A 72,089-nucleotide genomic window follows, 5' to 3' on the forward strand; every position below is an offset into this window, starting at 1 on the left:
ATAAATGCCCAGCCAGACTGCAACAGTTTAATCACTACCCTCAGAATCTGGTCATTTAAGCAGCCTTCAATATCCTTTATACCACAACACATAAAAACACAACATAAAAAAAAAGATAAATTTAAAGCTGTTGGTCCACTCATAGTTCAGAATGTCAGAATGCTCTCTTCAGACTGTTGTCTTTCTCTCTGCTGTTCTCAATTACACTTGGATGAAATAAAAATAGTGGGCTCTGGCATATAAAATGTTGCTTTAAATTCTGGGCATTATTCACTCAGTTTCCATTATTTCGCTTGATTCGCTGCCAGATGTTGCTATTGTTTTAGGAGCCACTGCTGTAAAACTAATTGACTAAATCTCTTCCACAAACATTCATAAATGCATGAGAAGTGTTTTCAATGTCTCATCTATATTATGCCATCAAAGTGCACTTAAAGTTCCCTAAATTCCTGACTCTTTCCACAACTCTTTTGTGCTCATCCATATTAAGTTTGCTGGCAGCTTAAACTCCAGGTTGATACAGATCTGAGAGGGTTTGTGACAGGTTTGTGTTTGTCATTGTTCTTCCAGGAGACCCAAATCACTGCATTATTTATTCACTTCCACAAAAAGGGAGACTTGAGTAGCTGGAGGCTGCGCAGGGTTTTTGTATGTCCCCATATGCCAGTTTTGAGGATGTGGCTTTGTTGTGGCTCCTGGTTAGCTGCCACCAATTGACCCTGGAAAGTGAAGATGTGGTAGAGACACTTCCAGTGGTGATGTGCTTTAGTAAAGAAACACGAGGCTTTCATGGCAATTTATTTTTTTATTAAAAGAAGAAAGGAGAAAAGAGAGCAATGTCATATGTAAGTTCATACTGAGAAAGCCTAATGTATTGTTTCTCTTGGGACATCATAGGAAAAATTCAATAACTGCATGTTTTCTCTAATATTGTTACAATGCTTTAAAGGTATAGATTTATATATACACAATATTATTTATAAATAACAAAAAACAAATACTACTGCAAACACTGTCTCATTGGAGGAGACGGTTGACCTTTCTCTCCCTTGTGTGAGAAACCACGTTTAGGTTTCTTTTATTATGTCAGTATTAATCAATATATTTTCAAAGACTTTGTTTAATTATATGAGAAATTGTTGCAAAGTTAACCTTATTGTCCCCTGGAGCAACTCTGTATTTTATTCTCTTTTTTTAGTTGAGTTTTAAAAACATTTTACATCCCACAATTTGATGGTATTCTAGAGAAACAAAAATTTCTGTTAATAAGGACTTCAGAAGCACCATATAAAACAACAAATTGTCTTTCTAAGAACAAGCATTGGCTTCAAAGACTAAAAACTTTCAGACAGATGGAGAGTGTAAATTTTTCCTTTTTGGGACAGGTAAATTTTCCTTTCTGGGACATGAATGAAGTCATTAGAAACAGCAACAACTATTTCATCACCGCCATCAGAAGGCAAAGGATTAATTGCTGTCACTATTCATGCTATGGCACCTTGTGGGGTACAAATTACATTTCTGTAACCTCAGCACCTTAATCAAAACCAACATGATCAGAGCTCATGTTAATCTGCTGCAGCCAGCACCAGTCTTTCTACTCCAGATGGATGCAAGGTCAGCGTTATGGACTTTGGAAAGGAGGGAGCAACCTTATCAGGGAAATGCACATGGTGAGATCCAGAAGCAGTGGCAATGTGAAAAATCAAGTTAACATCCAGCACGAAGGCATGCTCACTGCACTGCTCCTGCCTCTCTGTCAACTTGTTTCATGCTGAATCTAAACAGGGGTTTGTGTGTGCATCTCACAAGCTCCTGGTGGTTGGCCTGCAAAACCTCTGAACTTCTATGAAACGGGCAAACACCACAAGAAATTAAGAACAAAAAAATGAAAAGGAAAAAGGAGGTGTGTGAGTGATGGATGCTCAAAAGAGTATTTCCCTTAAGAAATTAAGCCAGGCTGTAGAAGAACTGTGTTTGATAAACAGCTTTATGTACACCTCAGGCTTTTGTTTTCTGTGCCTGCTCATGCTGCAGTCAGGCAGTCACAGCTTCCAGTGCAGCTGAGGAAAGCAAGGTGAGGTCACCCACTATGACTGAGCCATGCAGCTGCACTTGGGTAATCTCCTGCCTCGCCAAAGGGTTAATTTATGAAGATTTATCTATGGGGCTGCTAAAGGAAATGAGCTTACAACACTCAACACTATGTGGCTTTTGAGCACAAAACATCTACAAACGTTCTTTAAGAAGCACATTTTGATCCTGGAAAGAAGAGCAGTGTCCTTCCAACTACATTAACTTTAAAACCACTGGAAAATATTAGGAAAAATAGTGAGGTGATTTACAATCAGGCTAACAATACAAGGCAGAATAGTTTAATGGCTTGAGAGGTCAATTAATCATAAACTCAGTGGAAATGCAATGAAGGACACACTGTAAAGCTGTGCAAGGTTAAAACACTTAATACTAGACTTCAATTACCCTTTTGCTGAAGAAATCTTTGGCCACATTTTTAAATATACATGCCAGAAGCTGAGCAACAGGGCTTATATTTTTGTGCTCATATATATGTCTTTCATATATCTACATCTAAAAATTAACACAAGACTTAGATATCTATGTATCATTCCACTTTATAAAATTAAGTCAAGTTCATGACACTAAAACCTAGTGTCCTACATTGAAAACTTTTACAGAAGCATTAATTTACAGCCAAATATTTGCATAATGAAAATTCAGCTGTAAAAAAGAAGTTTTCTAATGGAATATACTGGTGGATTGATCTTTGTCTTCATTTCAGGAGTCTCTGTGTCAGTCATTTGTGGACTGCCTTTTTTCATGTAGCTGAGGTTCTCATAAATTCCTAAGATATCAAAAATATTTTAGGTTCAATCTGCTCAAGAATTTTCATTAATACAAAGCTTTGAGCGTGTTGCTCTCAGTCAGAATTTACAGGCATCTCAAAATTGGCCACTGTCATTGAGTATCTGCAGTTCAGGCAAATATATCTTCCCCAGCTTTCTACATTGGGAAAGAAAAGGTACCTGAAATAATCTGATAGAAATATTATAAAAAATAGTGAACGAACAAGACAATATTGAAACTGAAGACTACATTTTGTCTACTTATAAGGAACCCATCAGACCACAAGTTTTGATAAATGCTGAGGGTCCACAGAGAAAGGTATTAACAGTGAAGTAAATTCTAACTAAATAATGCCTATAAGAAAATGATATAGAATTTAAAAATCTCAGGCTACTTGAAATTCAATGAAACTGTGCAAATACCAAAAAATTTACTTATGTTTTTCATTGCTTGGACAGGGGTTATGTGCATTAAGTTCGAGAAATTAATTAAAGGATGTCTTGTTCCTGTAGAAAAATAACATCTGATCTGTGTTCAGAATTCAGAAATCCTTGGGTAGGTAACATGGATCACACTCCTGTGAGGATGTTAGCAAGTTGTCAAGGCAAGTTTGGATGGCATTCCCCCAGAATCCAGGCAGGAATGTTCCAGCAAATACAGAAATTGACCCCACCTCAAGATCATTACTTATTCCCTCCTCTCAAATATACATGGAAATAAGAAATGCTAATAATTCTTGGTGGTACATTTCCACTTACTGATGTTCCTGGAGCAACAATACAGTGATTTTCCTTTTCAGCATTGCTGAACTTCCTTTTATTTACTTTCTTCACCTGAGTCCAATCCGGCTGCATGGTCTAGTGCCCATGTCAAACTAAGAAGCTTCAGGGAAAGCCACTCATTCTCAGAGTGCTGAGGAAGCAATTTTTACTTCAGAACAAGCTGGACAAAAAAGCCTCTGACTTCTTTTTCTTTCTCCCCAGTGCTCAGCAAAGCCTTGTGACATATTCATGCCAAGCTGTAGAAGCCTCAGAGAAGCCAAGGCCACTTGTTTAATAAATGCTGACTATGCAAGTATTGGCTCCATAACCTTTCTGCTCTAGTTTTATGAAGGAGCTGATGTTAAAACATGAATTTGAAGCAATGTGTGCTGCTACTCGTGCTGTTTCCCTGTTTAAAAATTAAGAGCAGCTCATAAATTTATAACCATTAAGAGGCAGGTTGCTACTGAAATGCAATCAGTTTAAATTTGCAGTGGGGGGCTTCCTTCTTGCAGGCACAGAGCAGAGGGAGATCTTGCTCCAAAAAGTGACCCCTCTGCTGTGTTGGGGACTTTTTCAGTGGGCACAGAGGAGGTCAGAAATGCTGTGTGAAAGCATCCTGCAGATTTTCCAGAGGAAGAATACATATTTTTTCAAACATTCTTTCCTCTCTGTATAAAACCCTGTCCTGGACTACTGTAGATCATTCAATTTTGCTAGATCATGTTCTTTTGTATGCTCTGTTTCATACTGAAATAATGCATTTATGAAACAAGGAGATAATGTGCTTACTTTAAAGGGAATGGGAGTTTTAACCTAGAACTGTAAATCTCATGATGGAGTAAAAAAAGACTTTAAAGCTGTTCTTAAAATCTAACAGTTCCACCAAAATATTTTCCTCTGAATAACAAACACTCTTTGTTCCTGCTCACAAACTTCCTTGAAGAAAAAGGCAGCTGTATTAGAGCATGGAGAATAAACCAATGGCTGCTTTAATTCTTCCTCTTTTCTTTTAAAATTTTTTTGCAAGGTAAACAAAAATAAACTTGAACAAAATAAACTATATGTCAAAACTTCATCTCTCCGTCATGTGGTTTTGTGTTTATGTGAGAAAAAAAGTGTGCTGCATGAAATATTGTATTGTGGCTTCAGCTATCGCTCACATTATTGTATTAATGCTTGTGAGATGCTGAGCTTTAAAATCCATGTTTATATCAATACCCATTCTATTTTTATGATGTCTCAGGAGCTGAAATTACATTCTTATGGAGGAATCTGACAATAATTATGCTAGCTGCTATGCATTCTGCTATGAGGTGTAGTCCCTACTTCAGCAGAAGTGTCTGCCTGCCTGCGAGGGACCAGTCTGTGGTGTGGAAGAGTGAGTTCAGCTAACACATCAAAAAAGCATAGAAGTTACCTGTCTTATTTACAGTTACTCTCTGGAAATTATTATTTTCAGGTTTTAAAGTGCTAACCAAGATTTTTTATGTGACACTGCTGCACCATGCTCTAAGATAAAGTTGGTTGTATCTAATGCATGCTTTATGAAGGAAAAAGAAGAAATAAAACGCCTGAATATGCCAAAATGGAAAAGGACATAATATTTCCTTGTGCAAGACATGAAAAAATAAACTGCCTTTAAAATGTGCTGAGCGTTTTTTATTTGCTTGGTTGGTTCTTTTTGTTATTTTTTATTGTATTTCGAACTGGAGATTGAAACAAGGAAAACAACCATTTAATGCCTTTGATGAAATCATGCTTTGGAAGTGGACCCTGGATTAATGGGTTTAGGAATGTCCTGCTAAATTACAAACATCTGTAATGATCCTCCAAGGACAAACAGGGCACTGTGGTTCAATGAGTGGGTAATGAAATTGCTGTGTAGCCGTCCTTATCAGCCAGAAAAAGTTTGCTGGTGCTGCAGGACAGGCTGCCCCAAAGTGCTGGAAAACCACTGCTGGCTTATCACTGTAATTTCCCCTATGTGTTCATGAAAACCTCCTATGCAATATTTATATCCACTTTTTAAAAGCAGACTAATTAGAGTCTGTCGCTTTGGCTTTTGTTAATGAATTCTCATACACAGCTTGACATTACTGAGAATATCAATGGTTTTAGCAAGTGTGCTTTTTCAATCCTGGCTGTAAAGGATATCTTGGTGCAATATCTTCTCCTTCAAGATTTGTTTGATAAAATTAAGTCTGGGTTCAGAGTGAATGTGATTTATCTATCACTGTGCACTTACTGTCCCTCTTGATCAATGCAATCATTTTTATGCTTTCAAATATGAACAATCTTAAATCAAATCAAGACATTACCTCTTTAGAAAATTCTTTCTGAAGACAAATACTTTGAAAGCTGGATAAAGTCTCTTAAAAATGCACAAAATATTTAAATATAATTTAATTGTCTAATCTGATCAAAACTAGAAACATGGAACTATAGATTGGACAGACAGCTTTTGTTCCTTCTTGAACAGTGTAATTCAAAGAAGAATAGGTCTTTGGGAGAGAACATTATAATCCAGTATTCTCAAAGAGTAGTTTGAAAAAAAGTTAGACATTTTGAGTTAGCTGTATCTGATATAGATCCCTGAGTCTTTTGAAAGCCCCTCATATCTGTCCCTTAAAATGAAAATTTTGTAAATCTCAGACTTCATTCACGTAGAGGTGAAATGACCTTTACTGGACAGATTTTTAATGTGGGACTATAATCTGAAAATTAGGGTGGTTTTATTGCAGACCAAATTAACTCTAGTCTCTACACATTACAGTTTTTTTGGAAGGCTACAGGGGGAGACCCTTCCTGCTCTTGGCACTCCACAAATCATTGGGTATTGGGTTTGTCCTCTGAACTGAGTCCCAGTGATGTTAAATGGTGATGTGGAGCTGAGGGGTGACCCACAAACATTAGGGAAATGTTCTAGACAACAAGAAAATGCAAGACTTGTTCACTGAGAAAACACTTTGTCTCCAAATCTATGATTTTAGTGTGGCAAAAACACAGATGAATATTTATAACCATCTTACTGCCTTTTTTTCTCTGATTGAAATGTCTAAAAAATGGAGTTTCCATTTCCTTCTTTTCCCCCTTTTTTCTTTTTTTTTGGCAGCTGGAGGCTCCATTAAAGTGGAAAAATTTGGAAAATAAGTCAGAATATACATTTTTAATCTAGGTAAACTAAATAATACTATTGCTACTCTTCCTGTTTCCTTGTTTAAAAATTAAGAGGAGCTCATAAAGAATGAGGATAAGCAAAATATGTAGCAAGTTGTGAAATGGCATATCTGCTTTGAGGTATTGGTCTGTCATGTCATTGTAGTTTCTTCTATTTACATCAGACAGGAATATTCCTCCTCTGTATAAATCACCATTTTTCTAGATAAACTTATTTCACTTCTTACTAATTCTAAAAAAGCAAGAGAGCACACATATCTGAAAAAGGGGGAAAAATCCTTACTGAAAATTGGGGTCACGTCTTTTGGTTACAGAATAAATAATATATTATTCAAGCATTCTGTGTATCATTCAAGACAGTGGATATCTAACTATGCCTAACCTCCTACCAGAGAAACTTGCAAAAAAGATTCTGTAAAGAGATGAGGATGCCATTTATTAATTACTTTTGTTCTCTCTCCTAACTTAGAGAGTTAAGCAGAAAAGAAAAATTGATAGATCACATCCCTGATCTAAGAAGTAAATGAAGAACTAGTGCAGATACACTACAAAGAAAAATCAAACCAAACCAAAACACCACACTTAACTTTGTATATAATTTTAGACATTTATAACAATATCTGAGTAAATTGAGGTTGACTGGTGATAATGGAATCTGTCATACTGCTTATCTTAGCAGTATAAACAGATTTTTTTAAAACATTTTTTTTTAGTAGAGATGTTTTTAAACTTTGGAATTAATTCATGTTTACTGAAGGTCTGGATGTGTCCCAATATGTCCATCACAGAGCATGGGCTGACTTTATGACTAGTTAACCTGACATAAAAAGGAAGATTCAGTGGATGTGCCAACGACAAATGGAAAGGCAAAATCAGGAAAAGCTCCTTAGAGGATGAGATACAACCAGAAGAGGACATAAAAAGTGAAAAAGGGTCATTCTCAGAGTACTTAAGTAGCATGAGGAAGATGAGGCCTGATAATAAATATATAGAAAAGGCTGAAGTTTTGAGACCCTTTCACCACTAGTTTGTAACTGTTTTAACTGTAAATGTAGTATGCTTTCTTTCCATGTATATTTACATACACATATACATTGTACATACAAAAACATATAAAATAGGTATGCAATTCATCTAGGCTCATCTGTAGACCTGAGAAATTATCACAGTGATGGAAATATTTAGAAGATGGACAGAGCAGCCCCGTTTCAAACCTCAAAGCAGCATTCTGCAGAGCTGACGTTCATTAATGATGTGCAGTGGTTGGTTCTAAATCATTGTCAGGCATTCTCATTGCTTATGCAAAAAAATAACCTTTAAGAAGCTTAAATAAACTTTTTTTTAAAAATGTATAAAATGACATGGTGCTGATGAATACAGGGTGTGCTGGTGGTGGAAATCCCTGATGGTTTCAGTAGCCAAGCTGTGGGTGATGAAGCCTGGAGTAGAGTGGGCGACCTTCTGCCCTTCTCTCCTCTCTCCTTCCTCATCAGACTCCATCCCAGAATAAAAGGGAACAATCACATCTGCTCTCAGAGCAGTTAATCATGAACTGAAGACCCGGATTTTTTGTAGTTTCAACACACAACTGGCCCACGTGCTCAGCATGCTTCATTGTTGAAGAATTTAGCACTTTGAATGACTGCACCACCTCTCCCTTTGCACATTAAATATTGATTATGCATTTATGCAGGGAAGATGGAGAGGGACAATTGACATGGAGGGACAGGACACAGGAATGGGCAGCCTGAGTGGGACATTGGGAACTGGGAATTGTTCCCTGGCAGGGTGGGCAGGGCTGGCACAGGGTGCCCAGAGCAGCTGGGGCTGCCCCTGGATCCCTGGCAGTGCCCAAGGCCAGGCTGGACACTGGGGCTTGGCACAAACTGGGATACAGGGATACATGTCCTGGTCCATGGCAGGGTGTTTGGAACTGGTCCCTTCCAAACTATTCTATGATGATCCCATGATACATCTATCCCACCATAATTATGCAATTTATGTCTGTTTTCAAGCCAAGCATGTCAATTGTGTAATTTTTAGTCTAAAACTAATCCATGAATGCAGCTGTCCTCTGGTTTGGATACAGTACTTGCTAATGAGATCAGCTAATAATGGGGCTTAGACAATTAGCACCAGTATTGAGGTAACAGCTGATCAGTCTGCAGGGCAAAAAGTCTGACAAGATACCACTTAGAAGAGCTCTTTTCTTAGAAGAGCACACCTCTAATGGAGGAAGGGTGTGGTGACAAGATATTAGAAACCAGACCATTTAAGCCCCATGCAGCAAGAGAGGAAACAGGCAATATATATTTTGATGATAACAAGGCTTTTGACTCTGTTGTAAACCTATATTCATGTTTGAAAAAATAGTCATATAATTATGGGAATTTATGTTGCTATGGCTGTAGAAATATAGTTTTAGAAATGATGTAAAAGTGATTAGAAAACCATCACTATAATAATAATCCAAAAATGCTTTATATTCCACAAGAAACTATACATCCTGTGTTTGTGTAAAAATCAGCAATATTTTAATTATTTAAAAGGAACAATGTTCACTTCTAAATTAATATTTGGATCAATCTGAGATAGATGAAAATGTCCCTGGAGAATGGATTTGAGTTCAAAGCAGATTAAAAATAGACAACATTCAATAGATATCCTACTGAAAAAAACCCCACCAACTGATATTATAGTCAATGACCACTTGAGGATGACCTAAGAGAGGCATAAAGTTGCAAAATAAGCAATTGTCATATAGGGTGCTGTGTAGCCTACAAGATTAGTGAAGTAATTATTCAGCTCTGGCAAAGTCCCTTTGGTGTTCTGTGTCCTTTCAGATGCCAGACTTCAAGGGTTTAGCTTTATAAGCCTGGATATCTTTCCTGGAAGAGAACTTGATTACTCTCCAATCAGCAAAAATTTGAAGCTTTCCTCTAGCCACACAGGATTTTCCCCTGTGCTCTCAAAGACATGCAGCTGAGCAGATTAATTTGTAATGTCCAGTCTTGTTCACAGACATCTATTGGTGCTCCTGGCTTGGCAGCACCCAACCACCACAGTCAGGTGACTTGGAAAATACATTTACAGTGATAACTCCTGCTAATGATGAGCAACAGATGCTCTGTTTTGCCTCATGAACAACGGGTTGTTTGTGAATATAAATATAAAATAACTTCTTTTGAGGTTGACAGCAGTGTGTTTTAAGTGGTAAATTTAAGAGTTGGGCTTTTCTGTTGTTGTTTTTTTGGCCTTGCTTTCTGTCTCCTTTTCAACATCCTGGTGTGCACCTACATAAGTTTGAAGCCTAGATGAATAATTGCACTAATTACTGCATGGCTGAGTGCTTACTACAGACACTCTCACAGCACTTGCAAAGCCTTGCAATTCTTTCCTTCAACTGGGCAACTCATTAATTCAGTCCAATTTCATTAAAGCCTCTACAACTTCACTTGAGAATTATCAAGACAGAATAACTCTGTCTGCCCATAAAGTTTCTTTCAGCTACAAGGTACAAGGAATTGAATTAGGTAAGAAGTCTGAAGTCTTCTGTAGAGTTGAATACAGTCAAATAATCTCACCTGTAAGTGAAAAGAGGAATAATGGTTGCATGAGAAGGGAAGAAGGAGACACAAATAATGGGGCACTGGTGGTGGAGAACAAATTGTGCTTGTCTGTCTCAAGTTCATGTAACTGACATGTTTAGAGTTTTGGGTGTAAAGGAGAAGGCATTCTGACCTTAACAGCTGTACAGCTTTTTGTAAACCGCTGACTTTTGCAATATTTAGAAGCACGTAACCCATACTCAGAAAAACATCATCATTTTGTTCTCTGTAGTCTTACTCACAATTGATTTAACGTGAAATTAGCCTCTAGCAAAAGTGGGAAGTATGAGTTTCTCTTAGAAAGAGAATTAATGGGAAAATCCCATACTTAAAAGTACTTTTCACCATCCCAGCTTGCTCCAACCTGGCCTTGGGCACTGCCAGGGATCCAGGGGCAGCCACAGCTTCTCTGGGCACCCTGTGCCAGGGTCTGCCCACCCTGCCAAGAAAGAATTTATTCCCGTTATCCCATCTAACCCTGCCATCTGGCAGTGGGAAGCTATTCCCCCTTATCTTGAATCACTTGATATCCCCTGTGCTGCTGTGTGGATGTGTGTAGGTGTGAGCATCATACTTTGGAGCCCTATAAAGTTTTCATTCTGTGTTTCCATGGCTTTTGTGCAGCCAGAATTACCAGAAATTTTGCAAACTTTTTTTCTTTTTCCTTGTAAGTTTCTAAATTTATAGCCTTTGAATCATATGAATTTTCCCTCTTTTGCATTCACACTTTTGTAGGATGAGTCACTGTTTTAAGTTCTTCAGGGGAATCCATAATGAATCCAAAATCCTGAGTGGATGACAGCATTATATGCTCCCTCTGTGTAGGTGTAACTGATGGCCCAGGTGCAAGTGAGCTGCTGCCTCTGACTCAGTTCCATACTCAACCAATTTCTTCATTTATTTGGCAGCTCTTCTAGGACCATTTTTACTCAAACATTTTGTAACTTACTTTCTGTCAGCCTTACAAGTGTTAGAGCTCAATAAATGGGAAGAATAATCAGTGTGTGTTCAAAGACAACTGAATTAATTTAGGCACCATTTGCTGTACACAAAACAGTCAGGCGACAAAATTTATCAGTTAGAATGTGCAATAAATTTTTGGAAATGATCGGTTACATAAATCATTTAGTGAATCATGAATATGTACAAAAATCAAACACTTGCTGCCTGGGCTGAGTCCTTGTTTCTGTGTAGTTTAGTCTGGTCTGCTGTAAATAATTTTTAATATTCTGACTTAAGGTGCTGAGTGAATAATTCAGTAAAGGTTATTTAATCTTAAAAGACAGTTATAAGCATCCTCAATTAAAATTTCTAATTGGATGCATTTGCTATAAAATAATTGCCCCCTGAAATTCTCATATCGCATGCTTAGGGTTTGAAGGTGCATTTTTTTTCATTTGTCATTTCACTTTATTCATTTCATACAGGAAAAAAATGATCTGTGGTTCACTCAGCTGTGCTGTGATGTTGCTGGACCTGAGACACATAAGTTCAAATGTTCAAAGGCAGGAACAGTTTAGTGGCTGACTGCCTTTGTGATTTTCTTCCCCTTTTTTCATCCCATAACCCGTGGTTACTTATTAAATTCTGTCAGTCTGGGTAGGAGGGCATTTATCTGAGCCCATTATTTACTACTTTTTCTAGCAGACCTGAAACTCAGAGGTCTCCTGCTGCTGCTCAGGGTGTGAGGGAAGCATTTCCTCACTCTCCTCAGCTCTGCTCTGCAGTTCCTCCACATGATGGAAGGAGGAAATGTCTCTGTCTCCAACGAAACTATGCCCACAATCTTGAAAAATAATGAGGATTTTCAACATTCTCTGCTTTAAACTGAGCCTGTGTGGTCTTTTTCTGTGTTATCACCACCATCAAAATTGAAGTGGAATTTTTAAAGGAAGTTGAGAGTGTCAGAAATGCTTCTTCATCACAGAATTCCTGGTAGAACAAGAAGGATTAGCAGGAGCCACAACAAGAGTTTCCAGTTTTTCCATGTGCCAACATGACAGTAAAATAAAGCTGTCACCCACGTGCAAAGGAAAAAAAAAAGAAAATCAAAGAACTGGGAGTTAAAGATTATACTCCATTTGAATGAGAGCTGGTGGCCAGTGGAAACTCATTGTTTTTGGTAGGGAACTTGTCTATTCATATTGATTCTGTTTCCATTTCCAGTTTTCTTGTACTGCACTGTCTCTCTCTATATATCATATTTCGTCATTCAGATGACACCACTAAAAGCCTTTAATAGAGTTGTCTTCTTATCCATGGTAGAAATTTAAAAAAACAAGAAGGAAAGTAGGAATTTTTTATCCTAAGAACTTTATGTAGGAAGGCAGAGCGTACAAAATTACAATGCAACATGAATATCTATCATATCTTACACATTGGAGTAACTTCTGATTAAGTATATTATAAAGCTAATGTTAGTAAAAGACCAAAATTTAACAAAACTGAAGCAAAGCTTTCTTTTACTATCCTTATAACAACTAAAATGTAAAAGGTGTCCTAAATATGCATCCAATCTTCTTGTAAAATTACCTGAGATGGTGAGTGTTGAAAGCATTTAAAATATAATTCATTCTTCTAAGCATGTTTCTAAATCCCAACCAAGATTAATACTGAGAAAGTAAATATTCATTTTGTAGACAGATGGGACCAAAGGAGGCAATTAATAGGTCTTCCTGCTATGTGGACTTTATTCTACTGCTATCTGTTAATGCTGCCAGAAAGTTCCCTCATTAATCACAGAATTCTTTCCCCTTTAATATAGACACTGTCCAGTGGGGGCTTGTGACAGCTTAATGAAAAATTCCTTTTTACATATTTAGACGAAAAATCTGATGTCTTTTTTTCCCCCACTTCATATTGGTTCTTTATGTGGTGCCTTTCTGTAAGAGGCAATGCCATAAATTACACTTGTCCTACATAACCATCAATGCAATCATTTCCCTTCTCTGTGCTCCTCACTGTAATCCATAATTTATATGAGGCTCCCTGACATCAGAGAGATCACATTTTGAAGCTATTCAGAAACACACTTCACTTCATCACTCTTAATTTGAGGACAACTTTTTGTTTTCCATTTTTTTTTGGGGGGGACAACAGGGGTCTACTTGGCACCGGAATGAACCGTGGCTCTCAGAATGTTCTGTCCTGTGGGAGGAGAGAAATCCCTGTGAGCACCTGAAAGTTATTCTGAGTGATTGATAGCACCCCATTGTGGTTAATAACAGCTTTTTCTTCCAGGTGACACATTAGCTTAATTTTCACAAATAACTTCTTTGCTCTGTACTGTACTCCCAAGACATCACAGCTATATTTCACATCACCACCCAAGTGGCCAATAAAAGACAGAGGCTTTTATGACTTTCTTTTATTTTTAATTTTTTTTTTTCATAAAGGAAGCAAGTGTATTCCCACAGAGTTATTTAACTTGTTTCTTTCCCTGGCACTTGTGAAATATGACGTACCAAATCTCTCTCTTCTGCAGCTTGAAAATTTGCATCCAAACATTTGTTCTTTCTTTCTTTTTCTGTCAATTTCCACAGTGCTCAGGTATAGCAACTTTTTTGTCCTTGGCGATGTTGGGCAGTGTAAGATGGTGATAAAAACTCAATAGTTTTGTTCTTTTCTACAAGCAGACACACATTCTGCAGTATTACAGTGATCAGATTCCTCACAGGGCATTAATTCCACAGCAGTGCTCTGACATCACAGCCCCATTACCTCATGGGGCTACAAGTGATGTACTCAGGAGGAGCAGTAACCTGTTTTTCCAAGGGATTCTCATCCCAAGAAATGGAGATTCCATGGAAATGACATGGCTGAAGTCATGGCCCATCAGATCACAATTTTCGTTTGACTTTGAATTTAAAACTCCTTTGCCTTGCAAACAAATTTTCAGTTTATTTTCATCACATTTTAGAAAATAAAAAAAGAAAAAAGAGAAAAAAACCCTACAAACAAATAAATAGGCAAACAGCACCCCATCCCCATACAAAAAAGATTATTCATGTTCGGAAAGAAATAGAGTGACAATTTAGATTCAGACCTTCTGTGCTCTTTCATGTGTTTGAACCTGCCATTACCTGGGTCCATCATACTTAAAAAGGGGCAAATACACCAAGCATAATCTACAGAAATGTTGAGTATGTGGTTGCCCTGGAAACAGACAGTAAGTTCAGGAAAAACTTCCTCTCCACCCTTATTTTCTTCATTACTTCTAATGCTCATCAAAATTATATGTTTTTAAGGTTAAACTAAAAGACATAAATCAGGTGAATTAAAGCAAAATTTTTTAGGAACATTGGATGTCTTGCCATCAATTCAAATGTAATGGAGTTTGTGATAATAAGATACCTGACAGAACTGATGATTGAGTGTCAAGAATGCAAATGAAATTGCAGCTTTGTGCCTTTCTTCTGTTTGGGGAAAAATGTCTTTGTCTGACAATTACACGGAGAATGACTTATGCCATTATCTATACTAAAATGGATATATATATATACATATGTATAATAATATTCATACACTAGAAGCTGAGCTTCTAAATTAAAAGCATCTTCTTGGCCTAATATGTGTTAGTTACCTGATGAAGTCAAGAACTTTCAAGGTCAACCTTTTAATCAATTTTATAGGATCAGGGTCACCTAATTTTTTTAATGCAGTCTAATATTGCATTTTAGGCACAGTAATTTAAAACTCACTAGTCTAATGAAAAGACTAAATGTTTATGCTGCTTCAGGAGAATCATTTCACAGTACATTAACAGTGTTTTTATTGGAATCAACCGGAGCACTGCATCTGGCAGGTCAGGGATATGTGGAACGGATGGGAGCAGAGTTTGGGACATGACAAATTCCTGGGTCCTTTGGCCTGGCCAGCTCTGAAATCAGTTTGGCCAATGGATCCTGGTTGTGTCTCCTTGCTTTTAGGGAATGGGAGAAAATGTCCCACATGACAGGCAATATCTTTTCCAGAGTATTCTTGCTGTGATTTGTAGAGGAATTGCCATGGGATTCCGCATTTTTGAAAGCTGCTCACTCTGTTTCATCCAGGAGTTTCATTTAAACTCAAATTCTATGAAAATTTAAATCAAATATAAAGGAGGAAAGAATTTTAAATGTTCAAGTGCTCTTGGAAGCTGTCTCAGGAAAAAGAACCCATATATCTCAGGAATATGCTCTAGTCTCAGGTTATCAGCTTGATTTAGGTGTATCATTCTCAATTCATGTTAAGGCTCATGATGAAATTGATAAAAATGTCACATTATGAAAATATGATTTTCTTAGGGTGAAAGAGAGACTAAAAGGGATGGTGCTGCACCTCAACAAATATTTTAGCATTGTTCTATGAAAGAGAGGAAGTATTTAAAGAGTAAAGATTGGTGTAGATTGCAGAACGACAACAAATGTCTTGGAGATTTTCTTAAAATACATAAAAATCCTATTCAAAGGCTTGTTCTAAACAGGAAAAAGGGATTAAACTCAGTGAAAAGAGTGAGCCCCTCTTATTTTTATCCCAAATGTCCAGAATTTACCCTTGGAATGGTTTTACTTCTTATTCACCCAGAACAGTTTGGGCTGAAAATTAGAGGAAGTTTGTAATTTATTTAAAAAAATACAGGTATATCAGGTGGAAACAAGAGAGGAAAGAATACATACATACATTTAACTGACAATGATTGATGAAATATTGTGAAATTATTCTGAAAATGCAAATGAATCATCTGATTTCAACTGAAAAAGAGAAATAAATTGTGCAAAGCAGCAGAAAATTTTTCTTGCAAAGAGTGATAGGTTATGGCATCTGGTGTGATTAAATGTGGAAGACATCTTTTTAAGTAAAACCAAAAAGAAATTTCTTTAATGCATGAAGGTAGATGTACTAATGATGCAGGAATTAGAGGCACTTCTGTAAGGATGAGGTCCTGGAGAAATTTTTGAGTGTGACAAGTTTGGAAGTGTTGGGGATAGGAAAAACGGTGAATTCCTGGAGGTTTCCGGTTAAAAAAAAATTAGCAGTTTAGGAAAAAGATTGCATTATAGGTGTTATAATTGTAAGCAGTCATTGCTACAAAGTATTTGTGATTGCATTTTCCCAGTTTCCTGCAGCCAACCAGAAGAGGATTGAAAACATTTATTTTAAGAATATCCTGCTACCTGATGCTTTTTGTTGCATAATTCCACTTCAGGCTGTGCTATGTTCTGCTGAATTCAGTGACCAGTTCCTGCTGATTTTTCTTCCTTTGTTATGTGCTTCAATTTCAATTTTCATTTACATTTTTATGATGTAAGTACTTGCAGAGGGAGTTGAATACATCCAGAAAGCCCACACTGGGAGAACAAAAGATTTTAAAGACAGGAAGAATGTTCACTGTTGCCTTCACCTCTGTGGAAACTTTTGTCACTTAACTCTTTATCACATGATTCACTGCTAATTAGTTTATAGCTCTGTGATGCTAAGTGTCCCCACTGAGGGTATTAAGTTCACAAAATTTTTACTGATATTAATTTTAGTGGGAGGTATTGAACCACTTAGAGGACTGAAGTCATGCTGGTAAGTCCTGCTGTTGAATGCAAACCAAATCATCCTAAAAACTATTAGTCTAAAAGATAAGAACTTTTGATTTTTTGTTGGTTTGGTTTTTAAACTTTGAGTTAATCCTTTGTATTTTCTCAACATATTCTCTTTTGATGTATTCCTGAGGAGAAGACAGAGCACAGGTGGAAAACTATGCCATGAAGTATTTAATAAAATTAAACTACTTTATCAAATTCAGAGAAATTAAATATCAGTAAAAGTCCTTATGAAAAGAGGTCAAATTAACACTACTGCATAAGTTACTGCATGAGTGCAAATGAAATAATCTGCTGCAATAGACCTTGAAGGAATATTTCCAAGAAAGCATGAGATGCCAGAAAGAGATGGGCTGTGGGAATGTCAGAGGTGAAATAAGAAAGCAAATTAATTTTTTTATTGTAAATGAGAAGCAACATTCAGATGTTAATAAGCAGGAATGGGCAATGCAGAGGAAAAAATAAAAGCAGTAACTGTGCTGGAATTTGAAGAGTAATGTGATCAGAATATTGTTAAGCATGGGGCAGAGATAATGTGATGAGAATTTAAAAAGCCAAAAATGAATTAAATGCGTGATCTTTGGACAAAGCAAATATGCTGTCACATGAACCTTGAGGAGTAATCTTGGAGCAGCTTCCTTACATTTTGGTGAAGGCAAAAATCAAAATCAAATTCATCACATTCTTTTGATTTCATGGTTTAAAGGGAGAAGAGATGTGCTCTGTTAAGGTGATTTGTTACCTATCAAACAGCAATTCCTTGAGATATTGTTGAGCAAGAAATGATTGACAGTCCTTCAATGTTTTTTACTTTGAAAAAACCAAAACTATCAGAATATGTTGGTGTCGAAATAAAGCTTGTGAATAAAATATCAAGGAGAGTGAGGAAAGGAAGAAAATAAAACAAGACCCATGAATACCACTAAAAGAGTTTGCACTTTCCCCATAGCACCTCTAGACATAAATCTGAAATCTCTTTTTGAGTTCCTGTTTCCCACTCTTCTCCCACTGGGCCTTACTCCAAGTTCCTTTAAGGAAATCCATGTCACTGGTACTCTGAGTGCATTCTATTTGCAGGAAGGGGAAAAAAATAAAGAAAATCCATGGTTTGAACAAGAAATACAAGCAGTGGAAGAAGGAAATATTGTATCATGAACATGAAAATATAAATTATACATGTGACTGGTATTCACACTGAGATTATCCAAAACTTTGTTACTGCAATTTCATTTATATTAAAGCCCTTTCACACCACCACAGAAGCCTCAGTGTGAGCCTCTTGTGCTCATGATTCCTGAGAGAACATGATTTGGGGTCCACAGTGATGCAAATTAGAGTGCAGCTTGTTAAAACAGCAAGATTTGGCTTCATGGAAAAAAGGAGGTCAGGTTAAGAGGCAACCTAAGGCAATGAATTTAACTGGGAACCTAAAGCACAGCAGTGCTCTGGCAACACAAATTCTGCTGCTGAGAATCAGCCCCTCCATGGCTCAGGATGCTTCCCATATTTTTGTGTTCCTTTACAGCTGAAAAGGGAAATCTTGAAATTACAAGATCAGGATAATTCTTACAAAATCCTCCAGGCAGACCTGCCCTCTGGTAAAAATTCCAGTTTTCCACTCATAACTCTGGATCCAGAATTTAGCCTCTATGTGACTACAATATTAAGAATGATGCAACCCTCTCAAATACAATTTCAGGGCATTGGCAGAGGTCTTAAAGATAATGTGAACATGTGGGGATGTGAGCTATGAAGCGTGCCCTGTGGCACAGGAAATTGGATGGTGACACCAAAGCAGACAGCAGTGTTCATTCAGCCAGATATTGTGATGAGAAAATGTCATCACATCTGTAAATAGAGTTCATTTTACAACCTGAAACCCACATTACGATACCATATAAATACAAATAATATAAATAATACTAATAATATAAATAATAAAAAATAATATAAGTAATATAAATAATAGAAGTAATATAAATAATAGAAAAATCTAAATCTAAATCTAACTCTGACTATAAATATAAATATAAATATAAATATAAATATAAATATAAATATAAATATAAATATACAGAATATGCACAATATATGAGGGAAAACCTGTACATATTGTCATTTCCATACACATATACATGGGCATAGATGAATTTATTATTTTGGACAGGGTTTGGAGAAACCTGGTCTAGTGGAAGGTATCCATGCCCATGGCAGGGTGTGGAAAAAGATGAGATTTAACATCACTTCCAATCCAAACAATTCTGTGGTTCCATGACATGAGTACGTACAGGCTGTCATCACAAATCTGGGTTTCTTGGACAAAACCATTTCAAAACCATTTTCATTGTGATTTTCAAGAATTTGAAACAGCTGAATTATGGAAAAAAATGTGACAACAGAAAATATATATTAATTGAGATTCATAATTGCTGCAAATCTACATTATAATACCCAGTGATTCTTCAGCCTTCAATTAGCTCAAGAATAAAATTGATGCTTCAAGTGTTTTCTTTTGTTATGCCAATTTATAAGTTATTATTTAAACACAGTGTTCCAAGTTATCTGATTATAATCCTTCATCTTGCATTTTGGTCTCTTCTCCCATTCAATTTCACTGTAAAGTAAAAAAAGAGATTAAGAAAAAAAAAGAAGAAAGATTGAAATAACTTAGTGAGAAAGATTCATGTAGAGGTTATTCTCCAAGTCCTGTCTGTATAGTTTGAGGACAATTTTGGTGTTTAAATGCAGGTATGAAAAAGGTTTAGTTATTAAATTATTAATACTATTATATTAAACCAGTTATGAAATAGTTTTTAAAACTATTAAATGCAGGTATTTCAGGTAAGGTAGGAAAAACTATTTTAGATAGTGCAGTGTAATCTTGAGTTTGCAGGAATTATCTGCTACCCCTGCAGTAAAGTTTTGCATCTGGGACATCTACAGTGACACCAACCCCTGACACTGGGCAGCTGAAGTTCTCCCAGGTTTTGCTTCTCAAAACCTGCCTGGGGTTTAAATATTGAATTCCAGTAACAGCTGGCCATAAGGGTGCCTGTTTCCCTAGACCAATAATTTTATTTCTTTCTGTAAACCCTGATTGCTAAGCCACATCTTCATTTCCCCCATCAGAAGCTGTCTTAGGAAATAAAGTTTTTGAATTGGGGTGATGTCACTGGTAGCACTAACTTTTGTTGTTGTTGTTTTGTTTTGGTGGTTTTTTTTGTTTATTTGTTTTTTGGCGGTTTTTTTTGTGGTTTGCTGATGTTGTTGTTGTCTCAGAATCAGACTTGTTTTTCAGGGTTCAGACCAAATGGTCTGGCTGGAATTCTCCTCAGCACAGTTCTGTGTGTGTGACAGAACACGCTGTAGGTGCAGTGGGCAGACTTAGCACACACAAAGAGGAGATGTTCCTGACTTAAAGTGCACAAGATTTCTGCAACACCAACCTCTGCTGACCTGCTGAAAAAAATGTTGGTTTCTTTTTATCAAAAGGAGTAGAAAACCCCAAGCTGCTCCCTTGATCTTGAGCAATCCTCCCTGGACCACTACTGGAATAAAGCTCTCGCCATAGGACTTTAAAGCTTTCCCAAAATGAATTTATTCTCCATATCACTGGAAAAAGGATCCCATGCCAGTCTTTAAAATGTCCATAACCACATTTGGCCCATTGTTCTGCATTATTCATGCACATTTTCCTCATTTGCTTTTCTCGTCCTCAAACTTGCAGTGCAAGGAGCTTAATTCCAGGACTTGACTATTTCTCTATAAATCTGCTCTAAAACGGATGACTTAACATCTTGGATTGCTTGTTGCAATGCAGCTTATGAAGCATAATATCGTTTGGAGTCTCACAGCCCTGACACAATGTGTGCATAATGTACTGTAAATCACCTGTGCAAAGCCCTTGAGATAGAAAAACTGCAAGCAGGCATGGGGAGCAGTGAGCTTTCCTGACTCCCTCAAGTCTCTCCAGAGGGATATTTCATTATGCCAGTCCAGGCAACGTGAAGGCTAAGAGCTGAACCATGCAGTTGCTGCCTTCAATTATTCACAAATCCACTGCAGAACACGTGGGAGCCCTGCTGTGGTGGCTCTGCTCTCCAGGCTCGGGTTTCCACACCCTGGTGGAGCCACTCAGGTTCCTCCAAACAGATAAATTATTTAATTTAGTGTTCTCTCTCCACACCCTGCTGTTGCAGCTCTGCTGCCTCCCTCCACTCCCTTTGAGAAGGTTGCTTTTGCCAATGTTTCTTTTTTTTTTTGCTAACTTCTCCACATCACCTGAAAGATAAACAGCAAGAGGTAAAAAGTGGACACAAGATTTCAAAACATCAAATTATTGGTGTTTAAGAAGCTAGTGAATTGTGAAAAAAATTAGTCTACTGTTAATAAGACCACAACACCACATGACTAACAAGAGGACTACACAAATTTGGAAAATTGACACATAATTTATGCTAGTCTAATTCCTCTAAATTGTGACAGTCTAAAATCTCTGAGCAGAGATCACCCCTAGCCTTTGTAGCTATGCATGCAGACTCTAACTGGCAAAATATCTTTATAATTTGCCATGAGAAGTACCACTTAAATATCTCCTAAAACTTGCTTTTCAAATAACAAATAGAAGAAATGAAACAAACACAGTTAAATTTAACTTTTATCGTGGTCAACAGGGTTGAAGTTCTTGATTAAACTTACAGGTTGGGTTTTTCCTTCTGTCCAATTGCTAACCTTCATTTTGATGAAGAGTTAGGCTTTTTTTTCTCATATTCATTCCTTTTCCTTAAGGATCTTGCATGTGCCTTACAAGCTACACTCTCTTTCCTCAGAACATTTCTTTGCCTGATTCCTGACAAAATGCATTTGCTGTAACAAAGCTATGTCATTTATGGGAATTATGGCAAGTGAATCCAAACCTTCCTCAGTGTTTGATGTAACTGGCCAGGTGAAACTCTTGGCAACAGAAAAATCCACAGACCTTTCCTTTTAGAAAATGTGATGGAAACAAATGTCAAACACCCATGACTCAAGGTCTTTTCCAGGAATGTTATTACTTGTCCTTAGTCTTTCCCACTTAAAGAAAAAAGCTTCAGACAGTTGTTGGTTTTCCTTTTTTATATAATCATTTGCTTTAATCTGTGGTATGTTGGGTTGTGCCATATTTTCTACAAGTTTGACAAACTTGTGTTTTTATACAATGCTTTTTTTTTTTTTTTGGCAGGCTTATTGCAAGAGTAGACCCACCACAGCTGATCTTTCAGGCATCTCTGATTTTAATGTCTTTGGTAAATTTTAAAGCTCTGTGCTTTCTCTTTGAGATGAACAAGGATGTTGATCCTGACACTGCTCTGCACAGTACCCCAGTGGATGCATCTTCGATCCATCACTGTTGGTTGGTTTGTCTTTCTTGTTTGTGGGATCTTTATTTTTATATTTTATTTTTTTTTTTATTTTTTTGTCATGGGTGGCAGTAAGTACTCATGGGCAAAGAAATAATTTTCTACTCACCTTTTCTTTATCTTCATGATCCTTCAGAACTATTTATTACCATATTTATGCACTTAGCTTTTCCTATTTATTTTTTTAATATTTTTTTAGCATAAAGGATTTAAAAGCACATTTACAGACCTATTTTTCACCTGCCTGAACAGCTTGTCCTTATAGCCAACAGTAAATGTCAGAATATATGGAAAATTCTAAGGCAGGTGACATCTTAAAACAGTGCAGGACTATTTATGCCAGGTAGTTTAGCATGTCAGATCAGAAGAAATGTGCCTGCAGGGGAAGGCTCTCATGGGTTAAGGACAGATAAATGCCACAGACTCTCACTGGGGACAATTTAAGAGATCAAGATTTCTACTCCTCTTTCACTCTGCAAACCACTGCATTATGAGGATGTTACAGAGTGTTGAGATAATCCTGCTGCTTAGAGCACCTACGTGTAAGCCAACATCTGTGGGGGAGTCCTGTAAATTTAATTTAGGCTGAATTACAGCCTCTTTTTAAAATTATTTTTAAGCAGGGTTTATTGCTGAAAGGCGATGAATGCGAAGAAATACACAAATTGATTTCACATTGTATTTATCCCTGAGATATTCTTCTGCACAATATATATGGGCTGCCCTTTAAGAGCTTATAAAACCCCTCATGTTCTGTTAATAGAAAATAAATGAAGTGACTGCGAGCACCCCCAGGACTTTGCAAATGTTAATCTTCAATACAAAGTTAAAAAAATAAAGCTTCTTACACTATGTTCATAAGCCACCACTAAAGAACTCCCTGGAATATTTTCCCCTTTCTGCCTCTCCTTTGCCTTACTTCAATCCATGTTGGGATGGTTTTTTTCCCCTTATATTACTTGGGTGTGAAACCCCACAGGTGTGCACTGGCAGAGTTTTTGTGAGCCCTGTATTTCCTCACCTGTTGTGTAAACACCATGGATGGTAGATTGGTCTCTGACTGCTCACAGGTGTTGATTATCAGATTAAATGAAACTCTGCCTGCTGTTGGGGAAGCCCTTCCTCATGCAAGAGCTGGCAGCTCACAGCCTCTTTTCTGCTTTTCCACACTGCAGCCTGCAGAGTCCTCAACACTATGATAAAGATATATATTCACTTCTGATAGTACCAGTGATCTATATTCACTTCTGATACCATGAAAATCCTCACTCAGACAGGTTATTATAAATATTCCTACTTTCTCCAGGTTTTGGTTTTCTAGGCTACAATATTTGTTTATTTGTTTATTAGGCATAAATATTATTTTTTGTGCATGCCACCGTGGCTAAAATGTTCAGTCACATTTCCTAGTACATCACTGCTTGTGTTCATCCCTAGGTATCTCCTGGTCTGGTGGCTTTTTGTTGTTTCAATTGCAGCTCCTAAGGAGTTCTGTTATTTCTGATTAATCTGTGCTGATTCAGTTTACCCCTCTCATCCCACCCTTCCCCACACATTTGCTCCTTTTTATCACATCTTCCTGTTCATGACAATCCATTTACAACCCTAAGGGGAAAAAAAATCCTTTTCCTTTCACTTATATTATTGCAAATGCTTTTTTCCAGTATATAGAACTGATTCTCCTGGTCAATGAAGTCACTGTCTCTTAGATATAAGATTTATAAAGCTGTTTCAGAGACACAACCATGCTCTGGCTCAGATGCAGCAGTATTTTTATATTTCAGCTGCCTGGGTATTGGGGTCGTATGGTTTGTTATTATTTATAGTTCCTGTTTTTAATTTCTCTCTTGTGTTTTGTTTTGGTTGTTAAAAAGTCTCGAGGTTGCTAAGCCACATTCTCTGCTGGGGTAAACTGTCCTATTTTCATTTAGGTCAGAGAACTCTGTTGATTTATGCAGTATCTGGTCTAATTTCTGTCTTTAGCAGAATAAGTGTTCTTGCAGTATGAACCTGAGTTTTGCCCTAGCTGTGGAATTTAGACACCTAAAATTAGCCTGGAAACTGCTTATGGTTACTGCCACATTGTAAGTAATTGTGCTATACACTTCAATTTATCAAGGGTCTGCCACAGTTAACATCTAAAATAGGAAAATCATTGTAAGCCATGGGTGATTGTGATGATCTCAGCTACAGAAATATTATCTTTTGGTGTAATTTTTTTTGGTGCATTATTTTTTGATGGAATAAGTGAGGGATAATTAACATGACTTATTGAATTATGTGACTTTACTGCATCCATATTCCTAAATATCAAGGTAAGCATTTGACAGTTGAACTGATATAAAAAGTGTGTCTTTGTGGAAATAAGTTTCCTTTAATCCTGTCTGATTCTGAGGAGGACATATGCTAAATCAAAGGAAGTTTTTTTTGGTTGGTTTGTTTTTCTTGGTTGTTTGTGGAATTTATTATTTAATTTAATTTAATGTATTATTTTTATTTCATTTACTTATTGCCTCTATTCAGTAGTATGGGAAACAAAGGAAACAGTTCTCCAATGAGATCTAGGTGACACCTTACACTTAGTTTGAATGTATGGCATTTACTCCCAAATGCTACCTAATCTGGGGTTGTATTCAACAAATTCTCTAATAAAAGGACACAGAACATAAGTGAGGCTAAGGATTAATAAAAAGATGCTTCTGATATTGCTTCATAACCAGATGCATACCATTTTGTCTGAGGTGGGGTTTTCTGGGAGGCATTTTATTGAAAGGTACTACTATGACTTTCTCAGCATTTGCTTTCCTTTTGCTTCTTTAAAAATCCTTCACTTTTATATTTTCTTTATTTTTATTCTGTGAAGTGCAGAAGACAGTAAAGGTGAAGTTTCCAGGTACAGGCCCTGTTATAAAATAAGGAAGAAGAAACAAAACTTGAAAGTCCTCTCCTCCCCTCTCCTCTCCTCTCCTCTCCTCCCCTCCCTTTCTCTTCCTTCCAGTTCAAATATAATTATTTTTCATAGAATCAGAGAATGGTCTGGGTTGGAAAATAATATTTTTCTACCCAGTGCCATGGGCAAGGACAACTTTCAATATCTCAGGTTTCTCCCAGCCCCAGTGTCCAGCCTGGCCTTGGGCACTGCCAGGGATCCAGGGGAAGCCACAGCTGCTCTGGGCACCCTGTGCCAGCCCTGCCCACTCTGCCAGGGAACAATTTTTTTCTTTTATCTGATCTTAACCTTCTCTTTGTCACTTTGAAATCACTCCCCCTTGTCCTGTCCACACATACTCTAGTAAACTGTCTCACTCCATTTTTAATTTCATTTTTGCCATTTTTTAAAAAAACCTTTAAAACATTGTTGAAATATTGCCAAAAAATAAGTAATTTCTGGATGTTTTGACCTGTACATGAGGAGAAAATTATGTTTAAGGTAGATAATTTTCCTGTTGAGTCAGTAACAATTACGTCTCCAACATCACTCTACAAACTGAAGGGGGTTGCATTAACTTATTTTAGAGAAGCAATTTTTTTTTTTAATAGATAAACAATATTTTTTTTCTTTTTGCATTACTGCATAGATAGGAATTTTATGGAACTTTTGCTCCACTGGCAGTGGGGTGTTGGCATCAACACCAAACCATATTGCAGGATATAGTGGATTAGAGGCGTCTGATTCCCACATTACCAGCGAGGAGACATCTGGTTCATGACTTTTAGCATAGCATGCCTCTTGGTGCAGCGACAGCATCCTAAATCAGGCACGACAAATCCTCACACTTGGAGTCCAAAAAACCCATTTGCAGTATCACTAATTTCTAATTGTGCGTTAAAACCCACATGGGTTGCGTTCACAAAATGATAAAGGCGTTTAAATCAGCACAAGTCTGAAAAGAAATGTCCAATTTGGAGAAATTAAGATTTTATTCACAGGGGAGTTGCTATCCTAGCCATTGAGGTAATGTCTGTCATGGCCTGTATATCAGGAAACCAGACTCTGCTTCAGGAAGTCATGCAGTGTGAAATGAAGATTAAAACAAGGCATGGTTTGATACGTCATCCTTTGCCACAGCTCCGTGGGTCTTGGTGGTCTAAACAATCTCTCTCCAACAGTCTGACCCCGTTCCTGTGAATATATTCTCAAAGCATTCCCACAGAGGCTCTGAGATAAAGTGACTCTGGAAAGATAAGATTCTTAATGCATCGCCCAGTGGGTCCAGCTTTAATTTCCTGAACAGATATCTCTCACATGAGGTGTAAAACTGTGCTGGAGTTGGTTTTTGTCCAATTGCTTTATGAATGATGACCCCACCAAGGAGCCTCACTGTTTAGATGACCAGCTGAGACACAAGGAAAGGGAAGAAAAAGCCCACATCTAGACCTTTCAGATGCACAACACAAGTGAGCAAACCCCTCTCCAGTCTTAAATTCAGCATGATGAAAACTCACCGTGACCCTCAACATGATACACCTCATAAACATAAATGACAAAGTCTATCAAGCTAACTGAATACTATAAATTATTGTCGTGGGTGCATTTATTGCATACAATTAAACTGCTCTTTATGCTGTAAAGGACTCTTACAGGTTTGCCATGAAGGCTAATTAATTTAAGGCCCACTTTGCAGATTTATATTGTGTTTCTTACTAGTGCACAGACCAAACAAGACTTGCAGAAACAGGAAGTACAACAAATCTTGTTTTCCCTTGCTCCAGGTAAAAAAAAAAAAGACAGTTTGCCTTTTTTCAAATTTTTTTTTTCTCCCATATCCAGTAAATGTCAATTTTGTCTAGATTTAATGAGGTTGGATGGAGGTTGGAGAAACCTGATGTGGTTGGAGATACCCCTGACCATTTCAGTTGGATTAGATGACCTTGGAAGGTTCCTTCCAGCCCAAATCCCTCTATTAGTCTATCACTGGAAGTGTTTAAGAACACCTGATTGGAAGAAGGGTGGAGAAACCTCATCTAATTGCAAATGTCCTGCTAGAGCAGGGATGCTGGACTAGATGACAAATAAAGGTCCCTTCCAATAGAAAACATTCCATGATTTGATGAAGGATAGGAGATTCCTCATCCCTGGAAACATTCAAGGTCAAGTTGGCTCAAGGCCTTTGAGCAACCTGTTTTAGTTGAAGATGTCCCTGACCATGGCAGAAATTTGAAGTGGATAACCCTCAAGGCTCCCTCCCAACACAAACCACGTCAGGATTCTGTGATTTTCTACCCAGCAGGAGCACATTCCACAGCCCCAAATGCTTCTTCTCCATCACTGACCAATGGTGGTGAAGGCAGCGCATGGAGGGATGGGATGGGACAGGCAGGATCCCCCTATTCCACTTGTCTGGACCTTCTCCAGCACTTCAGGTGAGCCTCAGCAGGGCCTGGGGACACAGGGACTGCAGGTCCCAGCTCCCACTCTGTCCTCAGCTGGACTTCTTCACTGTGTCCTTCCAGGCAGTGGATGGAGATCCCAAATGGTTCCTCCATCCTCAGGATCTCTGTACCCAACACAAGAGCAAAGCTGTGCTCAAAGGCCAAGCACTGGAGCAGGGCCAGGTGCTGGCAGCCAGGAGTCAGGAGGAGGAGAATTGCTGGAGAAAAGCCTTGCTAAAATTGTGACACAGACAGCAGGAAGCCAAGCCCCTCCTGGACGTTCCAACCTCCTGCTGTATCATCAGCACTCGTGCCTGAGGCCAGGCTGCCTGTCAGAGCAGAGCTAAGGGCAGGGAAATGAACCCATGGAGGAGGAGAAGAGAGAGAAAGAGGAGGAGAGAGATAGAGAAGATCCTTGCTGGAATCCTAGTGGTAAAAATGGGGAACCCAAACCCACCCATTTTCGGGAACCCTTGAACTCTCTGCAGGATTATCAGTATCAAACTCTGAGGCCACCCTGCTCAAGGAGATGACCCCCAAGGTGCTGTGATGGCCAAGATGGACAAAATCACTGAAACTGGGAAATACTGGCTGGTGATGGAATTAGCTCTGAATGCTTGAGGAACCTGTTAATTAAAATCTCTGATTTGATGAGTTAGGGGACATTCTGAAGACCTTCACAGCTCTCCCTCAGCTGAGCAGGCCCTGGCTGGAATGAGATGAGTAAAGCCAAGAGGATGGTGCCATGTTCAGGGGCAGCAGTAGCAGCAGTGGCCATCCCAGGCAGGGCAGGCAGGGGCAGCAGCAGGAGGAAGAACTTGTGTCCATGGAGGGGCAGAGGCCTGGAGCCGCTGCCCAGGGAGGGCCTGGAGTGTCCCTGTGTGGAGCCATGGCAGCCCCAGCTGGGCACGGGGCTGTGCCCCTGCCCAGGGCACCCTGCTTGGCCTGAGGTTTTTCCAGCCCCAAATATTCTGTGATTCTGTGATTCATTCAACCATGGAATGGCTTATCTTGGAAAAGACCTCTCAGATCATAGAAACCAACCATTACCCCAGCACAGCTGAACCCTTCACCAAACCATGTCCCCAGGTGCCAGACCCATGCAGATTTTACCACTGCCCTGGCCAGCCTGTTCCAGCAATTATAATAAAGTCTTTAAAGACCGTTGAATATAAATTGTATTTCATTACAGGTAAAAGCACATTACCTTTTGTCCTCCTCCTCCAGCATCACCATAGATAACATTTTTACACATCCTACCACCATCCAGGGGGAAGTGGCTGCTTGGAGGATGTTGATTAAGGCAGGAACACCTAAACAATGAATGGTATCTGCACTGAAATTTCTACAGTCCATGATAAAATCATCTCCTGTTTGTTTCATTTTCCAATTATTTGCCAGAGTGGGAGATCCTGCATAGAGTGCATTTGGGAAAGTTGTCCTTCTTTTTCGGATTGTCACCATCATCATTATCTTCGTCATCATCAAGTGTTGTGGGACACCACCAATGGAGAACAAAATTTAAACTAAAAGTAAAATTTTAGACTCACTATAAGGAGAATATTTCATACATTGTGGCTGGCACAGGGTGCCCAGAGCAGCTGGGGCTGCCCCTGGATCCCTGGCAGTGCCCAAGGCCAGGCTGGACACTGGGGCTGGAGCAGCCTGGCACAGGGGAAGGTGTCCCTGCCATGGCTGGGGGAGGGACTGGATGAGATTAAAGGTTGCTTCCAACCCAAACCTTTCTCTCATTCTCTGATCTTACACTCTGAACATGCTGCCCATCAGAGCAGGATTGTGCACATCCTTTTTAGGACACATTCAGAGTTTACGAGGGATGAGAAACTAGCCATTTAAAAAATATATAGTTCTATGCCATTGCCTTAGTGCTTTTACACAGAAGACAAAGTAAATTGAAATTTCTTTCAGCGCTCCTACCAGCAAAATGACTCCTCATATTTTACTATAGTTACCAGCGGAAGTATTGGCTAACCTATTCTTTATTAAAATGTTCATTTTCCTTGTACTGCAGTGCCCCTGGCCTTGGCATATTTCTTGTGAGCTGCTGCTGGAAAATTCTCTGTGCTTGGCAGAAGTCAAGAATTTATGAAGTGCCTCTAAGCAGCGCTGAAGCAAACAGCAAAAGCTGTTATCCTTAGTGCACTTTTGCAAGGCTGCCTGTTAAAATGTGGTTTTGACCTGAAATCCGTGTTTGTGCTTCAATATTATTTTGATTTTTCACAGGAAAAGAAGGGGAAGGGGAAGAGGAAGAAAAAGGAAAAGGAAAAGTAAGAGGAAAAGGAAACAAATGGCAATGGGAAGAAGAGAGGAAAGGAAAGGAAAGGAAAGGAAAGGAAAGGAAAGGAAAGGAAAGGAAAGGAAAGGAAAGGAAAGGAAAGGAAAGGAAAGGAAAGGAAAGGAAAGGAAACAGCAGAAGCATGTCTATGGATCAGCAGAGTATTCAGGAGTGGAATGATCTCATAAAGCACAGATCAAAGCTTTCTTATCTGAGAGGTGTTTTAAAATAAGTAGAAAAACAAGGATGAGTTGCCCTTGGCCTTGTTAAACCAGGCTGTGATGTGTAGCATAAGCCTGGGCCTCCATTATAATGCTGAATTTGGATAAGGTCAGGACCTTTGTCTCCAAAGCTGTGACAGTCTCGATTCTGGGAAAAATGTGCATAAAATAAAGTTCAGCTGAAGTCACTGTCACAGGCACACAGTGCAGGTAAACACCCATGGGGTGTCTGCTAAATAATTCTGCATTTCAGCCCACCAGGGTGACTTCCTTGGGACAATGTTATTACAAGTGCATTTTTCAGCGACAGAAAGTTTGCATCTTAGAAATAATTCAATTTTTTTTTGCTTACTCACCTTGTCGTGCTGGCTGCTTGCAGAAGGTGGTGTTTCTGAAGTGGGATTTTAAAGGTGGATATTCCTGCTACTAAAATGAAGTGGTCCCTGACACACACTGGAAAAGACTGGAGATTAAATTCCTTATCTTAGTTTATTGCAGCTGAAAATATTGTGCTTTTTTCAATGGGAAAATTCTCCATAGTGCCAGCTGGAGTGTTTTTCTCCCAAAACCTTTGAGAGGGTATCAAACTACCATAGATTTAACAAATTACAGGCAGGTAGATGTGCAGCCTCGTGTAGTGGAAGGTGTCCCTGGCCATGGCAGGGGCTGGAACTGGATGAGTTTTAGGGTCCTTTTCAAGCCAAACAATTCTATGACTCTGTGCAATGAATTTATTTTTTCTGGGCCTGATCCCTCTGGCACAGACAGCCATAAAATAAGTGTAACCCACAAGTGGTCAGTAGTCTCTCAGGACAGAACAAACTGAGCCCAAGGCTGTATATTTAAAGCAATCCAGAGTTACCTCATTATTGCTGAAAGCTTTTCCTAGCAGAGACATTTTCAATTAATGGGGGAGTAGTGGTATTAAAAAAAATAAAAATAAATTAACTAAAAAGGTTATTTTCAAATTGAGCTCATTGAAATGAATTAAAAACCTTCCATTTAATTTAGTGGGGTTTGGCTCACACTATTAAATTTTGTTTGTTATTTTTGTTTTTTGATTGGTTTTGGTTTTTTGTTAAATTTGTTTTGTTTGTTTTTTACAGAGAATCAAGTCCAAAGTTTTTCTGGAGGTTTGAAATGCCAAATAATTTGTTCCAGCACTTAAAGCAGTTCACTGACTGCCTAAATTACTTTTTAATGCTTCAGTATAGCTCTGAAAAGAGGCTGGCTGATTTATCAGTAAATGCACCTTTGTTGACAGCTGTTGTCCTTTATGCACTACTATTTTTTGCAATGGTTTTCCTTCTTCTAGATGATTATATGTCACAGTACCCTAGCTTTGGTAGCATATGTCCTAATGCAAAATAAACTATGTTCTGGGGAAAATATATAATTTTACAGTGACTAATTCTGACCTGCAAAACTGACTTCAGTGACTACGCCTGTCTTGGGGACCAGGACATGGAAATAACCTCAAAAAATATGAACAGTATATATATTTTTGTCCCCAAATAAATGAAAACTTAAAGGCTAGGTTATTAGGAACATATACTAATGAAAATACAGGCTGTCTTTTGAAACTCTTTCTAGTCAAATTCTTAGAGGAATCTGCTGCAGCAGTGGCATGATGATTTGTGAGTCTCTTATTTTTCCTTGCTTGTTTTTGAGAAATTCCTTTTCAGAATCTTTAATAGCCCTCCTCCTTTATTTTTTTTTTCCTATTTCACTTTTGCAGCCATTCTGTTGAACAGCAGCTAGAGTTTGATTTCTAATGAGATCATTTGCCATGATTTATAGCTTGTTTTTTCTCAAGCCAGAACCTCTCACATTGACTCATGCTGGGTATTATTCAATTGCTCAAATAGCTGTATTGAATTCAACTGGAATACTGAAGGACTATCAATGTTTCTACTCAATGAAAAAGCCAAGACTAGCAGAAACCATCCCTGTTTACATTCCTGTTGTGAAATCTTACAAAATCAAGGTGTTCAAAGGAGGCTAGAAGCCATTTAGGAAATTACTTGATATCTGAGTTAATTCCTATCATTTCCAAGTATTAAATACCAAGAGATGAGGTGCTCACATTAAAAAAAAAATAAAAAATTGGCCCACAGATATTTTCTGCCTATGGTGAAATTTATGTTTTCTTATCTAAATCTATCCAACAACTCAGTTCTATACATGATATTTATTGTCTCTGACCTCTCATCACACCAGAATCCTGCAAATTAGATTTTCTTTTGTGTCTGTATTTAACTGTCTTCACTGAGGAAATAATGTCACCCCTATCTGTGTTGTAGTTGGAGCAGGTATGAAGGAGTATGTGTTTATTTTCTTCTAGTGTTCCACTTTTCTTTTGCAACCATTTGCCACCTAATGCTGGCAAAATAATAAAAAAAAGGCTGGTCTGTGAAAATGTTTTCAATTTAAAACACTGTGTAACTGGGAAAAGAAAAGAAATAAACAATAGATATGAGTGGGAAGAGGGTCACTTCTCTTACTCAGATTTTAAGCTACTCTGAAAGGAAAATTTCAGCATTTCTTGAAGCATTCAATGTTCCAGTTTCTTAGTGCACTACAATAAATGTCAAAACCCAAGTGGATAAGATTTTGAGGATATTTTTGCAAATAAAATGCATTCTTAATGCTTTTTTTTTTCCAGTTGAAACCTGAAAGAAGAACCCATAATATTGATCCCAAAGCCTCTTTTAGGGGAAATAAATGGCAAGCAAACATGTCATGCACACCTGCTTAAACTGCCTTAAACAAATACTGGGAAGGTTCACACTAAAACAGGGTGGTTTAGATAGATATTAGGAAAAAGTTCTTTATTCAGAGGGTGGGCAGGCCCTGGCACAGGGTGCCCAGAGCAGCTGTGGCTGCCCCTGGATCCCTGGAAGTGTCCAAGGGCAGGCTGGATGGGGCTTGGAGCATCCTGGAATGGTGGAAGGTGTCCCTGCCATGGCTGGGGTGGCACTGGGTGGGATTTAAGGTCATTTCCAACACAATTCTGAGATAGTGATTCTTCATTTCTAGAATAATTAAAGCTGGTGTTAACTATACAGAATAAGTAAATAACAGGTGTTTGGTTTCAACAGGTGTTTGGTATTTTTTTTAATTACTCAGATAGATTAAAAGGATAAAAGTTACTGATGTTCTGTGCTTTCAATCCTAAAAGGCACAGAAGTGATGCGCTCGCTGTGATTTCCCTTTTGTGCACTGAGGGCTGGATGAACAGATGTATCAGGACAAATCAAAGACCAAAGAGTAACAATATCCTGTTTCCTCTCATGTTCTCCGCTGGATATTTGGAGAATGAATGGCTATTAATATTCAGTTTATGACCAAATTCCATATGTAGGGTCTGCTCCTTGCAGCATTTAGCTGCCCGTGGTACCTGCAGAGGTGGTTTCAGAGATGAGTTGTTAATTAGGTCCCAGAAGATTACCAGTGGTTTTTGAAATCTTAAATGTAAGACTTGAATTTAAGACTTAAATTTAATCTTAATTAATTAATTTAAGCTGCCCTTCAGCTCAGACTTTTGGGTTTCTTTCACTTCTGACCTGCTGTGTGGCAGTTCCTGGTGCGGAAAAAGTCTTTCATACTTGGCAAGGTATTCACTTCCAATCCAGAATTAATTATTTATTTGTATTTGTCTTTGTTTAGAAGTGAAACCACATCACCCAACTTACTTTTTCACCGCCAGTGTTATTTGTAATCCTCTCACCTCCACTGCTGGATAGGATGCAGAATTCAATGTATATCCTGTTCAGTATTTCAGTACATTAAAGCTGAATTTAAAAGGATAACTTTTCTTTTTATATAAGAGCCCAGTCCACAAACTTTTAATCTTTTTATTTCTCCCTTTTTTCCAACTATTCTACAGTTTCCTAATGTAAAGTACATTAAACTGCCCTTCAGAAAATTCTTATCTTCCAATTAAAGAGCTGTAAGGAAAAGATATTTGGAATTGTTGTTGCTGAAAAATATTTAGCAAAATAGTAATAATGTCAAGAATGTTTAAGGCTCAGTCTATGATTTGCCCTCTCACATTTACACTTTCATGAATTTCAGGTGAACTTTAGCCGGAGAAACACTCTAAGTTACAATATAAATATGGAATAGAAGGTAAGGATTTAGCTTCACAGTATTTTAATAAAGTGACATTGAATTATACTGAAGAAGTAATATTATGAATAAACAAAAAAGCAAATTTTTTAAATGGAGAAGCATGTTTTTACATTTAACCAGTATCCCTGAATTGTAGCATTCAGTATCCATTACATGAAATAGAAAATAAGATTCATAACCATGAGTTGAAACTAATTTACAAGACCAGATTTTCATGTTAATGTTTTCAGAAAACAACCATTCTTTTAAAATTGAGCAGTAATGTAACATCTTATATAATTTTTTATTTTAATTAAATTTTAATGTGTACTGCTTTATTTCCTTGCATTTATTTTTGCCACAAGTTGATTTTAAGCAGTTCTTGAATTATTATTTTTTTTCCCCTGGGATGATTTTGTTATTAAAAATTTATAATATTATGTACTGGGAAAAAAAAAACCATTTGCAAATGAAAATAGCTTTCTACTTTTAGTCTCTGTGATAACTTCCTTCAGTAAATATTGCAGTATCAAGTACTGAAAGGGATGATCAGTTATGGAATCAGTGTTTCATATGTGGTTTTGATGCAAGAGAATTTGTCACAGTAAGATCTTGGTTGTCTACACACATTATACACAGAGTTTTCTGAATTTCCTCTGGTGGACACAAAACATTCTGCCAGAGGGAGGAAAAGGAAGCTCAGTTATGTGTAGGATAAAATTAATCTTTGTGTTTAAACCAGATAACTTTGAATGTATGCAAGTTAAATACGGAACATGCACTGCAGAAATACTCTGGTGAAGGGCTGAAACTGCCTTTTTCTTCTTATGTAAGGCCAAAAAAATAAGATATAGTGGAATTCTTTCCCCCAAAAACAGATCACACAAATACGTGTAATAACACACTCTACTGGGTAACAAAATGCTGTTGAGAATAAGCACAGAATTAAATCTGCACAATAATTTGGGGCAGCACCAGCTCTTTGAAAGGCCAGGTAATTTTATTTCTTCAAACACAAAACAGCAATGCATCTTTACATAATCAATATGTTCTTTGATTACTGCTCTCAAGGCAGGCTGCAAATGCCATGGAATTGTACTCCAAGGCAGAATTCCTTGGAGTACAATTGCCTTTTGTGGCTGCTTTTCTGGAGGCTCAATCACCCAAATATCTTCTCGAAACTCCAACAGCGACCTCATTTTATTCCTGGATTTGAAGGGTCCCCAAGCCAAGGAAGACAGTGAGAAAACCCTCTGTTGTACCTCCTAATTAAAAACCTGAGCAATTTTATAGCTTGGATTTCAACCTGCCATCCATTAACACTGCATATAAAAATTAAAACCACACACACAAAAAAAATTCCCCTCCTGTGAATATCTGTTTGATTCAGTGGAAAGCAACTGCGTCATTTGTTCATAAAATCTGCTGCCTCTTAGCTGCTTGGTTCCTGCAATTTCTAGAAGGTTCTGAAGCCTTTCTCTCTGGTGTGAAAGCCTCTTTTGTGATGAATTATTTTCAGCCAGGTAGCCCAGAGATTCAGATTTAAACTGATCGCTGTGCTTATTGCTTGACTCCAAAGATGAAATGAAAATTGAGCTGGGATTAGGCTCACCACTCTGTGCTTGAACTCAGTTCCCAGTGCAGGGCTGAAAGTAGCTATTATTGTTCCCCCATCCTGAAAGGCTGGATGGGTGCTTAGCAAGTTCTGTAATAAAGTACACAATTCTCCCTTTTTCCCCCCTTATCTCTCCCCATAATGACATACAGTTCATTTTGCTGCAGTTTATTGGCAGGCGTGGTAGATTTGACCAACAAAATCAATACCTAGTGCTGGATCCAGCACATTCACGGGGCAATTTGGAGACTTGCAGGAGTTTTATGTTAAGAATTTGCAGAAGAGATACAGTGCCCTGGTAACAAGAAACAAATCTTAGACCTTAGGCTTATCCCAGCTGCAGACAGGAGGGACTGGACAGACACATTAATAAAGTCTACTAAACCATTTTGGATCTGAACAGTGCACATATATTGTTGCCCTATCTCTAAATTCTCTTTCTCTGTCTGTCTCTGGGCTTGACATAACAATTTTTATTTCTTCTTCAGGGAAAAATGCACTTAAATTGCTGTTTCATCTGTATTCCAGAGTCCTTAGGTCAATGTTCACAGCATTTCAGAAACAGGAGTTTTATAACTTTTGAACTGCCACAAGGATTTCTTTTTAGGTATTTTGCACAAAAAGAAGCAAGCAATGAAAACACAAAATATTTAGGTTTTTTAAAAAAATTGTGTTGAAAATAAGTTTTTTCTTCTCCAGGCTAAAAGCAACTTAATATCTAGCTATCATTGGTATTCACATTTCTATTCTAAAATTACTATAAAATATATGCAAGCATTGAAGGGAAGTAACCTAGAGATTTCTACAATTTTTTAAAACTCCTGAAATGTTTTAAAGTAGAAAATCCGTACGTGTGAGGAGATACTTGCAAAGAAAATAAAGCAGAGCAAACACTGGGGCAAGCACAGTGAACTCAGCTCATCTATAAAGAGAAAGTAACCATAAACCAAAGGTAATGACCACAAAAGTCAAGAGCCACCAATAGAAACGGATACAGATTCTAATTTAGGGTCCAGCTCAGTGAAAAATGGATGGAGGATAGGAAAGTCACAAACCCCTGATTTCAGTAAGGACTATGTTATTAATCAGAAATGCATCATACAGCAGATTTTTCCCCCCTCATGTTCTTCATCAAAAATTAGTAAAAAATGTGTCCAATTGTACCCCAGAGAAATATTTTTCTCAGAGGGGCTGACTGAATTTCAGTAATAGCATTTCTAATTTTTTTAATCTTTTTTCTGTTTCTTTTGTTTCCTTGTGAAGAAAAGCAAGTATTAATTCTGGATATCTACACTGGCTACCCACCTACAGACGCTGATGTTGAGTAGTCTCTCACTTTATGGCATTTATACAGAAAATAAACTCATCTTGCCTTAAAATTGCCTTCTGTCAAATGCCACATTCTTAATTCAGTGTTGGAAAATAAAAGGAAAATTAAAACTGACAAAGCTGATAAGTACATGATAAACTTTTTTCCAGTAAAGTCAGAACATTTATTGAATATTTCTAAATATTCTGTTTGAGAAAGAAATAAAAACATCCCCATAAAAACAAAGAAACAAAAAATAACAACAAAAAAACCCAAAACCCCCTCCTAAACTCCCACAAATTTGTAATGAAAAATCTTAACCACCTCAATTATAGATACATTTTCATATTAAGGCATTTTGCTTTTCTACTGCTTTTTCTCCCCCCACTAAATTTATAACAGAATTCACTTAATCTATATGGTTTTCAGGTTTATTGCCAGAAGTTTAATTGCTGCAATTTTGCAATGCTTTTTTAACATTTATAGCTTAAATATAGGGTGCTTTTTTGCCAAGATAATGCAGGGGATTTTTTGGTAAGGGCTAATTTTTTTGCACTGAACACACACACACACACACATATATATATATATATTGCCAGAAGTTTAATTGCTGCAATTTTGCAATGCTTTTTTAACATTTATAGCTTAAATATAGGGTGCTTTTTTGCCAAGGTAATGCAGGGGATTCTTTGGTAAGGGCTAATTGTTTGCACTGAACATATATACACACACACACACACACATATATATATATATGTAAATACCGCAGTTTTTCCACCAAAGAAGTAAAATATTACCAAAATAACAAAATCCTGCACTGCAAAACAGTGACATAGTGGAAAGCAAAGATTCTGACCACCTGGAATGTGATGGATTCAAGAGAACTAGAATGAGAAAAGACATTTCCTGTGTTTGTCTGTGACAGCAAGAACATATATGACAATAAGAATAATCATCAAAAACTTGCTTTAAAGTTCCAAGTTGTTTTAGAACTGGGGGTTTTAAAGCAGGGAGTTAAAATGAGGGGCCTCTGGCTTGGAAAAATCTTTCACTTCAGCCTGATTTCTTGGATGTAATGACTGATAAAACAACACTTTCTCCCTCTATGTGCAAGTTTTCAGAGTTACAAAGAGAGAATGGGCTTCTCTGTTTTTTATGATGAGCTCATAATTTTATAGTTTTTATACTTGGGAATAAAATTTGCCAAGCTGTGGTTTTAAAAGCCTGCTTTTAACATAGACCAGTGAGAGAAAACAAACAAAAGAGCAAAAAAAACCAAATTTTTGAGCCAAAGTTGTCTCATCAGGTGCGTGAAGGTTTTGATCCTTCCCACAGAGAGAGAGCCCAAAGTGGTGAGATCTTTCCAGGAGTTTCAAGCTTTATTCTGTGATCAAATCACTCTAAAATTATTTGTAAAGTAGCCAGGCAGCTAAAAGTTAGTGCTGCTGTTCAGTGGGAAGTGACTGTAAAAACTGTATATACCCATTTTACACAGGAGTTTACCAGCCAAAAAAAATACAACCAAAAAAACAAAAAACCAACCAAACAAAAAATACAAAAAACCCACCAAAAACAAAGCAAAAAAACCAACAAAACCAAAACAAAAAATCCTAACAAACCCCCCCCAAAAACCCCTGAAAACAAAAAAAAAACCCACCCCAAAAAACCAAATAAATAAAAACACCCCGAAAAACAACAAAAACCAACACAAAACCAACAACAACAACAAAAAACAAACTGCAAAAAAATAAAACAAAAAAAACCCCCAAAAAACTCCCACAAAATCCCCTCACCTAGCATAAATCAATTCCCTAAAAAAGATTGAACTAAGTGAGGTCACATTTGGCAGCTGTCTTTTGCCCAGAAATTTGAGGAGTTTTCCTTCCAAGAAAAGCAGATTTTTAGCAATATTAAAGAATTTAACTAGATGTATAATGCATTTTTGTTCAGTCCAGAGATCCTCACTTTCTAGAGATATCAAGATGCCAGGGTGATATGCAGAAAATTCAAAAGCAAACAAATATAAAACCTTCAACTTTCTGTGCCAGACTCAAACTGACCAGGGCCTCTTCTAGGATGAAACAGAAATAGTAATTTTTCTTGAACACAGAATTTACAGAGATTGTGAAGCTTTGCCAAAAATCCTCTCCTCTGGATCTTCACCTGCCTCCTCATGGCAATCTATTTGTTTAAACATCACAGAATTTATCTTCAAGTAAACAAATTAATGACCCCTGACCACATGTCATAATAGAGTTTTCCATTTTAAAGTGAACTGTAATGTGAAAAATAATCAGTTATTGATAAAGTACAGACTTTAAAAAAAAAATAGTGAAAAATGATTTGGCAATTTTATTCTGCTGTCTTCTGCCAACCCATCCGAGGTAGAAAAGATTAAAAGAAAAAAAAGAAATTTTGAAGTGTAAACAAGAGGCTCATCCCACAGAAGCTGAAGGTGTGGGCAAAAAAAAAGTGCTTTAAGCAAATTCAATTTTAACTTGGATGAGAATTCCCTCAACTCAGTGTTGCCATAGGAAAACACAGACATAAATTGTGGGCCAAACCTCCATTAGGTGATGGGTGCTTTCAGTGTATGGAATTACATAAAAAATATTCCTTTTTAAACATTTTTTTTAATTTTAATTTTTTAAATTTTTAATCCCTTGGCTCTTTTTGGTCCTGGGTTTTTATAACTGCTGAATGTTTCATGAATGAAATACATTTTTGCAGCTCATACTCTGAATAAGCAGTTATATGCCTGCCATGTGTTTGACAAGTATTGAAGAGATTTTCTCATAAATGTTACACTTCACTGAAGAAAGGAGCACATGCAGATTCTTTACTGTGGGTTCATGTAATTTTAATTTTTTTCTTTAATTACTTTGGAAACTCAACAATTCCGTATGAGTACTTCAAAATGAAAAAATGCTTTTATGTTTTTTATCACTAAGACTTAGGCAACTTGAGAGATCAAATGAGTCATAATCTGGAATTCACTAAAGGCTTTTCTTTTCTTTCTTCTTTTACCATTACAAGAAATGGAGATTTGTGTCTGTTTAGCTAATGAAAAATACATTTGAAAAGAGTAAATATTCATTGAAGCAATATGATTAAATGCATATAATAATTTAAAACAAGTCATGCTGATTGAGGTCTAGCATTACAAAGTAATGCTTCCCAGCTTACTAAAAAAACTTCCTTTAAAGTAAATTCTTGTCTATCTTTTCAGTGAAAGTCTCCAATTTTTTATTTTTTTTTTTGATCAGTGTAACTCGTGTAACCATACAGACACTGCTTCTTATGCAAAACTTCATATTCAATGAATTTTTATATCATTTATTCACTGCTATTTAGCTATTATATTTCCTGTTTCATCTCGTTTTTATTAGAAATCACCCAGCTTTTGGTGCTTTTCTTGACAGGCTGCCCAGACACACATGGGAGGTGTTTCAAGGACCACTTTTGTATTTTCTGCCCATTTAAACACTGAGAAAAAGTGACTCCCTACCATGAGGTTTGAGGCAATTTTTTAGAGAAAGATGCATCCATTGCACTTCTGCATGGTTTCAAGTATGCAGAAGGGCTTAGCAATTGGTTTTGGGGAAGCCACATGGGTCATTTTCAGTGTGGGCTTAATTTCCCAAAAGCCTTTCCTGGATCAGCCACTGGAGTGGGACTACCACAGTGTACAATGTGCCAATATAGTAAAAATAATAATAAATATAATATAATATTTAAAATCATTAAATAATTTTTTTTTTATTAAAAGATTCTTCTATTTATTTTTTTATTAATTCAAAAGAGGCAAATGGTACTTAAGAGGTCTCAGCCTCAAAGCCCAGGCTGAGAACACTCTAATTCTGGTGTTTGAGACATAAGCAAGAATGTGAAATGTTAAATTTCTCTGTCTCTTTACAGCTCTATCAGTTAATTAAAAACAAAAAAAAATAAAGGAAAAAAGGCAAAAAGGAAAAAAAGCCTAATTACTTTGTCTTATTCTCTTATTTTAGACCCTTCTGTCTACACTGGTGCAGCTGGTTGTACACAGCACTCTGATTCATAGAATCACAAAAACATTTCAAGACCCTTTCTTCAGTTTCTAACCATTTTATGAAATGAAGTGCAGTTACATCCATTATAAACAATGTTGTCAGTGAAGCAGGGACTCTGAAACAGGTAAAATACAGCTTCACATTAAGACAAAATGTTTTAAAAATATCTATTTGTTGTCTGAAAGAGTAGAAGTGTTTCACACAAACTCAACTGTCCTGCCATCACATGAGTAAAAGAATGTGGTGGATAGAAAAAAATAAAATATCTGCATCAGAGCCAGACAAAGGAATTATAAAATAGTTATTAAAAACTGTTTTTACCTTTCTGGATTGTAACAGAATCCACTAAATATCCTACAGATATTGTATGGTCACCAGAGTTTTGGGTGACAACAATTGGTCCCACCTTTAGGCAAGATAGACTAACTACTAGAAACTGGTGGGTGGGGGTTTTTTTGTTTGTTTTTGTTTTGTTTTGTGGTGGTTTTTTTGTTTTTGTTTGTGTGGGTTTTTTTTTTTGTTGTTGTTGTTGTTGTTTGTTTTGGGGGTGAGTTTTTTTGGTAGTTTTTTTTGCCTTTTTTTCATGGATTTTTTTTTTGTGGTTTTTTTCCCTCATCATTAATTCTGTGGTTCCTCATTTGTTTGTCTAGGCCATATTTTCCCATTTAAATTGCAGCTCTTTGCCTTTGTACTTTTAATTATCAGGCCCACACAGAGAAGCTCTTGTTGAACAGGTGTAGAACTGTTTTATTGGTTTATTTATCAAATAAAACACAGCTTACAGCTGTGGTGGGCATTTTGCCCTGTAACTTGAATAGTGTTCAGTGGTACAATGAACTGTTGCATCACTGCATCTGTAACAGAATGTGACAATTTGGGATTCATTCATCAGTGATTTGGTAATAGTAAAATACAATTAAAATAAATGCTATGCAAACATTAGGTGAAAAGAAGGAAAAGCCTCATTTTTCTGCATGATAACTTTAGTAGTTATCAAAAAAAGCTGTATAACTAGGTCAAATTGCTAAGAAATTGTTTTCTCCTTCACCTGGAATTTTAAGAAGTTCTAATATTTGGAAAACATGTTGAGATAAAATTAACTCACCTGCTGCCACCAAGCAACCAGCTCACTCAAACCTTCCTATATTGCTGCTACACCCAACCTTATTTTCCAGCTGCTGCTTGTAAAAGAAGATTATAAGGAGGGATTTTTCTGAAGGACAACTTTTCTGATCACCAGCTTTCCTTAAGCCCTTGGAATTATGAGTGTTCACTCATTTTTTCCCCTATTTTCAGAGGATGAGAGGCCATGATTATGACCTTGAGCAACAAAAATTTACACAACAGGTGCAGCAGCACCAAAAAGAGTAGCATAGATAACTTCACACCTACAGACAGTGATTCATGTGCTACTTTGGCACCAGGGAATTTAAGAGAATAATAAGGTGCCTGCTTTTACTTTTAAAAGACAGTGACATGCAGGAAATGATTGATTACAATGGGGAGAATTGCATAATACAATGTCCTCCTGACTAGATAAGTGTATTAAGAATGTGAGAAAGAGGAGAGGGTGATATATAGCAAAATAAATGTGAGTTCACAGTGCAGGAAAAGTGGAAAGCAAGCAAAAGCCTCTCCTATTTTCTGACATGCACACAGGGAGACTTTGAGGTAAGAAATGGCAAAGTGAATAGAGTTGTCCTGCCACAGAACTAGTTGTAAATCCACCTAAATAGTATCACAATTATCTGCACTTTGCATCAGAGTGTGAAAAACCCTAGCCCCAAAATCAAAGGCTGGATCCTGTCTCCAAAATGGGATGTAATGTAAGGAACTGTAGGAAATGCTGGGTGAATAATAACAAAAAAGGAAACTTAAAAGCAAGCAGAGAGCACTGGCTGCTGTGGTGATAGCTAGCAATTCCAGCAGCAGGGTTTCACAACATTTCAGTGGGAATTGTGGCAAAGATCATTTTTCTTTCCCTCTTCCAGTGCTGGCAGCCATTCCAAGTGCCATGCAGGAAAAATTGTAAGGATATTTGACTTAGATTTTTGGAGCAACTTCTCAATGCACTTGTAGTAATTAATTTCTGAGGGTTTGAGGCAAGAAAAGTAGCCAATATTACTAAAATGTTGGTGTAGAATTCATTGTTTTGTCCTGCTCTTTGTAACAAACAATGTGGTTTTTGGCAATATTTGAATCTGGTGTGCACTGGTGTTCTTGTCTGGATGGAGATGGAGTTAATTTCCTTCCTGGCAGCTGGTACAGTGCTGTGTTTGGGATTTAGGATGGCCAGCTTTGATGCATACTCATAGTGAAGACTAAGAAGGGCCAAGACCAAAGGGAAAATATGGGAATTATGCAAGGAGAGTTAACTATGCATACAAGGAGAAGTGGCAAACAGGATGGCCACCTCTAGTTTTCCTACCAGAAGGAAACAGGTCTGTATCAAGCAGAGAGATGTTTTCTAATCTGCATGACAAGGATAGCTGAACTTGGTGGTAAATTAGGTTACCTGGAGATAATGAGCAAAAGTGAAAAGGATAATAAATCAAGAAGAGTGCAAGCAACACTCTGTACATCAGATTGCAGCTTGGGGAGGATAAGAACAAACTGAATTTCGATGAGGCACGTTTTGGTAGAGTGCAAGAAGCCACCCTGGAAAGCTTCTAAAGCACTCCTGAATTCCAACTTCATTAGTAACTGAGAGATACAAATCCATTGTATCAGATGGATAGATACAGACAGCCATTCCTAGCAACACCTTTAATAAGACATGAAAAGGAGATAAGAGTACCATGTATTGGGAGATTTATGTTTTCTGTCTGTCCTTTTCCATTGCTCACACACATTCTCAGGCTGGAGGAGAGAACTCTCATTGGCACCAAAAATTACCAATTTACAAGTACATATCCTGCCATTTGCACACCCCTGTACCCCTGAAGTTTTTTGATCTCACTGGAACTCCTTGTGGGTCTTTTGCTGAAGACCTGACTGCTTTCAACATCTGTGTACAACCCCATTGCTATGATCATTCAACTTGAGGCCATTTTTTCCTATCAGAATTACAAGTAGTCCTCTAATATCTATTCCTGAGCTGAGAAGCAGAGTGTGAGATAAAGAGGAGAAAGATTTATTTATGTGCTCATTTATGCATTTATTTATTTAGAATGGTGTTTAATTATTTAGATATTTTAGAACATATTTGGCTCAGGAAAAAGATTTACTTCCAAATTGCCTACAAGTAAATCAAATATTGAACAACCAGGAAGATCAGCTACAGTTTAAATAATAGGAAATTGTGGTTTTTAATGATTTGTTCCTTTGCAAAAGTCTTTGTAGAAATTTGCTGTAATCTGGGACAGGCAGAGAGCTCAGAATATTTTTTTTTAAAAAAACATAAGAATTCTTGGAAGAGCTCTCATTGTATTTTCATCAGGGTTTTTGCTCTCCCACTCTTTTCTCCTTCCAATACCACCCCAAAATCTTTGTCCTTATTTTTCTGGAGTTGTTTTGAGGTTGAAAAATGAAAGAAAAAAAAAAGGAACTTAAAGCTCATATTTAGTTTCTCATTGGAAACATTAAATTTCCTCTTTCCTGCCCAAGAAGAGAACTAATTTTTAGAAGCACATTTGGTTCATGATACCAGCTTTGACATAGGAAAAGATATCAGAATATGAGTGTGATCCTCAATGGTAATGGCACCAAGTCATGAAATGGGAAAAACAACTTTTTTCCTCTTTCTGCAATGCTCATCTTTTGACAATAAAGTTTATGTAGGATTTTAGGAAAGGCAGGGAAGAGCTAGCAATCAGACTCTCTTTTAAGGATGGAAAATTATGCAATAATTTTCATGTGGGAAGAAAAGACAGAAATGCTATTTACAGTTTAACCAATTCTGAATAACTTACTTTTCTGTGTGTTTGTGGCTTTCCCCTCCCTACTTCATTATGCATAATTTTGGTTTAAATACCTGAACCTTCTTCCCTGCTTTGGTAAGGAAAGATGGCAATCAAGCTGAATTTATCCTCAAAATATATGCTTTGGCAAAATCAATTAAGAATATAAGGAAAGAATATATATTGTTATAAAAAAATTCCTTAATGAAATTGAATCAATTGCTTATATGAGAAAATTTGATCACTTATAATGGGATAAAATTAAAGAGGAAACATGGGCTGTATGTTGGGGAAAACATCAGTTTGGATGACATTATTTTTATTTTACCCAAAATTTTGCTGTTTGTGCTCAATTATTGTTATTCATTATCCCCTTATCAACAGATAAACAATACTCAAAAAAGTAGTGCCAGTTTTTTCCTAAATATCCAGGTTGTGTATTCTGTCATTCTTCCTTCTAGTTGTACATGGGCTTTCTACCAGTGTCCATAAATACACAAGGAAATGAACGGAAACAATAATTTCTGCATCTTCAGAGCTGTAATATTTTACTCCATCCAGGGTGTGTGTGTTCCCTCTTTGTCTCCCTTTCTAAGCAGGGCTGACCCCTGGGCCTGTGCTACTGAATTTACAGCACTTCCAAGGATTTCTGGACTCTGAGATATTCTTTACTTATCTCTCTGTTGGCTCTCCACTCCTCCAAATAGATTTTTCTACCTGAATTTTTCTTCCTCAATTTTCTGCCTTGAACTTCCCTCCTTCCTCAACCTGCTACCTGTTAAGGAAGGGAAATTGGAGCTGACAGAGACTTGCTCCTTTGAAGAGGGTGAATTTGTGGATGGAAGCATCCTAGAATGCAGTTAATGGTTTTTTCTAGGTATTTTTCTTCATTTTCAATAAACATAATGTTTCCAAAACCTGCAGAGTTCTTGTATCAAGAGGCTCATGAAGCCTTTTTGTTCATATTTTAAAAGTAATACCAAAAAAAACCAGGAGGGAAACTGGTAAAAAAACAAATTAGAAATCAAAGCCTGATGCAATTTACATGTTGATAAATCTGCTTGCCACACTTTTAACTCTGAAGGTTTTGGATTTTCTGATCTGAAGCCTGGAGAACAGCTCCTATGGGACTGAATAACCTCATACCTGTTGCTGAATGTCTCTGGGGGAAAAAAAAAAGAAAAGAATTGCCACTTGGATTCCTGAAATGCTTTTATTATGTTCATTGCTCCACTTCTTTTACAACTTCCCTGGAAATCAGGGCATTTAACAGTGTAATATGTCACAACTTACATGTCCCCTGGCAGCCTAAATGATATTTGCATTGTCAAACCTGTGGAAAACATGCATCTCAATTCACAGTACAAGCAAAATGCTGACAGCTCTTTAAATTCATTGGGCAGTGCTGTCCACCTGAACAGCCAGCAGCTGAAAACAAGCAGAAGCACAGATAACAAACACCAAATTATTTATAGCTTTTACCATAAATAATTAGATTTTAATTTTTTTTCTTTCAGTAACTTTTTCCCAAAATAATCTGCGCCCACTTTATAGGATTTTAGTGAATTTTTGGAGGAGTTTTTCCATTGTACCAATGAATATTTTAAAAGTAATATTTTTGTTTTTAAAGAATATAGTTTAGGGTGGGGTTTTTTTGGGGAAGAATGCTGAAAATAAGCATGTAACTGTATACAATGTAAAAGTTTGACAGCGAGATTAGGCTTTTATCTCACTGTTCTGGCTAATCTGGAGTTTAAATTCAAACATTTTGCAGGATATATCTCTTAATAACCACATGTTTTGGAATATGACTCTGAACAGATGTGAGGGGTTTTGTTGCACTAACTAATCAAAAAGTGACCATCTACACGGACTTGCATGGGTTTTTTTTGGGTCTCTGGTGTTTTGTTTCACCCCACAAATCCTTAATTTCTCTCATGGGTCCATCTCCAGCTTTAGTTTTATTCCATCACAGACCTCACTGTCTTTCTTGCCTGTGGTTAAACTTTTCTGCTTCCCTGGGACATATCCAGAGAATCTCTCACATGATCTGATTTTGCTGCTTTCAATTCAGGAAAGCATTTCTAGAGGATTCCTTACAATCAGCCTTTCGATGGCCATAGCAGATGCATGGCAGCAGTGATTGTGAGGAATTGAAGCATGATCAGCTAAGAAAGACCAAAAAGGAAAAAATAAACTGCTAAACACTACTGTGGCCTTGCTGAGCATTTACAAGTGATTTTTAAAAAAAATTATTTCATTTTCCCAAGCTGTTTCTGAACTGACAGAACACATTTGGATAGCGAGAGCCTCAGCAAATGAAAATTTCTTTGAGACACAAGATTTTTTTCTAATGAGATATAAAGCACTGGAACTGAAACTGAAATTTTAAATCCAGCACAAAGCAGGGTGAGAGCCACCTAAATCATTTGCTGATGAAAAAATAGCGTCTATGATATTACCATGGCAGATACAAAGCTAGACAAATTTCCAGCTTAAACAGCTACAATTAATAATCTTATAAACCACTGGTAAAAAGACCTAAGCTAGAGCTGCTGAATTATTTAAATAACAAGCTTTGTACCTAATAACACAACAAAATCAAATTATTTTTTTAAAAATCCCACCAAACAACCAATATTCTGGAGTCTGGGAAAAAAAGCTACTTTCAAATCCTGGATCCTGGAATAATTGTCTGCAATATATAAACTTCTTTTTTTTTGAGATATAATCGAGTGGAAAATCACTACTTCCAGCTTATTTATATTTAGAAAAAAAATACCTCAAAGTAATCACCCTGAAATGTTTAGTTTCAAAGTGTGTCATCAAAAATTAAATTTTTGAAATATGTTTGAGAATTCTTTTTGCAAAACCAAACCAAACCAGCACATTCTGAAATTGTGAAAGATCTTCTAACAACCTCTGGGAATCTGATTTTTTTTTAAAATTCAATTGGTTTTTTACATATCTTGCATCATAAATTCCATTTTAGTGAAGCATTTTTACATAGATCCAGGAAGCAAATGCACATCCAGATTCTGAGAAGTCATGGTTCCCTCACTGAACATTTTAGTTTTGGATTGAAGAGAAGATTATTGAAAATCTGGCATTTTCTACTGAAGTGGACTTTTTGTTCAAGTCCAACTTTTCTAAGTCCAATTTTTCGTCAAAGTCAAATAAAGTTATCTTTTAACAAATAATTGGTTGTCTGTCATTGTAGATGATATGTTAAATGCAAGATTTCTAAAGCAGCATAATCATAAACAATCTAAGATATTGTGGATAAGAGTCTTGCTTAATATATGCTTATTAAATTATGCATAAATAAATTATTAAATATGCAGTGAGGAAGGTGCTTTACCAGGGAAGTGCCTGGGGAGTCCAACCAGTCAGGAGTATGTTTGTGGCAGTGCAAACCTGTGAGCTGCAGTAACATCCAGGCTGGAGAGTTTTTCTGCTCACAGAGGTCCTTAAACCTTATTTTTCTACCCATTAACTGTGCAGAAACACACTAATTTCACACAGGCTGCTTCTTTCCACACATAAAAATAAATGGAGTTGGTGAGACACCAAGATTACATGCTCCAGGTCGTGGTGTGCCTTTAATATTTCCATGTGACTTGTAGCCACAACCCTACTGTTTTTCCACAGCCTGTGGGTTTATGTCACTAATGTAGAAAGGAGAAGATTTAGAGGATAAAAGTTAATGAGTTGCAGTTTATTCAGTTGTTTTGTTTTTTGGTTTTTTTTTTTATGCAGATTGGTGGCTTTGGGAAGTGGATTTACAGCAAAGGATGTAAAAGTAGTGAAAACACCCGTACAATCCCTGCCTCCCCTCCCTCCCTGCTCCCAGCAGCAGGGAAGGGCACAGAAAGATGATTGTGTCTCCCGGTGTTGTCCCTTAGACAGGCAAACTATTAAAGAGATATAACTCATCTTTGTCTGAATGAATTTTGTAATAGTCCCCCGAAAGGAGAGCCATCCTAATGGGATTGCGTAAATAATGTCACTGCAGGTGGGCTAACACACACGCAGGGTATAAGTGGCATTAAAAGTGTGTAAAGTGGTGTGGAGGCTGGCTGCTGCTCCTTGTACTCATTCCCAAGATGAATTGGTGAATTAAAACCTCATTACCTGCGTTACATTGTGTAGCCTTGTTATGTGTAATTATCAAAGTCAATTTGCTGCTATAACTTGATGGCCAAATCTAAGGAGAGTGTCTGCAAAACAGAAGCAAGTGTTAGCATCACAAGATTCCAGGTAATAAAATATGTGCAATTTTCCAGCGTTGTCATGCTGGTGTTTTTAAATGTTTGCCCTTCGTTATGCTGGTGTGCACCCATAAGTCAAAACTTGCCTTCACAGAAGTGGAGACAAAGCAGGACATTAATCTTCCCATTTTTGTGTTAACCCAAAGTCCCATTTAAGACACTCAGTTCAGCCAGTGAGCAAGTCAAGGGAAGAGAACAGGAAGCAGAAATTATATTTGAAATCAGATTTTCATTTACACCAACTCTGTGGGGCCTTATGAATACCAGGAGGTATTCACTGCCTCTCATAAAAGTGGCACTTGAGCTTTTTCTTAAAAGTCTGAGATATCTGCATTGGTGTGAGAATACTGTTTGGTCTGAATGCAGAACAAGACTAGGGAAAACAGTATTTTTGCACCATCACAGCTGGGTTCTGAATACAGAGTTTGAAGAATGAAATGCATTATTGTGATCAGAACTGCACGAATTGAAGAGAATGAGTTATCCTAATGCAATAGCCTTCAGAATAATAACCTTTAAAGTTCCCCTTTAATTTAAAAAGAAAGTAATATTGCCAGAACACCACAATGCCAGAAACATTTCAAAGAACATAATCATATAAAAGGTACTTTGTGCCTTTTCTTTCTTTCTTTTTTTTTTCCTAACCAACAGGAAGCTATTTAAGTTTAGGAAAAAATCTTATATTCAGGTGTAAATTCGGAGTCCAAGAGAGCTGGGGAGTGACTTTGGACAAGTGATTGAGGGACAAGACAAGGAAGGGTGGTTCCACACTCTCAGATGGCAGTGTGGGTTCTTGGCAACTGGGAATTGTTCCCTGGCAGAGTGGGCAGGGCTGGCACAGGGTGCCCAGAGCAGCTGGGGCTGCCCCTGGATCCCTGGCAGTGCCCAAGGCCAGGCTGGACACTGGGGCTGGAGCAGCCTGGCACAGGGGAAGGTGTCCCTGACATGACAGGTAGTTGGAATGGGATGGACTTTAAGGTTCCTTTCAACTTGAACCATTGTGATCCTAAATAATAATTGACAGAAATCAGTCAGTGAATGAAAATGCAAAATGAACACTCATCTAATTTCTACAAATTTCTCCTGCAAGGTCACTGCTGTTCCTTTCTTGGCAGCTGGAGGGACTGATGGGCAGCAGAAGCAATGTGCACCCCAGTGAGCCCCTGAGCCTGCAGCCATCCACCACTGCCCAGCAGCCTCCCAGCCCAAACCTGACTGGGACTGGTTGGGATGTAATGGAAACCCTGTTTGCTTTCAGGATACTCATATTGTCAGCATTGCGCATTCATTACTTTTTAAAGGGCTTTGTGAAAGTTTGACCATGAAAGGTAAATGTGTAAAAGGTCCCTTTCTTTTTTCCCCTCATACATGTTCATTAGGAATTATTGAAACACAAAGGAGAGTGAGACTGACACTGATAGCTAAAAGTTAGTGGAAATAATTATCTTGTCTTTGTCACTCCAGTCTGTAGTTTAATTTGCAGTGCAGAGGCTGAGGACCAATCTATGGGCCATAATAACTATTTCAGTACTAAATTCTTTAACTTTCATGCCAGAGGAGCACTGCCTTACTCTTCAGACATAGTACCACACATTTCACTAGGACTCCTGGGTTTTGCTCACGAATTGAACAAAATTTGTGGTGAAAGTGGAAAACGATGCTGGATTTTCTGAGGAAGAGGGCTCTTGTGGAACAGGAATTTGTTGTTTTTTGCTGTGTGGAAGCACATTTCCTGTTCCCCTGTTTTCCATGCAGTGGTGTGGCAGATGGGTGCAGTCTGACACCAACTGTGTCTTCCCATGTTTGAAACAAACCAAGAACTAATAAATGCATATGAAGCACTAACTCTGTCCACAGAACCCACTGAAATCATGTGCATGACCCAGAAAGGAGACCAGTGCTTCTTATTAGGTTCAAATCACCCATTCTTCAAGTATTTTATGACCTCTGTGGCACAAAGCAATCATTCCAACCTGTACCTGTAATTAAACTGTTTGTGGACATATTGTCATATTGTTATTACCTGCAGTTTCCAGTTAAAATGTGTATGACTTTATTTTAGTCATTTAGCACATACACACTGTACTTTTACCACAAGAGAAAAATGTGGACTCTTTTGCAATGAATTTATTAACAATGATTGCAAGAATAGCTGTACTAATATTGAATTACAACACTTACATTTTACATCATTAACCAGTCTTTTCTACTGTAAAATTAGGCTAGAAGAATGATGCAAAGCAATTTGGCAATATGCTTTCATTGTAACCAGACTACCTGCTACTGCATTGTTTATGAAGTGGTGAGCCTTGCACTGAAGGGAAATTTACATATAATAAAACGCCTTAGATGTTTCTTGCATACTGAGAGCAAAGTGGTAAAGGAACAAAAGAAAAGACTTCCACTGATGTTTCACCTAGACGCTGTTGTTGTAGGAGTGTATACTCATTCCTTTCATTGGAATTCATTATTTATCTCAGATTGAGTGAAATGTGAACCAGATTTTTTTTCCACCTTTGATGTGAGAGTGTCTCAAAAGTAATTTGCCCCGTGGTTCAGCCTTGTTGAGCACATCTGATGGCCAATGAGTGGAGAGGGATGATCTGTCATTTCACCCCCCGTGATCCACTTCTTTTCTGCTGTTCTGCTTAGTCCTAAATATTTCAGTTTTTCATCTTGAACACTTCTGTCACCTTGCACGTCATTGTCAGGTTGCAAAGCCTTAGAGATATTCATACAATGAGCAGTAAACACTTGTGTAATATTGAGGGTAAATTAGATTGCATTTGAAACACACTTCTGTTAGGTGTAATTTCGGTGTTCATGCCACTAGACAGCTCTGACACAAATTGAGTGTGACTCATAAATCGACCTGGGCTCCCCAAAACAGTTTTGTAAAAACAATATGCCTATTGCATTCACTCAGTTCTTCTATAATAAAAGGTGAAACAGATTTGATTGTTTTAAATAACAACGAAACCAACGTGTCAGTTCCATTAGTGTCTGCACCTCCAGCTGACAGAAAGTTACACAATAAATTTTGAATAGCCAATGTTGATCTTGCAGATCAAAGTCAAAGCTTAAATTGTGACATTCAATTTGTAATGTGCCACTGCAGAAGCATCTTACAAAGTCGTTACTGGAGTTGCCATCCGTATTTTCCTTTCAGCTTCCTGACTGATCACTTCTTTCCAAAAGATGCTTTATAAAGCACTATTATTTAGATTCCCTGAGCTCACATACTTTATCACTGTATGAATGTGCATGTATGTATAGTAATACAGCAGAGAAGCCTCAAAACAATCAGCATTTTGAAAATTATGAATTCAGAGAGTTCCTAGTTCTTATAGTTCAGCAGTTAAATCTCTAACATGAATACCAAATAACAAAAAATAAGGCACTGCTGTGACTGCAGATGTGGTTGATTGAAAGCCTAACTGCATTTTATCATTCAGATTAGACTTTTTACCATATAGTTTCATATCTCTTTTGTATTTGTCTAGAGCACACTATTGTTTTGATGACACTGATACTATTCCTTGTTATATAATTATTCCATTATTCCACTGAGCACATCATAATGGCTCAAAGTGTATCGAAAGAGAGTGAGCTAGGGTATGATTTACATTTTTATTAATAGAAGTTTGGTTTTCTGAACATAAAAGTTTCAAGCAATGTGTCTTTGTTCTTTCATTCTGCATTAGCAACCACTGAAATACAGATTTTAAAAATATTCTAACAGAGTGAAGCCCTGCTACACGTCTCATTTTATTTCAGTGTTCATTTGTAAGGATGGTGATGAGTCAATTTGATGTGGACAGTGGAAAAGCCCTGTTGAGATTTGTATCAATGCAATTCCTGACAGGGCTTCTGCTTTGTGTCCTTGCCAAAAAAATAATAACTGCAGCACATTCCTAAATGTGCTCATCCAGAGGGAACTTGTAGAATTTCAACAGTGCATGCAAAATTGAATTCTCTTCTCCCAAAGGTTAGAGTCTGGTTTGGCTGAGGCTAAGATGCTGCATAGGAAAGATGGGAAAAGAGGGAAAGAGGGAGGGGGAAGTTCAGGGACAGAGAGTTCAGGGAAGGAAAAAGAAAATAAAGAGAAGGAAAAAGAAAATGAAGAAAAGGAAAAGGAATAGGAGGAAGAAGACAAAAAGGAAAAGTAAATGGGAAAAAATGCAAAGGAAAGGAAGAGAAGTTCAAAAAAGAAAAGTTGGAATGGGAAAGGGAAGGAGACAGAAGGGGATGAAGAAGGGAAGAGGGAAGGGGAGGGGAAGGGGAAGGGGAAGGGGAAAGGAAAATGGAAAATGGAAAGGAAAAGGAAAAGGGGAAAAGGAAAAAATAAAAAGGGAAAAGGAGAAAAGGGAACAAAAGGAAAAGGAAATATTTTAGGCACCTTAAGAAGCTGTATTCACTATCAAAGGCCCTAAGGCCTAGTTAAAAGTTCAGCTACTTTGTCCTAGTTATAACAAAGACATAGCAGAACCTTGCCACAAGAACAGATAGAACTATTCACGTAAAACAGATAAAACTACATGCGGAAATATATAGAACTATTCACGTAAAAAGATAAACTTATTTCGTAAATTTGAAGTAAGAAAACAGATAGTACATTTGCATAAATTAATAGTATCATATGCGTAATTCCTTAGGCAAGAATTGCTACTACTTCTGTACTACCTTTGCACAACAGAATCGAGTTCAGATTGGTTTAGAAAGAATGTTTTAGTATTGTGTTTTGAGCTAATTGGATGTTTTACAAATAAAAAAGCCCCATAGTGGGGTACAAGCATCATCATGATCATTGGCAACATCATCTTCAGCATCAGCTTCACCATCAACATCAACCATCAACACTTCAGCAGCCATGAGAAGAAGAAGAAAACAAAAGAAAGAAGAAAAGAGAAGCTGTGGTCCCTGCTGCTGATCTTGAAACACCAGACTGTACTACTACTGCTCCTCCTGCCCGGAACATCAGACTCTGTGCCTGAGAACAAATGTTTCTGCTGCTGGTCCTGCATGTAACCTGGCACCCCATACTGAAAGCAGCCTTGCAGATGCTGCTTCTGCTTGGGACTTTACACCAGTGTCCTTTTTCGGGGCAAATTTGGGAGAGAACCCCCAGAGGGTCTCCTCTAGAAAAGCAGATTCAGTTGGCCCCTCCCCACAACTGGTTAGAGGGGAGGCACGCAATGTGAGGAAAGATTTGTGTGGGTGTACAGAAACGGGCCAGAGTCCCTGGCAAGGTGAGGTTGTTAATTTTTAGCACTTCCTGCTGAGCAGGAGTACAAACTATTAGAATAAAAATAGAAAATAATGATAAAAAAAATTTAAATTTGACAACATCCCTTCTAGTACTACTACCACCTCTCTGTTCTCTGTTTTTATGAACTCTGTTGTTTTGCAGTTCTGCCTGCAGGAACCACTTGCAAACAATTTCATGAACTGATCATCTCTTCATCGTCTAACCTTAAAAGTTTGGATGCTCAGGAATGGATAAGTGTATGCCTGAGAAGTAAAGAGGATACTTTCTGGAACTATTGCAACAACTAGGGAAATTTCTCACTTTTGAAATTTTAGGTGTTATAACCTTGTATTATTTAGATTCTAGACTCACAAGAAAAAAGACAAAGAGAATGAAAGCAAAGAGATCCTTCACACTACCACCAGATACAAAAAAACCCCAAGATACCAAAAAAGTGAAGACCAAAATCCTGCCTAAAATATTATTAATTTATGGCAGGATCATTTATGCATTAAGACCTGTTTTATTCTGTGTATATTTGTGTGCACTCTGTTATTAGGATTATTGTCAGTAAAGACATGCAAATTACATTTTCTTGCCTCTCCCTTCCCCATGGTATTTAGTAAGTAATGGCACAGGTTGGATATCTCATATGGTTTTTGAGTGACCACGTGAAACACCAACCAAACTTTTTGTGCAGGAAATTTAGTCCTGGAAAATAGGATGAGGAAAAAAAGTTGCAATAGCAGAACTGCACAATAATATTATGGACAGTGATTTTGTATTTTATTAGGGAGGAAAAAGAAACCTGTTAACCTACAGAAATTGATATCGTATTCATTTGCAGACTAATTTTTTTCTGCTTTCCTCACTAGATAGCTGTTTTTTTATTTGTTTGGTTTTACATTGTTTAGGGGGTTTTGCCTATGTCTGTTTGCTTTTTGGGTTTGTTTGTTTGCTTGCTTTAAATGATTATTTCTGTCATTATTGTTTCTGTCAATTATTATGGGAGCAGAAATGAGCTATTGCACCCACAGATGGTGAATCTTTGATCTGCACTATCTTTTAAAAAAACATGCTGGATAGGTTAAGTCAAACAGAACATTGTAGCCCAAACTGCAAAATGTGTCAAAATGTAAAAAACTGAATAACTGAAGGCAGAGTTTTGTTTTTTCTTGATTAAATATTTAACAGTCAGCTTCAACATATTCTTATTTCAAATAATTTTTATTAATTAGGGAAAAAAGACAATTCCAGTTCATCCAAATTTCTTGCTTATGACCATAAAGGTATTTGAGGTATTTATGGTCATAAAGGCAATGATCATATTTTATTCAATAATCTGCACTAACTGCACCTTTTTTTTTTGCTGGAATTGCCCTCCTGATATTTTAATTTGTCTCATAATCAGCTCAATGCAAAGCTGAGGGAAAATTATAAGAATTGAATGACTCCTGCAGGTAAAGAAGTCAATGGATGTGATGACATCATTTTAGAATGCTGACTTTCATCATCAGAGTTTTGGGCTTCCAGAATCTGGATGAATTTGGATTTATCCTAAAGAGCAGATTTAAAATATTTTAATTTTAAATCCTGAAATTTTCCACACACCACCCTGAGGAGAAGACCCATTTCAGTCCTGTATGTTAGAGAAATACCAAAAAAATTAAGTGTTCAGCCACAGAGCATTTAATTTATCCCACATATCAGAGAAATCAAGGAGATGAATTCTTAAATTTTGCTTTTTTCAGACAGAGATAATAATTGATTTCCCAGAATCACAGTCAACAAAAAGAAAGATTTCAGTTCAAAATCAATTCTAAAAAAAAATTGCATTGGCCTCAGTTGAAGAAGGCAAACTTTTTAAAGCCATCTTTTGTTTAAAGATTAGAATTAAACTCCAATTAAACATTCTTCTACAATGAAACAAAGAAAACCACTATATGGCACTGAATATTTTTAAATGGCTTTAGAGACAAGGGCCAACTAAACCACAAAAACGACAGGCAAACCACAAAAGAGAAGAAATCCCAAATAGTAGTTTTAGTAATAAATTATATGTGGCACATTTGACATTTTTTTCCTCCTTCAGCATGTTTCAATAAGACGTTTATAAGATCTTGAGAGCTGTGAGTGTTTAGCAGGGACAAGGTAACACAGACTTTGGTGGTTTTATTGCTTGGCTTTTGTCCCATTACACGAGCTTTAAAAGAGACCAATATAACCTTAAGAGTCACCTTCAAGGCTGACAGGCAGAAATATTAACTTTCCTAGAAAACAACCTGTTGCTTGGTCTGTAGTTTCCTTTCTTTTTTTTTTTTTTTTTTTTTTTGCCCTCCAAGTACAACATGCAGATGGAGGGAAAAAAAAAGAAACCATTTTATTGTTCTCAAAAGAACATTCTGTTTAGTGGGTGTGAATGTCTTGGCAGAGTACCTTGGACTGAGCCCTAGGACAGCAAGTAAATCTTGTTTTTAGTGCTTGGTGGGTGGAGTGTGGGGCATGTTAACCCCAGCAAACGATGCAGAAAATAGAATTTGTTCCAGCACAACCAGAAAACACAGGGATGTTCTCAGACCAGGTCTAAGTCTTTTGCAGTGTCCCCAGGTACTCCAGTGACTGCACCTGCTCATGTGGGGAGGGAGAAGCACTCATCTCAAGTCAGATCCAAGGCTGGCTTTGAAATATCCTGGTTTTACCCCCACAGTTCAATAAGATTAACACTGAACTGTATAATTATATTATAATTATAATTTATAATTATAAATTATAAATTTATAATTTATCTTATAAATGTGTTTGGCAAAGGGCAGAGTTTCATTGTGGAAATCTGTGCTGTGTTTCCTCTCATTCTTCTTACAATGCTTTGTGTTTATGGATGTAACAGCTCCTAAATTCATATCCTGTTCACACACAGAATTGACATCTACTCTTATGTGTCCTGCCTAAACTTGAATCTATATTTATTTTTAAAAGCAGGCTCTTAACCCAGTTACGATCACCAGAAAAGCTGGACTATGGTGATGCCCTGCAAGTTCAGGGCAAGAGAGCAAAAATCCACGTCGGTCTAATAAAAGTACATGGCAAAAATGACTGCTTATCCTGGATTTTTGAGCCTGAAAAACAACCAGTTGTGTACACAGGGTGTTAAGTTTGGCATCAAAACTGGGATGCTCATAGTCCTGAAGTCCTAAGGAAGCTGTAAAACACAGATGTTCTGTTAAATATGTTTTTCTGCACAGCTGGCACAGGACCCATGCCATAACTGCAGTGGCAACATACAGGATCTCATTCCAATTTTCTGGTGACTGTGCAAGACTAATTGAGTTGCTGACTGAGTTCCTCTGCTTTGGGAAACCCTCCATGAGCTTTGGGTATGAAGCAACTTGCAGAATCTTGGGCCAGATGTCTTCTACTCCTATGCATGCTGTGTGCAAAAGCAAAAAGAACAGGAATTCGCCCATTTTTCTTGTAACTCAGTGAGGGCTGATGGGTCTTCACCCCTTTCACACAACTCAAATGCAGATGGAAACAGGCACACAAGAAGCTGTGAGAAATGGTAAGGAATAGAGCAAACAGCTTCCTTAACATAAATGCAAAATTTAGGGATTCATGTATTCTGTTCAAGCAGTGACTGTACCCTTTCTAAATAAATATAAAAGGAAGGGAAGAGAGGGAGTTGCTTTGGGTTTGGAAGATGGTGAGGAGTAAAAAGCTGGATTGGAGCTGTTACACCTGAGTGATTGAAATTTTTAAGCCACCCAACGCATCTAACAGTCATACATTCTCATTTTGAATATCTGGAGTGTTTTCCAGGCCTTTGTTAGGCATCAGAAGGATGACAAACCAGTTTAAATGACCCCTTTATCTCTCCTTGAAAAGAGAAAAGGATGAGCCAAACATATACTTAACACTAGCTTGCCAATGACTTGGGGGAAAAATGTAAAAATATTTTTAGCACTAGTTAAAGGAAAATGAAATATTTTGTACAGTATTAAAAAAACAAAGAGAGCTACAAGAAAGAACATAATTTGTTTATATATTTATATATTTGTGTGTTTGTGTGTGTTTTTCTGGTCAGAAATTTTGTTTCCATTTAACTCCCTCCAACATCCCTGCCAACATGAGGCACTACAACTTTTGGATTTGAAAGATGCTTTGTTTACCCTTTCAAAAAGAGGAAATTAACATATTACAACTGAAAGGCAGATCATATATTTTTGTGGTAATTTTTGGTTTTGTTCTACTCCTAAAAAGACACTCTTCAGGCTGAATTTTCACCTTTTGACCAAATGGTTCAGAGTGGTTTTTGTAAATTATTTTAAAAACTGCCACCCTGGAATCTGAACAATAACTAATATGCCAAAATGACTAAATTTCTGGAATGAAATTTTAATTTGGGTACTTTCAAGACTGTCTGAAGCTCCTTGTTCTAGAAAATGGGTGCTATAACATAACCAGCTGAAATTATTGTAACAGCCTTGTCCTGATGCTGACCATTTCCCACTTCAGTGGGCTGTTTCTGAAATGATGAAAGCAAAGGAGAGTATCCTGTTATATTCTGTCTGGCTCTCACTTGTGTCTCACAAATGCCTCCTCCTGACACCAGAAATATTTGGCTGCCTGCCACCACACTGTGAGTGCATTATTGCCTGTGGAATTTGGATTTTCCTGTCATCACTCAGGCAGTGCTCATCCCGTGTTACACAGAAATGTGAAAAACAAGTGCAAGCAGTGTGCACATCCCATATCTCGTTAGCTCAAGAGCAAAGACAGAAACTCAGGCAGTTCTCATGTTGTCCAAGGCCATTGGTGCAAACTGCAGTTAACATCAGAGTTGCTTTTGCACATAATTATGGCTGTAACGCCTGCATGAGAAGGATTCAGTATTCACACAACGTGTTTCTCAGCATTGTGTGACTTTATATTCAAATATAGGATGCAGAATTAGGGAAATTAAACCTTTCATCAAAGCAAGGCACCTTGCTTAATGGCATTCAACTCCAAATATAAATACAGAACACAGCATTTCCCCAAGTAGGTGCTTTATCAAACATGATCACATCTACAGCAATTATGCTAAATACCCTAATTGCCTCCAGAGCTTCCTAAATCTTTTCATTTGGTCCAAATTTCTGTTCTAAGTAAGATGTAATTCTTCTACTCTGTTTTTGCTAAGCCTGTTAATGGCTGATGTATCTGGAAACATTCGGGACAAGGAAACCACATCAGTTTTCTCTAATCACAGCATCAGCTTGTCTGGAAACCCCCAAGCAGCCACAGTTTTCTGTTTGTGCAGTGCTTCGTAACAAACATTACCCAAAACCACAGCAGGCAGAGCTGCCATTAGGCAAAAGAACAGAAATTGGCAAATGCTTGGAAGATGAAACAGAGCATTCAGATGACAATAAAAGAGCTCCCACGGTGGGAAAAAGAAACACCATTTTTTGAGTCCATCAACTAATTTGAGGACATCTAATCACCTTGCAATGTACATAAATTGCACCATTTAAAATAGGTTATGTAACACTACAGTAATTCTAGTGTGTTTTTTTGGTCTGGTGACTGTTTTCTCTGATGTGACAGTTAAAAACAAGGGAAATTTATTCCACTGAAACAGCCATATTTTTGTGGTATAAACCTTCCTCGTTCTAGAACAGTATTTTCACGGTAATTACCAGTGGTTCAACATCAGACCAGAACTATGTTCAAGATCAATTTTCATCAAGGTGCTGCCTGGCATTTTCAGGATTATTAAACATTGGGGATGAAGTGAGCACTCATGCAACCCTTGCAAATCAGCAGCAATTTGAAAGACAGGGTTAAGATTTAAAATGATCTTCAAAAATTGGAAAATTTGGTGAAGGAATAGAAATACAAAGACAAGGCAGGAGCTCTGTTTGTAACAGGTGATATCTATGTACAGGATAATACCACTTTCTGGAATGTTTACAAGACCTTCTCCGGACCAAAAAAAACAACAAAATCAAAAACCAAAAAACCGAACGAAACCAAAACCAAAACCAGAACCGAAACCGAAATCAAAATGAGCAAACAACAAAAACAAACGAACAAACAAACAAAAAAAACCCGTTGCTGGAATGTTTACAAGACCTTCTCCGGACAAAAAAAAAACAACAACAAAATCAAAAACCAAAAAACCGAACGAAACCAAAACCAAAACCACAACCGAAACCGAAATCAAAATGAGCAAACAACAAAAACAAACGAACAAACAAACAAAAAAAACCCACAAAAAACTCTAAAGATAAATAAACCATAAAAATTTGTCAGGAAAGGTTAGATTAAAAAGCATCAGCCTTCAAAACCGAGAAAATCCCTCCACCTTTTTGGGTAAGTGAAGATGAGATGACCAGGTAATGCAGTACCCAAAAATATTGAAAATACACCTGCAGAGTAAAAAGATATGTTATGAATAACTTGTACTTTGTTAACATGCCAGTTAGAAGATCTAGGTCAAACACTGTGAGAATTTAAAATAGTTGTAAAGACAGTGAATGAAAACTATTTAAGGAGTTATTCTCCACAAAAGGATGTTTTTAATTATACGTCAGACAAACTTTTCCTAAGAGTTGCTCTAGTGGAGTTGGGGTTACATGAAATTAATGAATGGGCCACAGAACCTGCTCAGGTCCTTTCTAACAATTCAATAACTTTACAATTTCATGGAAAAAAAATAGTAATTCCTGTAACAAGGAGCTCAGTTCTCATCTGGTTAATCCTTAACAACACTGAAAGTACTCCAAGTCCTGTCATTCACAGCTTACAAAAGAGAATATATTTATTTAATTTTTCAACCTGAATATCTGTAGAATGGTAATTCTATGTATGGGCACATAGGAGATGAAAAAGCTATTCAGATAGGACACACGTTTTTAAACCCCTCAGTCTTTGAATTACTGGGAAATTTTTCCACTCTCATGATCAATGTTATCTGTTCTTTGCATAAACTCAGAGAAAAAGGCAGTAAATCTGTCAGGTAATTGGGAAGGAAGTAAGGAAATTTGCTGTATGTTCAGAAATAATGCAATGGTTCATGATTACTGGATCAGAACTGCATCAAACCCTTGCTTTAGTGCCATTTAGGGGCCATTTTGTAACAGCAAGTGGATTTTTATTGATTTTTTTGTTGTATTGTTCTTTGGTGGTTTTGTCTTTGTCTTTTGTTTGGGGTGGTTTTTCTGTATCTTTGCAGGTTATTAATGCAAGACAAAAACTGGGGTCTCTAACTTAATGTATGCATGTATAATCTACAAGAAAATGGCATTCAGTTGGAAATTTTTGTTTAAGACATTCAAAGCTTTATATGCAATAATGTGTCTGGACCTTTTGATCATCTGGATGAATTCAGCATCCTGAAAGCAAAACTAATTTTAGTAATGTTCCAATGAATAGCAATAACTGTACCAACTTAGTGGTGGGAGCACTGAAGAGAAAAAAAAAAAAAAAAAGTTGAGCAGGTTTAAATCTGTGCAGGGCTGAAATTCCACTTAAAGTAGTAAAAATAGACCATTTCAAGCAAAATTCAGGTCCCTGCAGGGGCAATTTTGTGAGACAGGCAGTTTAATTTTTCCATGATTCTCTGAAGTACTGAGGCATTCATAATACCCTAGCTGTTTCTGCAACACCTCCTCCACTTTTCAAAAAAGCTTTAGAAACTCAATACCACTGTCTTCACAGCCCAGATACCTACACTAACAGGAGATCTTTTGGAAAATCCCATTCTTATTCTGAGAAGTCCCACATCTAAGGGATAATTCTTCCCCTTCATGTATCAAGAGCTCGAGTCTTACTTTTAGCCACTTCTATGTATTTGTAACCACTTATGGATTTTTGTTAGCTGAGCTGCTCAGAAGAATGTTAACTTTGGAAGAGGGTAACAATAAAAGACCTCAGGAATGAAGTAGGATTGGTGAGAAATTGTGAATGTGTGAAAAGAGGAGCTGAGCTGTAAAGCTGGAGTGGGAGACGAGGCAGGAGGGTTCAGACAGGTTCATGCAGCTGGCAAGCACTAGTGTGCCACTGGGATAAAAAGACAAAAATGCTCCAAACAGGGATTGCTACACTTCTTCTTGCTTACAGGTAAACCATTTATTGTGGTCCCCTGAAATCCAAAAACAGTTTAAACACCCTTTTAAAAAAGCAAGGTGAGCTACGGCAAGGAGAAGACGGCATAGCAGGAAATAAATCTGGTTAATTCAAAAGAGAGGTCAAGCATAGCTGTGCAGATTTACACCCCGGGCTTTTATTCATCTGTTCCTGAGAGTGGGAGGGATGTGCAGGATTCAGGATGGAATCCTTCTCCCTGGAGCCAACAGGGATTTGTCCTTTGACTCAGTGAGGCCGGTCACTTTGAAGGAACTGTCCACATCAGCACTTCCTACCTGACAGAAGGATATTAGACTGAGGGGAAATAGATGAGAAAACAACTTTTAATTAACAAACATGAGTTGTTCAGAGGAAAATGCTGACTATGGGGGTTTCTTTTTTTCCCCCTGTCTTTGTGGGATGGAGAAGTCGAACCAAAGCTGCCCTCATCTTGACCTTAGAGAATGTCCAGCTTTTAATTGTGCTCAGCACAGAGGAGATGAGGTTCTGTGAAGCATCAGTCTGAGCCTTGCCAGCTTTAGTGCTCCATCTTCCTCTGCCTCTCCTTTCTTGTTTATTATGCTGAGCATTTCATCCTGTGGCCTACACCCCTTTTTCTTCTTTCTCTCTTTTTATTTTTTTAGCTTTTTTTTCCAAGAGTCCAGTATTTAAAAAAAAATAATTCATCTGCTCCTAATCTTGCCCTAAAGCTAAGTTGCAGTTCTGAGATCACCTCATGTGTCATAGGCTTAAAAGTAAAAATCAGATGGGAAATAACAAGATTTGAGGAGGGCTATTAAAATAAAACTGCCTGGGGCAGTGGGGTGTGGTTAGTAGGATTCAGATGGCTAAAAAGGAAATTAAAACAAAGAATTTTCCTAGGGAGATAAAAGGAATCAGTGTATAACCCAGCAGGAAAATCTCTTTCAGAAAAAAACCAAACATATAAAAAAGGGTGAAAAAAATCAGTAGAAGGGTGTTTAATAGTATTAATAAAAGCTACAATGTAACATTGCTTCCAAACACCACATAAAGCAAGGACTTCTGTCACAGATGGGACTTTAATTTTCCTACTACTCTAAATTCCCCAGAAAGAGACAATCTCAAATGACACAGCCACATGAAAGATGATTTGGGATAGCAGCAAAGGGAGTTGATTATGTTTTATAAAGTACCATTTACAACAAACTGGAACTTGAACTGCTTTCTGCAACATCCACACCAGGCTGCAAAATCGTGCCTGGGAATTTATAGTGAGTATTCACCCAAACTAAAGGAAGAGATTTCCCTCTAAAAAATGATCTATGTTGTACCACTGACAACCTGCATGAGAGGATTCTCTTGGGTTTTTGTGGTTTCAGCTGCTGCCTCAGGACTGCAACGTGAAAAATGCTTGGCACCCTCACAGTAGCTAATAAGGCACACTGTTCTCTCTCACTGTGAGGAAATTCTTACATTTGTACAAAAAGCAATTTCAATATAAAAGAAGAAAACACTATAATTGGCAGATCCTTTTGATTGTCATCAATTGAAAATTGTAAACACGTGGAAAAACTAGTATTTTGTCTATTAGGTAGGATACCTTTAATACCTGGACTGTTTTTAATTCCTGGTGCACTAACTGTAAACACAGATTAGTGGTTGTGCTCTATTAAATAAAAAGAGCTATGACATCTTGAATAATGCTGTCAATTATATTCTGTCAATTTCCATGAGGTGACAAAGCTGAGAAATATCCTCCATGTCACTGGAATTTTTTTCCTTGCAGACTGTTTATGCTGAAATCAATTTTCTCAAGGGGAGCTTTTAATTACAGGACCTTGTGGTTTCAAATTTAGCTCCCTCTGTGTGCTGCCGTGGCTACTTCAATATCCTGGGAATGAAATCTGGGCCCAGCTGAAGTCAATTTCAAAGCTCCCATAGATTTTAATGGTGGCAGAATTTCAGCCAGTATGACTGCAAGCAACATTAACCCCCCTGCTGCACATTTCCTTTTTTGCTGGCCCAAGTCGTGTGCGCAGGCTAAAAATAAAATTAGCAGGGGGAGCAGTTGCTGTGGTAGTTAGTGCCTGGGAAGCATGGAGAACAAGATGAAGAAATTAACCAGAAGGTGACAGAAAGAAAGAAAATAATTTTGGGTGGTTTGGGGTGCAAGTAGGCCATGAGTAATATTTGTATTACCTGACTCTAGACACGAATATATTAGTATGAGGAAGGCCAGTAGAAAGATGTGTGGGATTGCCAGGACTTTATGTTTCCATACGTTTTTAATCTCTATTTCTTTTCAGAAACTGATATTCCAGTTGGACTGTGCTGTGCTTCTGATACTGAACTCCACCTCAGGGATCCAATGCCTTAAAAATTGTTTTCCAGTTTGAATGAGTTGCACCATCTCCCATATTGCTGTGGACTGATCTAAGAAATATTTTGGAACTGGAGAAGAAATATCTATATGTTCAGCTAGTGAACTGGATTTCAAAGCTGAAATTCCTGTTCTTCCTAGACCATGCAGAAATATATAATATTTCTAATAATACAAATTGACAAATGGGACACAACATCTGCAAAATAATTTTAAAAACACTACTTCAAGGACAGTAGTTGTACCATATTCCTGGTTTCCTGTATACCATTTTTTCAGGAAAGACTTCCATAGGAATGGTTGCAGATATTTTTCTTTACACGGATTCAGGTGCAGGTGGAGAATTTTTCCTGCCCAGGAATGTGCTGTCAGTAAGCTTTAAAACCTTTTGGATTTGTCCATAATTGTAGACATCTAAATAAATAGCAGGTTTATACAAGCACAAATACATGTGATTAATAAATATATTGACAAAGAAATTAGGAGCAGGTTTCATTTGAAAATCATTCAGACAGTTTTTAAACTTAATAAAATAGAATTATGAAATACAAATTCCCAAATCAGCAGAAAGGTACTGGAAAATTATTCATATTTATAGTAATTCTGAAATAAAACAGAAAACAGTTACACAGTTACATAAAAGTGTGAAACCAATTAGTTGTCAAAAAATAAAAAAATCCTGTTTTTTTTGTTTTGGTTTTTGGGTGTGGCTTTTGTTCTGTTTTGTTGTTGTTGTTGTTGTTGTTGCTGTTGTTGTTTTTGTGTTTTTTGTTTTTGTTTGTTTGTTTTTGTGCTGTTGTGATTCTTTCTTAAGGATCTGTAGCTTGGTTTTTTCATCAGATTTCTTTTTCCACAATGCAAGATTTTTTTAAAGAATGTTACCTAGTACTGTCTCTGTGAAGATAAATTATATTTTTCTTGTGTCCAGTTTTTCAACCAACCAGCTTGATCTGGCTACAGTTTTATTTCTCTGCTTTATCTAGAAATCCCTGAAACTTTCTGATTTTTTTTGTGCACAGCTGATTTGACAGTTTAAGGACTTTTCTTTTGAGCACTGTTGAGCTATATTGAGGGTCCTTGAGGAGATCAAACTGATAAGAAGACCAAGACCTACAGCATTTTTGTCGATACTTTTTGGACGTAAATTTGATTTTATGATCCTGTGCCTTTGCTACACTAACTCTGTTATAGAATCCAGACAAAGGTTTCTACACAAAAAGTCCATCTGTGGAGTTTCTCCACTGAAATTTCTAACATCACATATTCTGTGATTCTGCAATTCTGTGAAGTGAGATTCCTGTGTTACTCCACTGTCCTCATATGAATTTACAATAATGAAGCAAAAGCTTGAAATAATTTAATATAACAGAATAAGAAGTGTAATAATTTGTTTTCTCCATCTGAACAAATCTGCAGGCTAAACGTGCTCTTTTTCTATACATATTTTGTCTATTCTGACCAGATTAAGCAAGCATAATCTGAAATTCATGTCCACAGTTTTAAGAGACACTATTCTTGTGTGGTTGGAAATATAGATTTTCTTCATTTCCTTTCAGTAGAAAATTATATTTGGCAGATAGACTCTTTTGCTCGTGGTTTGTCAACAACAAAAAAAAGAGATAGGATGTATGAGGAGCAGGAAATGAAGTAGAAAGGTGTTTAACTAATTACCAATCTGAGCTATCATGTCTAAAATAATCTTCTCAGCTTCACTATTTTTACCTGCAGCAATGTCATGGTTTTATAAGTCCATATTGTTGCAGGTTTGGTGGGCTTGTTTTTTTGTATAGGTAAATATCAAAAAGCATGCAGTTGTACAATGAAAACACAGGTAGTCTTTTATTAAGGAGATTAAATCAACATGTAAAATTTCCCCACAATTATCAAGATTTGTGTCAGTCTCTGGGAAAACTGTATGGAGCCTGTAGGTCGTGACATTATTACACAGAAAAGGATTCATGTGATTGTGTTAGAAACAAATGTTTCAGTCTGAAATTCTCTAATCTAAAAAGAATTGAATCTAAAATTCAAAGAAAGGCCTAATGTAAAATCCTGTTCAATTTGTGAAATTTCTTAACCCTTTGCATCTTATTGATTTCAACTGAAATTATGTACTACTTAACCTTAATAAATTATTGCATTTATTTTTAGTCTTCTGGACTAAAACAACAAATTCCCTTTTATTAATCCACTCACCAATAAAGAGGTGTGCAAGTGCCTTTTTCCTCAGCACCAAGAGGAATTCATAATGAGGACATAATATGTGCATAGTTTAAATGTCATATTTCAATATTTAAGCATGAATAACCAGAAATTTAAAAACACAGCTTTGGCTGCATCAGGTTCAAAATACTGAAGAATTGAAATTCACTAAGTAAAATTAACATTTCACACCTATTGTTGTGCTATTTGGGTGTACCAAAGGGCTGTGGTGTTATTTTTGTCATTCATGTTTTCCATGACAGAGTAGCAACTGACAGAGGAGTTAATTGCAATAATTGAGAACACAATAATGACATTATCCCATGCTTGAGCCTGGCTTTGCTTCTTTCTGTCCTTACTTGCCCAGGAAACAACTGTGTCCAGCCTTTGGGATTTCATTGGGATTTCATTTCTTTGGGATTTCATTTCATAACGCTGGGCCTTCACCATGGCACCTGGGCCAAAGTGCTTCAGCATCGTCAAGAAAGGGCCAAATCTTTCCATTTTGTGTGGGTTTTGCAGTAGAAGTCAAAATAAAAATTGGAAAAAAAAAACCCCAAAAACCAGCAACAAAACCACCAAAACCAAAAATCAACCAAGCCAAAAGAACCCACCCCAAAACCCTCAGAGGTTTGGGCAACAACACTGACAAAAAGCATACATCTCCCTGTGTAGCTGTGATATTTTATGAAAAATTCTTTTCTAGGATTTTTTTCTCCTGAGGTGCTGAGGGCCTCAGGAAAGAAATGTAAACAATAACTGTCTGCTGCTGTGGAATGCAACAAGGTGCATCTATGATTAGTGCATAGTAGTTGTTGCTAATTAATAGCCAATCACAGATGCAGCTGCATAAGACTCTCAGGGAGTCCCAAGCTTTTGTTGTGCATTCTCTTCTTGTTCTTTCTAGCCTTCTGATGATCTTTTCTCTCTATTCTTTTAGCAGAGTTTTAATGTAGTATTTTAATGTAATATAATAAACCAACCTTCTGAGAACATGGAATCAAGACTTGTGTCTCCACACATGGGGCACCAGACACGGCATCCCTGGAATTTCATCACCTTCCTACTGGAGCATCTCCATTTTTATGAGTAGCTTGTAAGACCAATGGGAAGAATCATAGAAACCCAAAATGATTTGGACTGGAAGAGGCCCCAAGGATATTTTTCCACCCCTGCCATGGCAGGGACACCTTCCCCTGTGCCAGGCTGCACCAAAATGATTTGGACTGGAAGAGGCCCTAAGGATATTTTTCTACCCCTGCCATGGCAGGGACACCTTCCCCTGTGCCAGGCTGCTCCAGCCCCAGTGTCCAGTGTGGCCTTGGGCACTGCCAGGGATCCAGGGGAAGCTCTGGGCACCCTGTGCCAGCCCTGCCCACCCTGCCAGGGAACAATTCCCAGTTCCCAGAAAACTTTCTGCTGCTTCATTGGATCCATGTCCTTTGTAGGTCCCTCCTCACTGTGCAGAAGGCAGGTAGACCCTGAGTCCGTTTAGGAAATGCTGAACTCTGGAAATGCTTGAAGAAATTTTGTCTCCAGAAGTTCCCCACACACTACATGTGAAGAATAAAGAGATGAAAAGATGAAACTTTCATTTCGTTCTCCAAAAACTTTCACTTCATCCAGGTTTCTGTCTCTTTAAGCTACTTCCTCTTCACAGATTTCTGTGGAAGTGCTAAGTTTTAATTTGTGGCATGGTTTTGTGCTGCTTTGGACATGTGAATTCACAGTGCAGCTGCTGCTGTGTAGCAACCATGTGCAGCATGCAAATCCCTTGTAAATGCAAAATGGTTGCCTCATTTTTTTACTGGAGGTTGATGCAGTTCTTCTTTCTCTTTGTAGAGCAGAAACGTTGAGAGTTGCCAAGAAATAATTGGAATTTTCTAAGCCTGTGCAGTGATTTGTATTTCCATTACAATTTCCATTTCCTCATTACAACTGTTCCTCAAGTCTCATCCTTGGATAGTAACACCTCCCTCTATTCATTATTTACCAATGAAAATACTCCAAGTGCTCCCAAATGAGGAGTTCTGTGCTCAGCTCAGGAAACTCACTGCCCCACAGTCAATTTTGGGGGTTTAACTGGAAACTAAGCAAGTCCTGGTACATGTCAAGGGTGATTTTATCCCTGTCATTCCTAAAACAGATTAAAAAGGGAGCCTTGCTTAGGGTTCTGTACAGTGTTTCCTCCTTTCACCACTGCACCCTATTCCTTAGAAAACTGTTGGCCAACTGGTGCACTGGCAGAACTTAGACACTGCAAGGCAGACTATATAATGGAATTAAATTTTATGTAAAATGAATAGCTGACTATACTTCCTTCTTCCTTTTTCACCCCCCCCCCACCAGTTACCCCCCAAGTAGTAAATTAATTTTTCCTGCAGTTCACTTCTGATGGTTCCTCACTTGGGATTGTTATGGAAAATATGAAGGTATGATTTAGAAATTACAATATGAAAATCTGGTTCATGCCAACAGCATGCTCAGCATTGCTTTCCTATCTTAAGATACACTAAAAGTGAATTTCTAGTTGCCTTACATTTTGTTGTTTCAAGCTGGACAACACAATTTGATCAGCAGGGAAATACACCAATATAATTCTGACATTGTATCATAACTTGAATAGGCACACTCTGGGACTGGTTTGATTTTATTGCAGTTTATTATTCATCATTTCATCTCCATAGACTCGCAATGACATTGTTTTGTCTTGACATTATAACATAATCTGCATATATTTGCATATAATAATCAACCGCTGGTTGAGAGTCTCAGGCAGAAATTGTGCAAGCTCTGAAGTAGCATCTCAGATCAAAAGGTGTACAAAGTATATTTCAAGTATAATTTAAAATCTCTGGACCTTTAACTGATATCTCCTGGGATCAAAAACTTCAGAGGTTGAGCTCAAACTATCTCTGCAATCTTTACAGAAGTTATTAACTGTTATCAGTTACAATCCCTACTTGTCTCTGAGCAGAGTAATTAAGCCATGTAGGAGTCTAAATCTAATTATTCCAAATGATAAATGAAATAAGAGCCTTATGAATATCTGAGTTAAAATTTTCTTTATCAGTTTGCCTATTTCCAGAAATTTTTTCTGGAACAGAAAAATCTCAAACTTTTTATCTCCTCATTAGTGTTTTCCCTGCCTGTCCCAATAGTTTTCACTGAGATTTTATGGAGGCAGAGGATTTTATATTTACCAAGATAAGAGACTATCATGAGTCTTTTGGGTATGTGAAACAAAGACAAAGCAGAACAAACCAAAACAAATTTAAAAAACCCAAACCATCCAAATAAAACAAAACAAAACAACAACAACATCAACAAAAACCCAAACCAAACAAACAAACAAAAAAAACCACCAAAAAACGCCCCAAAAAACCACAACCCAAAATTTACAAACACACTCAACTAACACAAAAATAACCTCACACCCAAACCAGCCAACCAAAAAAAAAACCAAACAAACAAAAAAAAAAAAACACCCAAAAAAACCCAAAACCAACCAACTAAACCACCAATGACAACAACAACAAAAAGATAAAAAGATTTTATTATGAAGTATTAGTTTTATAGTCAGCTTGAGGCACAGTCAAGCTGAATTGAAATTTTAAAAAAAATTATGTGGCATAGTAATTAACAGTTGAAGTAATGAATTCAAATAGTATTATATTCCGTGCTTTGGAATATAAAACTTGGATCTGACCTAAATGGGCAGGAGCAGAAACTTTACAATTCTGTCCATACCATGTTAAACTGCCACTCAACAGAGGTGAGCAGATATTTTGGTTTCTTTCCTAACTTGGATTGCTGTGGTCTGAGGAAGAGGCAAATAAAACCAGAAACATCATCACAAAACCCCTGATATCACATCTTGGATGTTCCAATTATCAGTGTTCCAGTCAGGCAAGGTTTTGGAAGACTGGGAGGACTAATTCTTGAGGTTTATACCTCTTAATAAGGTAATTTTTGTTTGCTTTTGTGCACTTTTGGTAGAAAAATGCAGATTTCTGTCTGTTTCTCAGTGCTTCTTAATTTTAATAATTTTTAAAACATTAATTATAAGTATATACAATATAGATATATGTATATGTCATGGCATCACTTATCTTCTTCTTGGTTTTAGATCAAAAAACGAAGTTCAGGACTGTGACTTCAGGATGAAGTTCTACCACTTTTCCTGTGTTGGATGGTTGGTTACCCCATGAGTGTTCACCTGCCTTGCATCCTGAAACTGATTATTTTTGCGTGAGAAGAAGCCCTGAGGCTCACGTGTCATTTTGTTGACTGTCACATCATAATAAAACCTATTACCCCAAAGTGTCTTTGTAAGGAGACAGAGAACAAGGAAGCAGCTAAAAATGTGAAAAAAATGAACATTCTAAACAGTGAAGACCCTGCACATGAGACAGAGAAAAATTTTGTCATTTTTATGTCCTAGAAAACTTTGTCATTTTTTTGCCTCAGTGTGAGCTTAAATGGTCTTCAAAGTTTTAAGAAGCAACAGCTTGGGTCACCTTCTTTTACTCCCTCCTGCTGTAATTCAAAATTTTTACTGACACTGTTATATTAAACAAGTTGAAGGTGCAATTCAATGATGAAAGACAGACTTGGGATGAAAAGCAAAAAGG

Source organism: Passer montanus, unplaced genomic scaffold (assembly GCF_014805655.1).
Source record: "Passer montanus isolate IOZ18808 unplaced genomic scaffold, ASM1480565v1 scaffold97, whole genome shotgun sequence".
In the NCBI taxonomy this organism is placed as follows: domain Eukaryota; kingdom Metazoa; phylum Chordata; class Aves; order Passeriformes; family Passeridae; genus Passer; species Passer montanus.